The following is a 72,089-nucleotide window of genomic DNA, read 5'->3' as shown; positions in this document are numbered from 1 at the left end:
CGCCTTTTGACATGTCTGTTAGAGATTCTCTTCACAAGGCTAATTGACATGAAGATGATTCCCTGGGATGGATCTTAGGCTGGATAAAAAGGAGAAAGAGCTGTGCTAGTTACTTTTATGTGAATTTGACACAAGCTATAGTTATCTAAGATGTGAAACCTCAACTGAGGCAATGCCTCCATAACTACAGGCTGTAGTCAAGCCTGGGAAATATTTTCTTAACTGGTGATTGATGGGGGAGAGTCTGGCTCATGGGTAGTGCCATCCCTGGGATGGTAGTCATGAATTCTATAAGAAAGCAGGCTGAGTAAGCCAAGGAACAATTCAGTAAGCCGCACCCCTCTCTGGTTTTTGCATCAGCTCCTGCCTCCAGGTTCCTGCCCTGCTTGAGTTCCTGTCTTGATTTCCTTCAATGGTGAACAATGATGTGGAAGCATAAGTCAAATAATTATTTCCTCTTCATGTTGCTTTTGATCCTGGTGTTTCATCATAGCAATAGTAACCCTACGAAAAGAACTGAGCACTGCAATTCATCTTTTGCTGCTTCCTGACTCTGCATACAAGTGACCCAATGCTTCTGACTGTGGATAATGTCAACCACTGCCTCTGACTATGGATACAATGTTACCCACTGCCTCTGACAATGAATACAATGTTGCCCACTGTCTCTGGCAATGAATACAATGTTGTCCACTATCTCTGACTATGGACACAATGTTACCCACTGTCCCTGACAATGAATACAATGTTACCCATTGCCTCTGAGTATGGATAGAATGTTATCCACTGCCTCTGCCTATAGACACAGTGTGACCATTTCTGACTATGGATACAATGTGACCCTCCCTGATTATGCATGCAAAGGGAACCTTCCTCTATGGATTTAGTGTGACCGGCTGCCTTCAGCTCCTACCATCCTGACTATCCTACTTGATAGACTTCTGAAAACTTCCACAAACAACCTTGCTCCTGTTTAAACTGTTTCTGTCAAGACGTCGTTTTTTCACAGCCACAGGAAAAGAAACTAATTCACAGTGTCATAATGAGCAAGCGTTAATCTTTCCTTTTTAGGTGGAGAAATAGAGCGAATAGGATACTACAACCCAAAGATAAAAAACAGTGCTTGGAATGGATGTCACAGCCCTGCCAATCATTAGGGTGCCCTTCATTCCTGCAGATAGCAAGAGAGAAATCAGAGCCTCTATAAAGCCAGTCGGCCTTTCAGCTTGGAACCTTGGGGAAGATGCACTCTTATTTCCTTGATGTGCTTTATTTACTTCATTATGAATAACCTTTCCCGGTGCAAACAAGAAGGAACAGGAGCTCAGGCATAAGTCAGCAATAAGCTGGCTGAGTCACGCTAGGCGAGGCAACCGGCTGGGCTAAGGGAGGGGCAGGTGGGCGGCAGTGGTCTTGGGATAAAGAGCAGAGACTTCCTTGGCCCATGACCGTTGTTCTGTTTCTCAGTGGATATTAGGGCCAGTCCCACACTCATCTTTTTTTCTTACCTTACCATTCCCTCCTCTAAAACACACAAAGTCTATCCGACTCGCTACCATGTTTCTTTAACCTCAGGCAAGTCATGTCACCTGGAAGAGCTGCTGTTTATTTATTAAAGGAAAATAATAGTCATGACTGTCTGCTCTCTGAAGTGCTTATGAGTGACACATTGGAGACAAAGGTCAGCATCACTGCCCAAATTGCAGTTGAATGTGAACCCAAATGTGGTTCACTCGAATGCAGTCTCCCAGATGAATGGGCCCCTTCTCTAGAAAGATGGCTTCCCCAGTGACACTCAGGAATTACAAATCCAAGGCATAGAAACTTCTCCCCCTCCTCTCTCTCTCTCACACACACACACATACACAACTTTATTTATATATATTTGTGTTTGTTTGCATGAAGCTATGTGTATCATGTGTGGGCAGAGCCCAAAGAGGCCGGAAGAGGGTATAGGATTGTCTGGAACTAGAGTTATGGTTAATTGTGAGTCATCATGAGTCCTCTGCAAGAGCAGTAAGCTCTCTTAATATCTAAGCCAGCTTTCTGGACACTCCATATTTTCTTTATTTAAAAATCTTATTAACATACAGTAGCCCATGCTGGGGGAGGGGTGCAAACCAACAATCTCTGATTAGATTTGATGCCTTCTCCATAGAATGGAATTCAGGCCTTGATGCAAAGGCCCCAGGGAAGACTTTACTACAATTGTTTAGCTAAATGAATATGGTGACAAACTGCTTTCTGGTCACTTGAATTTATAACTACAGAAGAATCCTACCCTTAGCCTTAATCAGAGAAGCTCCTCTGCAGTAAACATCAGTGAACTGAGAGACTCATGGCTACTCCGAGTGACGAGATACTAGGTGATTGAATGCCCCGCCTTAAACAGAACTTTGATTCTCCTTTTTCTTCCAAATTCAGAGAGTATTGTTGAAGAGGGGGCAGAAAGAATGTAAAAGCTAGAAGGCAGAAGGAAGAGCTGCGAAACTTTCTCCAAGGCATGACCCAGTCATCGCAAACACAAACTCACAGCAGCAAGTGTTGTGTGCACTGGCCTTCACAAGCCTGGGCTTGTCCCTAGGCAGTCATGGATCTTGGAGAGACTTAGCAGAAACTACCTCTCCCCAATGAACTCTTGGCTACTTATGAATTCTGAGATAGTGAGTCATTGATTATAATTTCGTATCCACTGGAAACCATTATTGGATAATTCTAAATCTATGGCCACAGGAACACCCTGGTTAAATTCAGTGACTCACAAAGCAACAAGAAAAAGATATGAGCATAGGAAGAGGGGGCATTGGTAGAGTTGGGAGAGGAATCTGAGAGGGGGGGATAGTCAGAACGCATCATATGGCTGTCTGGAATTATTAGGGAACAAGTTTAATTTATAAAATATAGTCCTGGCCTTGGATAAAACCCATGGCTGTATAACTAAGGGGATATTGGCTATCTAACTCATATGTTATAAAAGGTAACACAGGGTTTGGAGGGGTGGCTCAGTGGTTAAGAACACTGACTGCTCTTCCAGAGGTCCTGAGTTCAATTCCCAGCAACCACATGGTGGCTAACAACCATCTAGAATGAAATCTGATGCCCTCTTCTGGTGTGTCTGAAGATAGTGACAGTGTACTCACTCAAATAAGCAAACAAACAGATAAATCTTCAAAAAAGAAAAATAAAAATAAATCCTTTTTAAAAAGGTAGCACAGTAAGGTTCATTCACTTTGCTTATACGCTTGCCTTTTTTCTCCCCGTTCATTCATAATAATTAAGGAAAATGTAAGATGGCTTTTGATCATATGGTTGAGATATATATATATATGTATATATACACACACACACATATATATATATACACACATATATATGTATATATGTATATATATGAGATCAGGTAATAAGCAATAACAGGATTCGTAGGTAGATTAGCTAGACTGCTTCATAATTTTAGTTCTTGACCCTTAACTGTGATCAGTAGATAAATGTTCACTTAACTACAAAGTGAATATGAAGGAAGAGAATTCTTACAATGAATGTTTTAGATTCTAAAATAAAATATAAATAAAAAAGAATTTTTTCATATTTTCTTTTATTAAAGTTTGTATTACTATGTAGTAACATATGTTATTATACATAATGGGTTTCATCATGACATTTTCATACATGTATATACTGTATTTTGGACATATTCACCCCAGCATCCTTTCTTATTCCTCTTCGACTGACCTTTTCATCTTCCTGCTTCCTAACTAGTGCCCCTTCTGTATTCACATTGTTTCCTCTTTCTGTAGTTTTATGCATGCGCTTACATGAGATTTACATGGTGTCTTACCAATGGTGACCTGCTCTGTGTTGCAGTTTCCTCTGAGATTAAAGCCTTCTATTTTGCAGGGAAATGTCTTAAGACAGGATGTTTATAGGGGGGTGAGACAACAATGAGCCATCCTACTGACCTTCCAATGTTGATATCCTCATCTGCCTTACAACCTCCTCTTTCTCTTCTTCTTCCAGACAGGGTATCACTGTGTAGCTCTGGTTCACTTGAAGATCTCTTTGTTGACCAGGCTGTCTTTCAATTTAAAGAGATTCATCTGCCTCTGCTTCCAAACTCCTGGGGTCAAGGGCATGCACCACCACATCTGGCTCCAATGTCTTCTTAAAGATCATTTTCTCTCCTAAAGTCACTGTCACTTGATACTTGATACTACTCACAGATATTTGCTGAGATTCCAAAATACTGTATTAGTGATTGAAATCATACAACACACACACACACACACACACACACACACACACACACACACACCCTCTGAGACTGGGGTTTAGTACAAGGGTTAAGTTCAAAATCTTATATGTGATAGTGTACTGGCTAGCTTTATGTGTCAACTTGACACAAGCTGGAGTTATCACAAAGAAGGGCACCTCAATTGAGGGCATGCCTCCATGAAATCCAGCTGTAAGGCATTTCCTCAACTAATGATCAAGGGGGAGGACCCAGCCCACTGTAGGTGTTTCCATCCCTGGGCTGGTAGTCTTGGGTTTTATAAAACACCAAGCTGAGCAAACCAGGGGAAGCAAACCAGTAAGTAACATCTGTCCATGTCCTCTGCATCAGCTTCTGCTTCCTGACCTGCTTGAGTTCCAGTCCTGACTTCCTTTGGTGATGAACAGCAACTTGGAAGTATAAGCTAAATAAACCCTTCCCTCCCCAACTTGCTTTTTGGTCATGATATTTGTGCAGGAATAGAAACTCTGACTAAGACAAATTGGTACCAGGAGTTGGGTATTCCCATGACAACCTGACCATGTTTTGGGGAGGACTGTAGAACTTTGGGACTTTGAGCTAAAGAGCCACTGGGATGTTAAAATCTCTGTGAAATGTTCTGTAGGAGCTCGGCAGATAATGTTGAGAACAGTACAGAAAGAAGATGGAGGCCTGGCTTGTGAAATTTCAGAGGGAAGATTAAAGGCTCTTATCAAGACTGTTGCTATTTTGATTGTGAAGATTCTATGGTTTTGGTTAGCTGGAGCTGAAGGATCAGCTATGATTAGCAAGATACCAGAACTACTAAAGCGAGAAGTTTAGATTACTTGGACTTTTGATGCTGGTCAGCTGAAGCTAAGAAATTAGTGGTGATTAAGAAGAGACCAGCATCATTGAGGTGAAATCTTCTGAGAATTGTTTTCTGAGAGCACAAAGGGGCTGTGTTCCAGAGATAGCCACGGCTGTACCTAGTGCTCTGGCCGGACTTGGTAGTGTGTAAGAATCTCCCAGGTAGTACTGGTTTTGAAGGCATGTAGGGGTCATGAAGGGCAGCTGAGACTGGGCACTGTGAAAGGCCATAGAAGGCCATTGGTGAAGTGCAGCCTCAGTTGCAGTTAATGGCCCAAGACTGAAAGGGTCATGCAAAGGAGTTGAGGCTTGGCACCATGAAGAGAGCCTGTGAGAGGCTATTGATGAAGCCTAGTAACAGTAGAAGAAGCATCGTTTTGGAGATTCCAGTACCATGAGATGACCACCAAGAACAGCAGCAGCAGCAGTGGAGAACAGGCAGCTGGAACCTGGAAGACAAGGTGTGTGCTACAAAGGGCAGAGCTGGAGAAGTGAACTAAGTCCTTGGAGGAGCCTAGAAGATTGAATCCCGGACATTGGACAGTTGGAATTTGATTTTGCTTTTGATCGTGACTGTGCCCTGATATTTTTCCCTCTTGAAGGAAGAAAGTATTTTAGTGGAGTCCATAGTTAAGAAACTTTGAATTTTAAAACAATTTTGAATTTTAAGGGATATTGGATATTTTTAAGGAATTGAACTTTTAATATGTAAAGACTGTGGGACTCTTAAAGTTGTTTAGATTTTGGGAATGAATAAGAAAATGAGGGTTGAGGCTTAATAGTGATGTGTTTGTGTGTCAGGTTGCCAAGGGGTCAATTGTACTGACTGGTTTTTTGTGTTAATATGACACAAGCTGGAGTTATCACAAAGAAAGGAGCCTCAATTGTGGAAATGGCTCCCTAAGACCCAGCTGTAAGGCATTTTCTTAATTAGTGATCAAGGCGGGAGAACCCAGTTCATTGTGGGTGGTGCCGTCCCTGGGTTGGTGGTCTTAGTTTCTATAAGAGAGCAAGCTGAGCAAGCCAGGGGAAGCAAACCAGTAAGTAAGATTCCTCCATGACCTCTGCATCAACTCCTGCTTCCTGACCTGCTTGAGTTCGAGTCCTGACTTCCTTTGGTGATGAACAGCAATGTGGAAGTGTAAGCTGGATAAATCCTTACCTCCACAACTTGTTTTTGGTCATGATGTTTGTGCAGGATAGAAACCCTGACTAAGAGAGCAAATCTTGATATTGTTTTTGTTTCTGATTTGTTTTTAAACAGGATCTCACTATGTATCTCTGGCTGGTTTGCAACCCATAGAGAGGCTCCTGCCTCTTCCTCTCAAGTGCTAGGATTAAAGGCATGTGCCACCATACCCAGACTGCAAATATTGTCCACAAAAGCAGTATCTAATAACACTGTAACAGTGTTATTAACAATCAATAGGTGTTACAGATTATTCATATAAAGATACATGTGAGTGAAATCCAGACCAAATCAAGTTTTGCCCAAGCCTAGAGAGAAAGACAATGGTAGAGTTGGGATAAGGATGACTTAGCTGCTGCCTGTGTTTACCTTACCAATGCAAGTATATTCTATGATAACACATCTAGGAGAATGAGGGATAATATTGTAGATAGATGCCAGACAAGGTGAGTTTCAATTAGAGGCCAGCTAGGTTCCAGAATTCAGTTCTGCTTGTATTCATGATTGCTAGCTAAGCAAAAGTTAGATTTTGTGGAATGCAGAAGTTCAAAGTTGCGGCAGAATCATTCTGGGACTTTCTTAGGCTATGAAGAAGTATATTCGTATCTTCCCGTGAACTCTTCTGCTCTGTCTCTAGATGTCCTCTCTTCCTGTAACATGCTTGCTTCCTAACTGCAAGCTTTCAGCTGCTCACACTGTGGAATCAAATGAGATCACCACGAAGTGGCCCCTTGGATGAAAGCCTTCTTTCCACAGAATCTCACTGGAGCACCAGCCAAAGGCACTCTCCCAAGACTTTTCTTAAGAAATGCACCCTCCAAAACAGCAAACCGGTGATGGCCAAAGATGATCCTGCTCAGTTAGAAGTCTCTGTAGGAAGTATTTCTGATAGTGTTTGGGCTCTATATAATAAAGCAAAAGATTTTGTGAGAGTTACCTCAGTGTTAGTGAAACTTAAAATTAAAACGGTTTGAATCATGCTCTCTAAATAAAGTTGGAGCTTTCTATGAAAAATATCATCTTTGTTTTACATTCTGGAAACTCTACAAGCTCCGGTGAGTTGCTATTATTATTGTTATTATTATTACTAATTATTTTTTTTTTACATTCAGCTCCTTTACTGTTCCCATAAAGAAAACTGATCTTGCAATTAGAGACAAGAATGAAATGATTTTAAAGTTGGTGTGGGCCAAGATAGGAATCCCATTCTCTTTGTTGCTTACCTCCAACTTATTGATCCTCAAAGTTCATAGAAACTCTGAGGATACAGTGGTTTTAGGTCAGCCAGCAGATGACTTCATGTAGGTACTAGTGGGTCTCCCACTCTCACCAATATAAACTATGCCAAGGGGGATAGTATGAATACACACACACACACACACACACACACACACACACACATATTCTGTCATTAACTCCGTTAATGTCTTTGCTTAAGGGCAGACTTTGGCCCTTAGGTTTTATTAAGTTACAGTTACTGCCTTCACATTACTCCACAAAATCTAATTAAAACAACACCACTATGGCTCTGACCTAGTAGACCTCTAGTCAAAACCAAGGGAACTGTTGCTTGAGTGGGTCTCAATAGCCTGAGGACAGGTTGTACAATCATTTGACAGTTTTCAGGGGCTGAAAATAGCTGTGGGCTTCACTGCTTCCATTTGGAAGCCTTAAACATCTAGAAGAATTTGTACACACACACACACACACACACACACACACACACACACACCATACACACCCATACACACACACACACACACACACACACACTCACAAATGAGAATAAAGAATTTGAGGTCCAAACCCCATAGGGCTTGTGCAAGAGACTGAAATCTAAAAGGACAAAATCTGAATACAGTACTCATCTCAACTGTTATGACAGTTGCTCTAACATTAAATGGCTGTTATAGCATTAAATAAAATAACTAACGCACTAGAAAGAAAGTCTAGAAAAAGTGGAGCTTTCGCTCAGGCCAATGTGACTGCAGAAATCAACTTTTATAAAAAGCCTTGTAGAGGATTGAGGACGGTAAGCCATTTGCCTAGCATACCAAAGCCCTTCTCACTACATCCACACCATGCTAATAAAGAAAAATTTCTATTTCCTCTGTATTCAAATCAACCAAATAAGCAATGGAAGAGTGTTTGTCACAAAAGTCAGAACTCATTTCTGCCATAGCTTCTCAAAGGCATTACAATACAATCTATGGACATTGTTAGTTATTTAATGGCACTTATCTAGTAGGGAGGATCTAAGCTTCTATAGGGTCAAAAATGTCTGATGGGGGACAGGCAAGGGAATAAAATATAATCTCTAAGAGCCAAGAAAATGCTTTTGAAAAGGACTCTCCACCCTCTTACAGCAGCCATGGACACAGAAGAGCTACTATCATGTTGACTTGTTTTCCAGAACAGTGACACAGAATACAGTCTTTCAGAACAGATAGAACCTAAGTCAAATGTTACCTCATGTTCATGAGTCAATGATGTGGACACATTACATAGGTTTGTTTTACTAGAACTAATGAAAAGGGTTAGTAAATGGTCTTAGTCATTTGTTCATCTAATGTTTGACATAGGTAGACAATTCTTTTGAGACATTGTCCTCTCTCTTTACCTTTCTTTGTTTCTTCTTCCTGTGTTTTCGGTTAGAATGCTATTACAAGAATACGGCTCATCTAAGGCCAACTGATTAAGGAGGGTAGACATGGTGATGCATACGTAAGTTCCTACTTACAAGGCCTTTCTTGCCATATTCTTGAGGTGTACTTGGCCAGAATCAAGAAGAAGAAATCCTTTGTTCAATCTTGTTTAACTGACCACATTTCAGATAGCTCGCCTTTATCTTAATTGTGTAAATACTGGGCATTGTGACTGCCTAGGAATTTGTGCCAGACAGCTAATGGCATCTTAAAGAGAAAGGCAAAGTTAACAGAATAAGAATGGCCCCCATAGACTCCTGTGTTTAAATACTAATAGGGGGTGGCACTATTAGGACATGTAGCTCTGTTGGAGTAGGTGTGGCCTTGTTGGAAGAAGAGTGTCACTGAGAATAGGCTTTGAAGTTTCAAATGTTCAAGCCAGTTCCTATATTTGTCTCTCTCTCTCTCTCTCTCTCTCTCTCTCTCTCTCTCTCCCCTTTCCCTGCCTCCTGCTGATTCAGATGTAGAACTCTCATCACCTAGTTAAGTACCATGCCTGCCTACACAACACCATGATGGACTAAACCTCTGAGACCGTAAGCCAGCCCTGCATAAATATTATTCTTTATAAGAGTTGCCATATTCTTGGAGTCTCTTCACAGCAAGAGAAACCTTAAGCCAAGACAGACTCCAGGCTAATGTGTATCAATGTAGTCGGTTATATTGGAGCTTTAACAGAATGGATTGCTAATGGCTCCTGACTAGTAAAAGCCTCATTTTACCAAATCCCTGGGTTTAGATGAGGAGGCATTAGCTGGAATACATGAAATGGTACACTTTTGAGGTCCCAGAAACACAGTAACATTTCCTTTTCTGGCTAACACTTCCAGCAGGGACCGCTGGGTTTGAGGGCATGAAATGAAAGGGCTGAGTCCTAAGTTCAGAATGAACTAAGTTCACTAGAATCCAGAATGCTCTAGTGACTGTTACACCTGGCCGGACATCCTTTTTCTCTCTGCTGGTTTCCTTTTCTTATCTTCTATCTGAGAGGCATGAAATTGGCTGCTTTTGCCATTCTGTAGTAGCGACACCCACTGGCCTTAGGTAGAGCACAGCCACAGACTAGTGCAGAATCTGGGTTGGTGAGCATTGCTTGTTTACCTTGCTGGCTTGGCTCTCTGGAATGTGTTACTGTGTGTCCTCAAGTGTTCTGAGAGACTCGACTTTGACTCAGGAGAAAGACAACAGGTTGGGAACAAGGTAGAAATGAGTTTGATTCTGGCTGACCACGGCATTGTCAAGGAAAAAATTAATTGACTTTCACGGGTCTAACTTTCTAATGTGTACAAAAAATGACAGCGCCTACACTAAACTAGTCAGTCTTAACAATAATTTCTCTTTAGCTAATGTACAATGCACAGAAGAGCCTGATCTACTGCACTGACGTTTTTCTCAGTATGAGCTAGATGTTACACAGAGAAGATATGTAAGCACAAGAAGGCAGTCTGCAGCATGTAGGCAAATCTGCCGGTTTATTTGAATGCCCTGAAGCCTTTGCCCACCTCTGTCACTTGTGCTATTTACAGACACACTTGAGGTTACAGCTACAGATACACTTAACGTTTTGCAGAGCATCATCACAAAATTCACAAATGGTTATTTTCCAAGACACTCCTGGGAGGTAGCTCAGACATGGTCCAAATTTCAAATGGGGTTTAATGTCTGCGGTGGTCTCAATTCCTGCATCTAATTAACTGCCAAGCCACTAAAAATTCCAGTCACAGTCCTCACCTGGGGGTATTCACCTCCTAGCCATAAATGATTGACCAAATAAGTATCACACATCACTTTGCAGTGCATGGGTCAATCTGTTTCCTAAATGGAGTTCAGAAGAATCGGGCACCACCACCACCACAAACCACCTGAGTAATAATTGTAAGAGCTAGAAATCATTACATAGGCCTACCAGGTCTGTGTAGTCACGATAAACCACTCCTCCAACTAGTGGGGTTACATTCAGACCAAAGAAGAGTGAATCGTATTTGTTAAAAATAAAGTTTTTGGAATGTGTAAAATTGAGGACATTTCTATCCCCTTCCGATTGTTTCTAGATACTCTTCTCTCCTCCAAGAATAAGCTATTGTCTTGTTGGATCATTCAACTACCTTTCCTGGGTCTCCAGTGACAGCTGAGGCTCTCTCTAAAGCTACAACTTTTTGTGCTTCAGGTGAAACGAGGCTTTGGTCCTGTGAGTGAGTCTTGATTGAGTTAATGAATCACTGAGCTGATATGGTTCCTGGGTGCTTACCACTCTGGAAAGAACAAAGATGTATAGGGGTTAGAAAAGCATATGGGCTCTTGCTGGCTTCTGTGAATACTTTCTATATAACAATGTGTATATGTATGTTTTGTGGGGGCACTCAGTCAGGCAAGGACTTTGGTGGTCCTCCTTTACGGGTAAGAAACAGTGCTGAGTCAGTAAATGATTGACCTGGCTGCTCTGGTGATAAGCTTGGGTAAATAGGCTTGATTCTGCTCCAGGAATGGCGGGACTTTTTAACCCCTTAGGTTCCAAAGCACGAAAGTGTGATTTCCTGAGAAATCTTGTCACTAGAAGTTAACAGTCTTCGGAATTATATGCACTGTCTTCTCTGGCATCATCTTGTAGGCAGAAAGAAACATATAAAAGCAAAGTTCTGGAGCCAAGAGCTATGTTGGCGGAATCACCATCAATGGAAACTTGTCAATCAATCACAGATAGGATATTCTATAATGAAAGGGGGAAAAAATCTCCACAAAACTTGAAACTTGTAGCGGAACAGTCAACAACTTTCAGAGGTGAGAGAAGATAGTAGAAAACACAACTTGCCTTCCAGGTTATATTAATGGACAAGAAACTGAATTTTCCTGACATACAGGGATATCTACCACCTCTCCTTCAGCAGGCAAATGTCAAAGATGGCCTAGTTATGAGGTTAGGCAAGGTATTTGTTCTGTGATCTTGAGAGAAGGAACAATGGTTGGTTACCTACCTCCTTTGTTACTTTCCTATCCGGTGTCTTTTCTGGCTTCCTTCCCAGCTCAGCTGGAGAGTTTAGGGCTGAGGCAGAAGCTTCCACTCTTCCTCAAGAGAGAAAGGGAGGTAACCCTTTGCCTCCTTCTCTGCTGGTCACAGGCAGCAACTTTCTTATGGTCAGGCGTGTGGACAGATGTGAAGGAGGGAATTTCTGCTGGTCTCTGCTGCAGACCTGACCAATCAATACACACCAGGCCTACTCAAATCCAACCAGAGAGCTGGATGGCAGAACCGGAGAGCAGGACCGGGAGGGGTTGGCAGAAAGCAGAGGCTGAGAGCTGTAGACAATCTGCTGAGATTACTTTGACACTGGGTCTGCAGACAAGAGGTCTTGAGAACAATAGGAGAAAGGAAAGCTTTAACGCTGCTATGTCTTAATGGCCTCAGAAGGGAATTTGGAAGATCCTTTATTAACCCTCTAGTTTAGTAATAGAATTTCTTCTATTGAGTTTTTCAAGAACCGTCTTACAGTTCTTTGAAGAAATAGGGTTGTATGTATTGAAAATGTGGTATATGTTGGACACATCACCTATGTTACAGTTTTATGGTGAGAGAGAAAAGGCTCAATGGAGTGCTGGTCGCACAATGAGAAGGAGGTGCTAAAACTGGGATTAGAACCAGCTCTGCTCTCAAAGTAATGCCAGCAGTGATCTTCCCATGACATAGTCTAAAATAGGCTAACATCTCCCTGACGGTGTCCAGGTCTGATTTGCAGAACTGTGAATATGCTACCTCATAGCAGAAGTTTTCAGCCTGTGGGTCATGAACTCTTTGGGGGAGTCACATATCAGGTATACTGCATATCAAATATTTATATTGTGATTCATAACAGTAGTAAAATTACAGTTGTGAAGTACAGTGAAAATTTGTTATGGTTGGAGATCACCAACCCATGAGGAATTGCATTAAAGGGTCACAGCATTAGGAAAGTTGAGAACCAGTGCATTACATAGTAAAGATGAACATTGCATACTTTATTATGTTGTATGTTGTATGTGGGGGGAGGGGGAGAGGAAGCGATGGAGGAGGGGGGATTAATTTACTTAGGATTACATACAGGAATATAGACTACTCATCAGTGATTACACCACTAAAGGAAATGCTTCTCTAGTTTCCAGCAGCCACTGATTGCTAATAGTTCTTTAGAAAATGGTGGGATCTTCTGCATGAAGGAACCTGAGATGGGAGCTTATTGTAATCAGAAGCTTTTTTCAATCAGAATCTTATATATTCATAAGAGGTTAAAATCAAAAGCCATGTAACGTCAGAGTCAGAGTCAAATATTAAAAATGCAATGTTAACTTGCTGGAGATGGACAAAGATCCTAAGTCAAGGAATTTAGACACCTTCTAGATGAGAGAGAGAGAGAGAGAGAGAGAGAGAGAGAGAGAGAGAGAGAGAGAGAGAGACTGGTCTTAATGGTTCATTTTAAACCTTTGATTTGAGACCTGTAAGATAAAGAATGTGTGTTGTTTTGAGTTTTCAAGTTAGGTACAATTTATTGTGGCAAGAGGTCAGTGATAATGCATGCCTTGCTTTATAATAGTGGGCTGTTTTTAAACCCTTCCACAAGGGAATGCTTTTATTCATCTAGTCTCTATTTTTTTTTTTGAAATGGTAACCCCTTTCCCTGGTTATTCCCCACAACCATGCTGTCAGGGGAGACAGCTGGAAATGGTAGGAAATAGCACCAGGAAGAGACTCAGAGCTTGGACTTTGTTCTTTCATCCTTTCTCTACCTACTGCCTGAGAACTCTGAAACTTTGAAACTTAAATCTGTACTGGAGAGATGACTCAGCAGTTAAGAGAATGGGGCTACCCCTTTCAGAGGACCTGGGTTCAGTTCCCAGCACACAAGTGGCCACTAACAACCATCTATAGCTAACATTCCAGGGTATTCACTTCCCTCTTCTGGCATCTGCTGGCACTATGCATGCATGTTGTGTGCAGACATATACAGGCAGAACATCCATACACATGAAATAATAATTTTAAAAGTCCTTAAATCTAAGTCATGTAACAACTTGGAAACATTAAAGCTATCTACATTGTTTCCATTTTATAGCTCCACCCCATACTGCTCATGTGACATGACTTCTGGATCCTTCTAGTTATGATGTGAGGAGCTCTGATTTACCCACTTCCCTCTGAGAGGGAGTGTCCCTCCCGTGAGCCTGCTACCCGGTCTCTACAGTTCATCTAACTATTCCATAAGATTCTTCAGACTTAACTTAGTCTTTCTACCTGATTTTTTTCTCACTTTACCTCTCAAAAGAGTGCCAATACTGAACAAATTAGCATGTGTCTTAATTCTTTTTAGTAGGGAGGACCAAACTTTTCTAGTAGTAGTCTAAATTAGCCATACTTGTTTGCTTAGCAGAATTTAAGTGATAGATAATTCATTTCATACCTACTGAAATGCAATGGTTTATAGCTTTTTAGAGTCATACATAGATCATTTCTTCATTTATTTTATTGTTTAAATGGTATGTATATATATGTGTGTGTGTGTGTGTGTATGTGTGTGTGTGTGTGTGTGTGTGTGTGTGCGCCTGTGTGTGGGTATATACATGTGAGTGTTGGCGCCCATGGAAGCCAGAAGTCAAGTTCCCAGGAGATGGAGTTACAGGTGTCTGGGAGTCACCCAATATGGATGCTGGAAAGCAAATTTGACCCTCTAGAAGAGCAGTTATAGGCCTTTAACCACTGAGCTGTCTCTAGCCACAAGAATATGGATTGTCTTTTGAGGATCTAACGAAAGCTACAGCCTCTCTGCCATAAAGAAGATGCGTTTTGCTAAGATTTGGGGCATTATGTTTTCCTTTTGCAGCATCTTAGCTCTTCGGAACTAATCTGATGTGTGTAAGTTCACAAGGCTGGCAAGTTAGCAGATGTCAGTCTAATGTGTCAGTCTAATGCTTTACAGAGGGATAAAATGAAGTCTCCTGGGCCTAGATTGAGTGAACACCCAATTAGGTGAAAATCTTCAAGCAAGAAAGTCTTCAGCTGAGTTCTCAGGTTAAACAAAGAACAGCTTTCAGTGGCCTCCTTATGCAATAAGAATTAACTGTTCAGGACCTTTGTACAAGATAATTCCTACTCTGTAGATGCTTGGTCCCTCAGACTAAAGGCTACCCAACCACCAAAACCATCTCTATCACATGATGCTCATGGACAGAGGCCAACAGTTCTATTCTCCTCCAAGCTGGATACTACCCTCAAACATGGGCCAGCTGTGAAAACATCCTGATCTGACATGTGTCCAGGCTGTCCTGGGTGAGGTTTGAGGCACACAGCCACTGTCCCTAGTTTGCAACATCCCACTCTCTTTGAGACTGAAAGGTTTCAATTCTTCAAAATCATAATATACTTTTAGTCATAAGAAACAGATTTGTATGGGGGGAACAAAAATATGCAGCTAGTTAGAAGAATTCCTTTTGGAAAAAAATGTCACACATACACAAAAACATCCTGGACTTTCAGGCACCTTCACCTCAGGGAATCACAGAAAGGCAATCATTTTCAACGTGAAGAAGTGAGATTTGTTCTCTGCATCGGTATTTACCCAGTGTGGCCATGGGTGGGGTTGACACAAGGGCCTTTCCCCTCTCTGGAATGAATTGTTTTAAATGTGGAAGATGGATGCCTACAAAAAATGTGAAATTCTGAAAAAAAGACCTGTTTTTCTGTCTCACATAGTAGCCCCCATATGTTCTTAGTGAGCAAAGCATGTGTAAGAAAAAGTGCAGCAGAGCTCAGTTCTGGGGTAAAATGTGTGGGTGGCAGCACCAGCTGTGTCCCCCACCCAAGGCAGTCTAGAAAGGGTCAGAAATGTAGGTTATTCCTGTAGTTTCTTCCCAACATGTTCTTTAAAAAGCAATCTTGGAAGGAAAGTTTTTATCGCTATTGAAAAACCACTTGCTACAAACATCGGGTGACCACAAAATAAGTACAACACGAGCAAACTGACATTAAAGGTCAGCTGGATACCATAGCTTCCTTCTTTGTAGATGATAAAAACCTGTCCTCACTCAGCTGAGCCTTCGCTCTTAACTGATTGGAGTTGACTAAGGGGTTGGCAGCATTCATTTTACTTAAGGAAATGATAACCTGTAACCATGAATGAAGGATCATGAACATCAATGGAAGGCACATTGTCAGATATGTCACCAGCGGTATGAGTCCCACTGTCTGAACAACAGGTGTTTGGTACAGGGATTTCACAACTTTTTATACACCAAAAAACATTTTTACTGATTCCTTCTGAGATATACCCTAAGAAATAAAGAGGGCTGCAGAGATGGCTAAGCGGTTAAGAACGCTGACTGCTGTTCCAGAGGTTCTGAGTTCAAATCCCAGCAACCACATGGTGGCTCACAACCATCTGTTATGAGATCTAATGCCCTCTTCTGGTGTCTGATGACAGCTACAGTATACTTATATATAATAAATAAATAAATCTTAAAAAAAAGAATCACCATTTCCAGTGGTTGAATGTAGAAATATAGATGACGGTTACCTCTTAGGACATTATCTCCATTGTCTTCCTTACATGCTACTGATTTCGTTGCCACTGACCTCCCCCACAATTGGGGTATGGAAGAATGAGAGTCATGGAAGTCTAGGTACGCAGCATCACCCAGACCTTTTGCTGTAAGGCCCTATGTGTGGACCACACTGTCGAAGTTCTCTTTTCTGCTTCTCAGTGATTACTCCCTGTCAAATCATTCAATCAACATTCGGGTGTTATCAGGTAACTGTGATAAAGGCTTGGCGCTAGTTAGAGTGGAGGTTCAAAGTCACACCTCTAGCAGGAGTAGCTGTTACTGCGTGTTGACTGGGCACCACAATCTGTACTTTTCACAGATGCAGACTTTGCCTGTGGTCACACAGAAGGGAGATGATGGATTCATATGTAAATTCTGGCCCATGTATATGCTACGCTTATAACCTGGTGGTAGTGTGGAAAATTAATCTGCGGTTAGGAATTATGGAGTCCATACATAACGCAAGAGCTTCATTGTGAGAGAAGCAATGCCTCCACAAAAGGCTCGCTGAGAAGTTGGAGGAGAAAAATATCTTTGCAATATGGGATACAGAGGACACCCACTTTGCTTGTCTTCGGACCTGGTCATAGCATACCACATTCGTGAGGTTACAGTGAGGAAATCTGGTATTTCATAGAGTCATACACTATATATGGATACACGTTTTTTAAAGAAGGGATTTCCTGACTGCGATGCACATGGAAGGTGGTCAGAAACAGGTGTGGCAGGTTCATGAAAGCAACACCTAGATACAGACAGAAAATTCCCACCGTGCTGTGGCATCCTTCTTAAATCACAGAGGTAGCTTTAACAGACATAATGTAATTCCTAATCATTTTTCTACCACATGGCTTCATGACAGGCATTGTTACACAAAATTAATTTGATCTCTGCTAAATTGATTTTTATAACAACTCAATAGTTTGGAAATGTAAAAGGGAAAAAATGGGGAGTGCATTTGAGGAAATAAAATAGACCAAATATGACGTTAAAAATAATTACAAGAAGATAATATTGTAATCTCCGATGCATCAGAAAGGTCAGGTTAGTCTTCTTTATTCATTGCATGCGTGGTCAGGTGACCTCTGAGTATTTTTGCATCCAGTAATTGTTCAACCTAGGGTGAGGCAGACACAGTGATCAAGTGGGACTACGGATGTCACTAAGGTCGGGGCTAACTTTAGCAGGAAGAATTAAAGTACTAAGGATGCAGCTTGGAGAAGCATGGTAGACACGGCAGTGAACGCATTCCACACACTGCCCAACCCGGGCAATGCAGATAGGCTAGCGGAGTCTTCTTGATACCAAATCTTCAGCTCTTAAAAACAAAGTTAGATGTAGGTCAGTAAGCAAATGTTCATTCAAACCAAGGAAACATGGCTATTAAAGATTCATATTTATTACTAGGTTTAAACCTTGTTAACTGGCTCAAATCAAATACAAGGAAACACATCATAGGGTAAGACTTATTAACACTTTTTTTTCACAGTTAAAATGAGGTACTGTGGCTTCACAATAGTTTAGGATTAACCAAGTGATTTAATCCGGATTTCAAGAGAGAAGAGATGCAATTCAATAATTACTTGCTAGAGGGAAAGAATGCAAGTAAAGTCTATATGACATTGACAATCAGGCCACAAGATACATCGCAGAGTGTCAAGAAGCATATATGCACAATTTTATCCTTAACCTTAAAATTGGTAAAATTGATTATTATTTCTTAAGTTTAGCAAACCACATGCATTGCAGTGTAAATCAATGGATAGAAGACAAAATATAATCTCCATTACAGCATGTATCAGATACACAAATTATCCAAGACTTGTTTTTACTGTAACGACTTTTATAATTTTAAGTTACGGATCAGGGAGGCTAAGTATTACAGTGGGTATGTACATAATACAAATACTGCATTTAATACTTATTCATACTGGGGTAATAATAGCAGCAAGGTGTTATTATTTCTAGGACATGATCTAAAAGTTATCATCTTGATTCTATAAATCTCTAATTGACATATTATTGGTGCTATCAACCGATTACGGGTGTGACCATTGCAACTATACAGAGCTGCCAAAGGCCTCTATGACTTTTCAAAGTGCTATGCTTCTTGGTGGGCAAGCCTGTGCTATGTGAATTAAATATTGGTCCCGATTTCAGGGCTCTAATTAAGCATAGTTCTAATGATTGGGCGGGAGCAGGAAGCAGGACAATGCATTTGAGAAGGCTAAAGAAAAAACACCATGATGGCCAGAGCGTGCTCTCCGTCAGCATCTTGTGACGCAGTCATGGGCGGATGATGGAGATGCTAGATATAAGAGGGGGAAGTAGCATTCTATGTAGGGAATGGGCAAGGGTGACAGAAAAGTGCCTGGAGATTGTCGATGCAGTTGCCTCAACAGATGTGCTTCTGAATTCCCCCCCAGAAGAGAAGAAGGAATTGTCTTATTCAAACCACTTTTCTTTAAAGTGGATTTTTATGAGTTTTAAGGACAAGTTTGCTGGATTTGATGCTAAAGCACGGTATCTAAAGCAGGAGATCCTTATCTTAGGATATTTTTTACACTGTCTAAGACATTGTGCCATTGTAGGGTTGCTTCAGAGTTAGGCTAGCTCAGACATATGGCCGCTAGTGTCAGTGTGTGTAGCAGGAAGCTGGGCAATCCAAACGTTGTGGTCGTAGGAGCTCTCTTGGGGCAGTAACAAGCTGATTAGAACCATCTGGAATTGAGGGGGAAGTTTGGTTTTTTTTTTTTTTTTTTGGTTCTTTTTTTTTTTTTTTCCAGAGCTGGGGACCGAACTCAGGGCCTTGCGCTTCCTAGGTAAGCGCTCTACCACTGAGCTAAATCCCCAGCCCCATTGAGGGGGAAGTTTGTATTGACACCACTTGTTATTCAATCATCTCCCTGTGTCCCAAGGTGACACTACTGAGTAATGAAACCATGGTGTCACCTATGAGGAAGCAGCTGCAGAAGAGGGTTAAGATGTGGTGGACAGTTAAGGAAATCTAGAGGGACACCTATGCTTTTCTATGCTGCACCAAATGAGTGTCCTGTTGGCTTGTATGTTTGATTCTTTCAATGTCTACTGTTCACTCTAGAGAAAGCCCACCCAGGGGCCCACACACATTTTGGCAGATTTCAATGAGCCCCACACATTATATAGACCCGGGAAGGTATAACCCATAGTCAAACTCTTTCAGCCTGTTTCACGCTCTTGCATGACTCTAACCATGTTCTCTGCGCATGTGCACAGAAGGAAGTATGATGCTAAGGGTGCCTCCCCGGAGTACAAGGCATTTAGGCCGAGCTCTAGAACCTCACATATTTTATGAACCAAACATCTGAGATTTGTGTCACTATTAGAGATGGAAGAACCAGTGACAGTTTAGCACAGGACCAATTGCTCAGCTAAGGGAGGAGATCTCGTGACCCATTCATTAGCCTGTTCTGTTTCCTAGAACGTAACAGACAGTTGAGGACATCATCATAAAACCTCTGTAATGATGTCAGCTTGTAGTCCTTTTGCTTCTCAGAGAAAATGGTAGTTTCCTTTCAGCCTGGATTTCTTGTTGGTCTCCACCTTTCACTTTGTGCTTGTGACTGAGCTGTATCATGTCTCTTTGGAAATGCTTCCTACTGGTGAGAACTAACCCTAACCCTTGACCCAAGACACCTGACCCCTGACCCCTGACTCTAACCCTAACTCTAACCACTGAAGAAAACACGCAAATATCCAGACACATCAGAAAGCTTCATTTAATCTCAGAAACCTTCGTTCCATTGCCTTCCTGGACAGAAGCATACATTTCCAGATGTGAACATGAGGCTATGAAAAATCTGGGGTTCTTAAGGTCTGTCAGTATCTCTGCATAGATTGTATGCTTTTCCTTTGCGTGTATATAAAATATTGGATTTGAACTCTAAACTCTAGGTTAACAGTTCTAAAAAATTCAGGGTCTGGACCCAGCACTAGAGAAAATAACGACTATCAAATCTTATGCAGCAAATATATGCATATTTTTTTGCATGACCTCTAAGATCTGCCATGATCTCAGACCAAATCCTCAAACACTCACCAATCTCTTCCATCACATCCACTCTCTGCTCTCTGTTCACTCCTAAGAAAACTGTCTCCATCCATAGCATACCTGGAACTTCTGATAAACTCAATGTTCAACCCTGAGACAGTGTTCTAACCCACAGAGACCTAGGGCATCCAGGTCTGGGCCATCAAGGAAATATGGCTATGTTGGAATGGTGCAGAGAATTCATGAAGAACCCATTAAATTTCCAAACAGAAATGGCCCCAACTAAGTTTAGAGAATGTGTGATATATTTGGGTAGGAACGCTTACTTTTAAGTACGACAGAATGAGTGACAGGCCCATGTTCTACTTTTTTTCTCTGTCCAACTCACTTGAGTTTCTGCCTGGTCTTCAAGGAACAGAATACATGCAGCCTTTCCAATGTTGGAAGCCTTTTCTTGGGGCAGAGATGTGGGTAATTCCTGGGAAGAATTGTGAATAACCCTCCCCCTACCTCTCAGACTTTCAGAATATCAGCAAGTCTGGGACCCCAGAACAGTAAGGACAAGCTGGTACAAGCACTTGTACACTCCCTACAGGAGAAGGGGTTCATACACGTGGCCTTGGAAGTGTTCTGTGCTTCTGTGTTCTGTTTGATGGTGCAGCATGCAAACGTTGAGGTGCACTTAAAGGTCAGAAGTGAACTACAACTTTGTATTTGAGAACAAGGGAGAAAAGGAAGTAAACAGCTCACTGAACAGTCTGCAGCCTTAAAGTGAAACTGATATCCAACTGGTGCAGATACCTGCGGACACCCAGGCTCCATAGCACCGAGCACCTGGACAAAGCTGAGGCCCAAATAAAACAGAGCAGAATGACTCTCCTCTTGCCTCCTTATCTCTTTGCCAAGTAACAAAGGGTTAACAGAAGGGAGGGATCTTGTCCGTTGTAAGCAATTGATAGTTAAAACCGCCCCCCCCCCAAATAATGCAACAATAAAAACAAAAATTAAAACCTGGGGGTAGGCTAAGGTTTTGGGACCTCCTCTGTAGAGCTCAGCATCATAACTGAAGGGAAATTATGATGATGGGAATATGCACTCCTCTACAATGAGGAAGCCCTGTGCAGAGAAGGCTTTGCCAAATTTGACAAGATCATTCCAGAAGCCACCTCTGGGCCAGATTCAAATTCAAGAACAGAAGTTAAATCGGGTTTTCTCAGAGGCATTTGTGCTGTGGCCTGTATGAACTATAGAAGTGAAAAGTCAAGGCCTAAGTTACTTTAGGGGAAAAAAAGGTCAGGTGATCAGCAATTAGGGGCAGGCATGTTTTCAATAGCTCACCCAAGATAGCCCCACAGCAGTCAGCATGCACAACTGACTAGGCAATCAAAGGGAGAGATGGGAAACGTACGAGAAGGTCCAGCAATCTCTGTAAATGTACATCCCCGCCCAGGGCAGCCTGTTTATATTCCTCCTTAGGAATGTGGAAACTGACACCTTTAGGGATTCTCAAATAGGGCTGAAGGTTAGCAAAGTGCACTCACAGATGCGCTCAGCTATTATCCCTAGTTCTCGTCTTGCCAGTGCTCTAACAGAAGTGCCTGTGTGGTTTTTCATGACCCTGTCACTTCTGTTCCTGTGCATGCCTTTGGCAGTAGCTTCCTAGAGCTGGATCTCATCCACACTTACACACTGTCCTCAGCAAGATCGGGGTGGGATAGGGGATCTACAGCAAAGTCACGAGGTCACAGCCCCTGAGATGCACCATGCAGTGCATGGGTGGACGACCACAGCAGCATCCTGGGTAGGAACAGTCCAGTAAACATCTGAAAGCATTCTCCAGGCAAGGAACACCACAGATCCTTACTCCATGAATAAATAAATCAATAAATACACAAACGAAGCAAATGAAAAAACAAAAGAGGGCTCTTATCAATAAAAAGCACCTCTTATCAATTAAAAAAAATTCCCCTTGTGTTTTCAAGCCCTCATGCAAAGGTAGTTGGCGAACAATCCACAGAAAGCAGACCAAGTGGAAAAAACAAGCGGAAATGGTCCAGCATTGCTTTTTTTCCCCTTACTTGACGACATACGAGTCTCGCTAAATGTCCCCGAGGTAGTCTTGTTTGCAAGGAGTTACAGACTGGCTCCGAGCCCACTTGGAACTTTGTCCTTTAATTCCGTTGCACATTCCCACATATTCTGTGTCAGCCTCCACAGTGTCATGGGCAAGCCTTATGTCCTCCGGCAGTCCCGGTCCCAGACAACCATAAGACATGATTCTGCTATCTGGCTTGAACACCTTGCTCCAAAGAGGACTTTGCCGAAACGATGCAGGTACTTGCCTGATAGTCGTTTGGGGAGAAGGCTACAGAATTAAAGACTTCTGGCATGCAGGCAACAAACATGCATGGGTAGTTCATGTCGGGCCCTCACACAAAAGACTTCCCGCTACTGTTCCTTTCACTTTAAAGATAGGGCCCAAAACACATTAAAATGAGGAAATACATTTCTGATGCCAAGGGTAGTGTGCACTAGTTATATGAAGAACAAAGGTGCCCACTTTCAGCCCAAGCAAGATACGCAGAGCTGGCCTGTGGCTGAGCACTGTGATAAGAAACATTTTTCCTCCTGTGGAAAAGCAGTGATGCCGTACAGTTTATTGGCTCCCTAGGAGCCCCTTAGAGCTCTAGGTTGATAACAGAGACCTCTCAGGGTGGCCCACACTTGCATGTACCATTCTTCTGACCAGGAATGCCTTTCTGATTTAGTCTTCACAGAGGCTCAAGTGGCCCCAGAAGACAACCGGAGGCTGGGCCAATTAAGACGCTGCATAGCCCGTGAGACCTGAAAAGGCTGCTTCCATCCTCCTTTTGCCACCCCAAGCCACTAGGGAGATCCCGATGTTAACCATAGGAAATGTGCATTCTTCTCTTAGACTTAAGTGTGTAAAAGTCTCATTTCGGGGAAATGCAAACCCTTAGATTTTTTTTTTCTAATCCAAATAGCTATGTGAGGAAAAGGAGAGGGCCTCTTTTGCTTCCTCACTTCCCCGTGACTGCCTAGGAGGGAGCCATCTTTACTAGAACCCTCTAGAATCCTACCTTGGATCAAGAACCTCAACATCAAATTACACAAAGCACAGATTCAACACTTAGTCAGAGCTCGATCCTCTAGAAGGTCGTTCAACTCAATCACAGTCGTGGCAAAGTCTATCAGGTCCACGAAGTCAGATGTGATGATGTTGACACCCATGGCTCCAGGCTTTTGAGTCTTCACCCAGTCAAGGATGGCAGGGAGATTCCTACATGGAGAAAGTGTTGGGTGAAAAGAGGAGAAACAGATAGTCGGGGTTAGAATGGCAACTCCAGAAAAAGGAAATTCTGTTACGATAAAATGTGTGTCAGAAACACATAAGCCCTTGGGGCTACTCGAACGTAAGTCTTAGGTCTCCATGGAGAGAGGTCAACCTTCCACCAGAACTAACCTTTCCAGGGTTTCTCCTATGCAAATGACTATTCGCTACCAGCATCAAACAGACAGCCACATCAACAGGGCCTCATAACACCAAGTCCAATGGTCCTCTTATTGCTAGGTTCTTAGGGTTCCTCGTGAAAAATTCCAAACATATGGCAAGTGGAAAGAAGTTTTACAGTAAGTGGATCCACCCCGATCTCTTGCCACTGATATGTTACTTACTGTTTGGCTTGCCACGTATCTATTAGTCCATCACTCTCTTTCTCCATGAGTGCAACATAGCCTATCCATTTTCCTATTGATAGATTCACCAACTGTTTTTAATTTGCAGTCATTATGAATAAACTATTATAGGCATTCTTCTATGAGTCTTTTTATGGGAATTACCTTGTATTTAACTTGGATAAAAATCAAGGGACAAACTGCTCTATGAGAGGGTTTATTTATATTTAGTTTTATAAGAAATTGCCAGAGCTTTCCTCAAGGGGGGCACTCAACTTTACAGTCCCAGCAACAGAACAGAAAAGCTCTGAACAGCTAACATTCTCCCTACAAATTAGTCCCACTAATGTTGAAGTCTAGCCATTCTAAACCAAGTGTGGTGACTGATGCCTGTGATTCTACCCATGGAAAGGTTGAAGCAGGAGGATTCCTGGGAACGCAGACTGGACTTGTGTGCCTTTTTCTTGCAAGTCTCTATCTACTCATCACTTTAACAATTTTCCACTTAGTTTTTAAACATTTCTATCCTTTTGTAGTTTTGTATTTGTTCTCTGAGAGTTTCACACAATATGCTTTTGACAGTATTCACTCTTTCTTCTTTTAAATGTTAAATTTTAGAAATCATTTTTTTTTTTACATCCTGGATACTAGCCTTCTGACCGATATATTTGGCAAACATTTCTTCTACCCTACAGCTTGCCTTGTTTTTCTCAATAAGATATTTTGTGGAGCCTGGATGCCTTAATTTTGATGGATTGCAATTTGTTATCTTTTTTCTTTAGAAAGATTTACGTATGTGGATGTGTCCTTGTGAGGGTATGCGCATGTGTGTGCGGAGGTGTTCACAGAGTCTAGAAGACGGAGTTGGATCCCTGGAAGCTGAAGTTACAGGCTGAAACCTGAACTTGTGTCTTTGGCTTATGCACCTCTTCAGTGAGTGCATAAGTATTCACTTATCTTAACTCCCAGCCATCCTTCCGATCCCTCATCATTTATTTTCTCTTAATTTCTGTGATTTGCTTAAGAAACACACTCACTTACAATTCACAAAGATTTCCTTCCCCATTTACTCCTGAAAGCTTCAGGCAATTCACCTTTATTTTACTTTTTAAAAAACTCCCAGCAGTTAATTTTGACAAAAGGCATAGAGTAAGGGTCAGGATTCACTTTCCACAGGGCTAGTTATCCTAGTACTGTTCGTGGCTCCTTAATAGATTGATATTTAATCAGCTATCCCTTGAGTAGAGTTGCTGGGGCTATTTTATAAACAGAAGACTTCCGGTGTGACAGAGGCTCAGAGCTTGTGATGTAAATAACACTTTCAAGCTAAAGTGGCCTAAGTGTGAGGAACCACAGAGGAAGAGAAGAGCAGGTAAAGCAGCCGGCTGTCTTGCATCACAGTAAACAGCTCCCTGAATACCCAGCAAAGGGAGTTAGAAACGGCCTTACAGTTGATTGCATGACTGGGAATCCTTTGGGTGGGATTCGCTCTAGCTAACATCCAAGCCCCCCCTCTTCTCTTACTCATGCTCTCTCTGTCTATCTCCCCATCTTCCCATTTCTATCCTCCGTTGAAGCTACCCTTGCTCTACCATGATGTAGCCTCATTTCTTGGTCTTCCAGAATGATGTTAAGACCTCAGCTCTTCTCTCAGTTAGCAGAGACTACACAGCTATAGGCTGAAACAGTATCATTGACCAATTCACTTTTTTTTTTTTATTAGCTGGTTGTGACTGATAAAAGTTCTTCTATTTTTAGCTGGGACTCTCTCTCTCTTGAAGATCTGAATTTACTAGAATTCCTTGTCCCTCGGCTGCTCTTCCCTGTGGAACAGGATGGGTCAGAAAGATAGTACATGGAAAGTGTTCAGAGCCATGGTTGCTTATAGCCATGTCATGTATTTGGCCAAGAAAAGGGATCATAAACAAAAGAGTAAAAAGGTAGAGAGAGAAACATTTGGGGGAGTAGGGATAGGAAATTCCTTATATAGCCACATAACAAGGTGTTGGGAATAGGGTCTAAAAAGCACAGAACTCTCAGAGACAAAAGACCAAATTTCACTGCAGTCCACAGGAAGGACGCAGTGGTAGCCAGCCTGGTACACTCAGGGATTCAAAAGATCCCTGGTCAGAGCCTATGTTTGGAGAGCCAGCGCCATCTGCTGGTCAGTCTGGGGAAATGATACTTGACACCTGGAGGCAACCCCAACCCTTTGCAGACTATAAATCCATACTTTCCAATTCACATGGTGAAGAAAAACTCGTCTCAGAGACCTCAAGAACTTGTGCAGGGACATCCCATTGTGCAGGGGACTGTGCTAGTTCAGGTGCGCTGTCATAACAACACATACACTGCTGACTTCAAAGAACTGGAGTTATTTCCCTCTGTTCTAGAGGCTGCAAACTCAAGGTTAAGATGCTACTGGGCAGGATTCTTTCTGAACCCTTATTCTTGGCTTGCAGGTGATTTCCTCCTCCCCACGCCCCTCCCCCAGCACCCCATGTATCATTTTCTCTGTGTGGGCACACATATTCCTGTAGTCTCTTGCTTTTTGTTTGCTTTGGGAGATCGTATTACATATTCAAAGATGACCTTGAATGTCCCCTATCTGAGTGCTGGGATTACAGGTTTACGGTGCTGCCATACTTAGCTTCTATTGTCTTTGGGTTTAAATGTTGTTTCGACATCAGTGTGTGTAGATTAGAACCCACTGTAATGGCCTTTCAACTTAATTCCCCCTTCAACACACAATTTCTCCAAATTTACTCACCTTCAGATTAAGGTTTTATTTTATTTGAAGCAGGGGCTCAGTACATAGGTCTGGGTGGCCTTGAACTCACAAAGTTCTGTCTGCCTCTGCCTCTGGAGTGCTAGGTCTAAGGTATGCACCACCACACCTAGTTAGGTTATTATTTTAATAGAAGGATTTGAAGAGAGAGAACATAATTCAGTGACATTAATAGGGACAGCTTCAACTCTAGGCCTCCTGACTGCGTCCTGACTCACTGTAGTACTATGGATCAGGTGTCTTCCAGTCTGAGGAAAACTACAACAGAAATTCAGTCTGAATTGTCTATCTGTGTTTGTGGCTTCCTTCCGGGATGATGAAACAAAGTGAAAAACATTCTCATGTTCAAAGCTCATCCGAAAATTGGGCATTACCTTCCCAACAAGAAAACTACCTGGTCACCATCAGGAAGACACACTGGGTCTTCAGCTACATAGCACCTCTGTACAACCATTCAGGGTTCAGCCAGTCCAGACAGCTTTCAGGTTGCTGAGGGGGAGAGTCCGAGATGACTCAGTGATGAAATGAGAGTCATGTTATTTGCTGGTACTTTGGAACAAAGTCCTAACCAGAGCCATGGTCTTCTTCCACTGATGTGTAGGCACAGGAATGTAGGAGCACACCCCTAACACTCCCATGACCTGAAGGGCTAGGATGCCAAGAGAGTTACTCATCTAAGGGGCACATTCTCACTGCCAGCTGGAAGACCTTGCCTTTGTGCTCATGCTGTCTTCATTACCACTGAACAGAGAGTCTGAAATTCAGCGGCAGCAAGACTGAGGAAGCACGATAGGAGAAGAATAGTGATGTTGTGGGTTACCAACTGTAACCAGTGTGAACTGACCAGTTCCAGGCACTACTAACTCAATCATGGCTCTGGGAACACTGACAAACTAAACTCAGACATCCTCTCTGCTCACATCAGTGCCCAGGACTACACAGACAGAAGCCCTGCAGTCCTGACAGGCTCTCAGCTCTCACAGGAGCTCTGTGTAATCGTAGCTGTAATCTGCTGTGCTGGATCACTTGGCTTCCCTGAGTATTGTCTTACGTGAGGACACACAAGGGCCTTAGATGGTGCATCCCTTCTCCACTTCAAGACACTGGCCTGGATTTAAGAGTCAAATAAAATCATTTGCAAAGAAGTCACATTTTATTCAGAATAAAAGACCTATCCTTCCTGTGAAATAGTCTCTCTTAGCTGCCCAGAGAGATTTGCAGTAGACTGGTTTTCCCTCAGGTCTATAGAAATGTTCATGTTAGATTTTGCTGAAGGACTGTGTTTTTTGGAGCAACAGCTACAGGATTCCTCGGTGTCTCTCCACCTGCCTCTTCCCTGGTACTCATTCTGTTTTGCTTGACCTACAGAAAACTTGACTTTATTGAATGAGTAAATAATGTTAAGCTACAAATTTATTAAAAGAAAGAGGAAAATGGAACAGGAACTTGAATATGTATAATTCTAGGTTCTTTTAAGAGGCATCACACTGGATTAAGGTTTTTGTTTGTTTTGATTTTTCGTCTGCTTGCCAGACATAGTCGCTCACACTTATAATCCCAACACTCCTGGAGACTGAGTCAGGAGGATTGCAGTCAGTCAGGGTTTCACTCTACCATACCCTTGTCCCCAGAGTGTTACCATCTAGCCTCGTCATAGCTTCTCCTGGCTCTGAGCTCACAATTCCCCTGCCTCAGCCTTCCAAATGCTGGGATTGCAGGTGTGCAGCACCATGGCCTGCCCATGGGTTGCTTTGTTTCCAGCTGAATACGGTTAATTCTGTTGAGACTTAGAAGGGCTACCTGGAAAGGAGCCCTCGGTTCTGTCCATGGTTGACATTATCAGGAGTTCTCAGTACGAAGGAAGAGTACAGTTGTTGATTGCCTTTTAAACTCCTGACCAGGCACATGGCTATTATCTGAAATGCTCTCAAACTCAGAACCAAATGACTGTGACTGGGCATGTGACTGTCTGGACATGTGACTGTCTGGACATGTGACTGGGCATGTGATGTGACTGAACACAACTTTCACTATCCAAATTCCAGTCAGCACCCAGTACTCAAGAACTAAATAGATTCTTGTAAATACCATTTTTAGAAAACATTATCATTTTTAGAAATACATTAGTTTCTTAAACTTGTATTTCAAAGGATAGCCTACTGAAAAGTATATTTATAATATCCCTCTATATACATATATCATATACATATATGCATTATACACATACATGTACAAATACGTATACACATACATACAAATACACATACACAATCTACATATATACCCAAATGTTCATATACATGTAATATGCTTTCTTGACAGCCTTTATCCATCATTCACTGGTGCCCAGGACAAAGACTATCATCTCATACAAAATGACTAGGTCATCCTTGTTTATCTGTATATCAGGCTTAATTCTATCCCAAGAAAGTCTTTGGAGCCGTGGCATGGTACTCAAGAAGAACAAACTCATGGAGGACCATCTCACAGTCCCTACCTTGGAGCATAGCAGCCTGCATTTAATGCTTCTTAAACAGTGAGTATCCCACCCAGCTGTGTGGGCAGTAAGAGGATCACCATGGGTGTGTGTCACAAAAACCAAAACAAACAAACGAACAAAAAAACCACTCAGAGACATTGGCTCAGAGTGCTTGTCATAGTATCAAAATATAGTGAGTATTTATGGAATAATGTAAACATTTTAGCAAAGTGTTGAAAGATTCTTAGAGCACTATTCATATACTATGCCTAGAATCCACAGCTTTTCAAAATAGTGTTTTATGGTTTTTTTTTTCATCCTCAAAGCTTTACTATTGTTATGAGAAGAAAATCAAGATAAATGTTGTGAGCACGTGTATTGATATGTGTGTAGATAAAATTGTGTGTAGGTACATGTGTATGTGCTTGTATGGCTCTCATTCTTACTGGCCTGGAACTTGCCAATTAAGTTAGGTTTGCCAGTGTTGGATTCTGGGATCGTGTGGGCTCACTGTGCTCAGGATTGTTTTTGCAGGGGTTCTGGAAATCAGATCTTCATGCTTGCAAGACAAGAATTGTACTAGCTGAACTATCTCCACAGTTTAAGGTGTGGGGGGGAGGGGAGGGGAAGAAGGGGGAGGGGAAAGGAAGAGGGGAGGGAGGGGGAAGGGGAGTCTGTGTGTGTGTGCAAACTTCTTCTGGAGCATGAAGCTAAATATGTAAACCTTTAATTCCAGTATCAGGGAAGAAAAGATGGGAAGATTGTGAGTTCAAGGCCAGCCTGAACTGTCTCAAGATACCAACTAATCAACCAATCGACCCAACCGCCCAAACAATCCACCAAACCAAACAATCAACCAGCTACCACCACCAGTGAATCAGTAACATAGACCCTACCTGTGGGGTAGGAGTCACCTCTTACCTGTGAACTAGTGTGTTCTTGAGGCCCCCCACCAGGCCTCGGGCAATAGTCTTCACTCTTGGGGTGAGGATGGCCTGGGAGACATGGAAGGCTCCACGTGGGGCTCGCTCACTCAAGGTGGTCTCCAAGAAGAGAATCAGCTTTTGCACATTCGTGGTGTTTGCCCAGGGTGCCGGGATCTTCTTCCCTGGCCACAGGAATGGGTATTGCTTGTAGAAGGGACAGTGGTAGAAAATGAGAACCTGAAATGTTCAAAGCAGAAAAAGGACAGAAACATTTAAAAGCTGAGTACTCGAATGGGGAGAGAGAAGTAGCAGAACTGTTCACATAAACTGAGTGGGGAAAAGCCATGTCTCTGTGCAAGGTTTTACAGGGCAAAACGACAGATTCGAACTTCGTGGTTGTAAAAATGTAAAGAGTGTTGGAGTCTACAATCGAATTCTCTTGGGCTAGCCTTGCTCCTCTCAGTAACCATTCATTGTTCACACTGGTGCCTTTCGGCTTCAGGTTAAAGCCTTTGGCAAGTACTCACAGCAGATCACCAGCTTCCAAGAACACACATGTCCACAGTCTGCATCCTAAACCTGTGATTACGATTTCTCTTGCTATTCCCTGCCGCCTGGTGGTCCCTACCAATATTGATAAATGCCTTGTCTTATGGCTTACTTAGTTCCTTGGCTAATCGAATCTCATGTGACCCTTTCCACAGTGGATAGACAACCCGAGTCTGTGCTCCAAGCCCTTTCCTATTTGGCTCAATAACCCACCGCGCCACCATATATATTGGCCTTATATATTACTTTTTAAAAGTAAAGAAACAAGAACTTGCTACCTCAAAATGATTACCTTGTTGGTAATGCACATGATAGACCCCACAGAGCACCTTCTGACAGATGTGTTTTTAACAGATGTGCAAAGTGAACAAGATCATAAAGGAAAATAATAAGACATAAAGGACATATACTTATTCATATAACATATTTATAAGAAATTAATGTAGAAGCCTCATGAAAAATGCATAGAATTCCTTTGATAGGGTCTAATGAGCTCCATTAGCTGTGATTAGTGAGGTATTTTAAGACAATCTGCAGGGAATGGGACAAGGCTATCTCCCTGAGGAAAATTGACAGGCAGGGCCAACCCTGCAGAAACAAGGTTCTACTGCCAGCATATACGACAGACAGGCGGTTATTCAAGGTGAGTAAAAGTGAAGATGTAGTTTCTTGTGATTTTTTTTTTAACCAACCAGACACTGCCTTAATACATTCCATGCACACACCATCCCTGGGAAGTCTGCATACCAGGCTGAAACCAGTCTGGCCCAGAAATCATGTTTCCAGTGCTCATGGCATTGACACTTGGCATAAGCATAGCTCTTGGAGTTTACATAAACAGTGAGAACTCATTTGTGAGTGAATAGATTTTCAGTTGGATGCACTGGCTCTGATGAAATTACCATCCCAGGAGAGGAAAACAATGTGCCACCAGGTTCAGGGAAGACCTTGTAGAGGCCATGGGCCTACAGTGGGGCCACTGGAGATGGCAGTCATTTCGAAAATAATTAGCAAGCTATATCCACAGCATTAATTAGTTTCTGGGAGGCAGCTGGGGGACAGAGGATTGCTATTCTGATCGCCCCAATTCCAAGCTCTGCTGTGTGGTTTTCTAGAAATGCCGTATTTTCCCCTTAGGGGCACGGGTGAGCTCTTCCCAGAGGAATGCTCATGTTTACCCTGTGAACTGTAATCCTCTGAGCAATCTCTCAGGCACTCAGGAGGAAGGGATTCTATATGTTCATCTCATTTCCAGTGTGTTCAGGTGACGACAAAGGCGCCAGACCTTTTGAATGCCCAGAGGCCAGGGGGCTGTCAGTGCGGTAATGTCTACCCTCCTGGTTCTTAATGCTTCTGAGTAATGCTGAGCACTGATGACCATAGTAAACACATGTATGTGTTAATGAGGTTAATCACAGGCTCACTGTAAGCAGATTGCTGGGGAGACCCAAACTGGTTAGGTTGGAAGGGTGAAGCCTGAAGGAGAGGTGCCCTGGGCAGCAGGGATGGGGGGTGGACAGGAAGCCCTGCAACTCTGGGACAGACCTAGCAGGTGGTGCCCAAGACACCTGCCCCCAGGCTATGCATCCGCACACTAGAGGACAGTACTCAATTGTACTGTGCCTCAGAAAATGTGTCCTTAGTACAAACTGCACAAGAGGGGTTTTCTGTCCTTTCCTCAGTCCTTGTGGATAGTCTGATCTGGAGGTTGCTGGGGGATCTCTGCTTATAAAACACAGGTGTAGAGACTCTCTTTCATTGAGCCTGTTCACAGCATCTTCCTCCCTATCTCCTTGTGCCATTTTTTCTCTGAAATATTTCCTGTCCAGCTCAGCAGTTCATGTTCAGTTTTTGTCTTGACACTAAGATGGAAAAATCTCATTTCTTTTAAGAACAGTCCCTCAGGTGATCTCTTCTTACTGTGAAGGTTCCTTTACTGGGGCCCCTGGGGTGCCAGCTCATGGGGTGCTCTACTCCTCAATCCATTAGAAAATCCCTTTCTTCATACCATGTAGGTCACCAGGCTTGATCTTATCTTATAGTTGTAGTCTATCTTAGGTAGATAGATTATTTCTATTAATTCTTCTTCTTCTTCTTCTTCTTCTTCTTCTTCTTCTTCTTCTTCTTCTTCTTCTTCTTCTTCTTCTTCTTCTTCTTCTTCTTCTTCTCCTCCTCCTCCTCCTCCTCCTCCTCCTCCTCCTCCTCCTCCTGCTCCTTCTTCTTCTTCTTCTTCTTCTTCTTCTTCTTCTTCTTCTTCTTCTTCTTCTTCTTCTTCTTCTTCTTCTTCTTCTTCTTCTTCTTCTTCTTCTTCTTCTTCTTCTTCTTCTTCTCTGCAGGAGTGTGCATACCATGGCATACAAGTGGACATAAGAAGAGAACTTTTCAGGAGTTGGCTCTCTCCTTCTACTATGGGTTCAGTTCAAGGGGTTGAACGGAGATGACCTCAAACTCAGAGATCCAACTGCTCCTTCCTCCTGAGTCCTGAGATTAAAGATGTGTATGTGAGGGTCCTGCCCCTCTAACTGGGCTCTCTTGGTGGCTTCAGTGGAAGAGAATGGACCTAGTCCTGTAGTAACTTGAGAGGTCAGGTTGGGTTGGTAACCAAGGGGAACCTCACCCTTCTCAGAGATGAAGGGGTGTGAGGGATAGAGGAAGGGTTGTGTGAGGGAGGGACTGGGAGGTAAGGGGAGCTGTGATAGGGAAGTAATGGGAATGAATGAATGAATGAATAAATAAATAAATAAATAAGGGGGTGGGGGTACCACCACGGCCTGGCAAGTTATAGATTTCCTACTTTTTCATTTTGATTTCAAATACTTCCAAACTGTAAACTAAATCCTTCAATTTACTGTACCCTTAAAACCTTATCTACCAGGGCATGCATCTCTAATCTGTGAGCTGTGATATAATTACAAGTTGAGTAAATGAAATGTGACTGGTGGTACAGTACTTCCTGATATTAAATTCCAGTAATAAAACACTGGGGGGTAGGGGGTGGACAGGTTGGGGAGGTTGCAAGGCAGCTCATTACATAATGAATATTTAAAGCCTGATCACAGTGTGACACTGCCCAGCATGGGGCCAATGACTGGTGGCTCTCCATGAGTGCTCCTGTTTCAGCCATTAAAGAGACATTAAGCTGGGGATACTTTCCCTTTTTCTAATGGATCAGCCCAGTTCTTTCCTCCATAACCATGGATTTAGCAGTGGATAACGCTGCTAAATTAGCCTGTGCATGTGCAAGTGTGTGTGTGTGTGTGTGTGTGTGTGTGTGTGTGTGTGTGTGAGTGTGCGTGAGTGTGTGTGTGTGTGAGTGTGCGTGAGTGTGTGTGTCCTGTATGGTATGTCTACTTGTTAGTGTGGGATTGTTCACATGTGCAGGCAGGTGCACATGCATGCCTATGCACGTGTGTGGAGGTTACCTAGAGGTTGAACTGTTGGCTCTCTTCCCTTGATAGCTTCCCACTCTTTTTTAAGTAGAGGTCAGAGGATAACATCTGGGTTCAGTTCTCTATTTCCACCTATGGGTCCTGAGGCTCAAATTCAGGGTTGGCAACAAGTTCCTTTACTTGCTGAATCCTCTTCTGTTTCCTGAACCATTATTTTTTGAGACAGAATCTCTTGGTGAATCTAAAGTTCTATTTAGCCAGACTGGCTGGCCAATGATCTCCAGGATCTGCCTGTTTTTATGTGCAATCTGTCAACCACCCAGAATATCATCTGTGTACCAAATTATAAAATGTTACCCAATCTCATATTTAACCCTATCTTACTACCTCATTCAAATGCCATCTCCCTTTCTCAATGGAAACAAACCGAGGCCCTTTAAGACTAGGTTCTTAAGGAAAAGAAAGTGTTTTTATTTCACAACACAAGAAAGCAGTTGTGAGAGTCATCAAGGCCTAGGGGAATACTAGAGAGAAACCAGCTAGTGAGGGAACTCTGACCCACACTCTCATTCATAGTGCATCTTGGGCAAGTTGCTGTAGTATCTCCATTCCTCAATTTTCCCATCTGTAAAATGGGGATAATATCGGATGCCTATTTTCTAGTGTTGAGAAGACCAAAAGAGTTCATCTAATTCTTAGTGAAACTGAGTTGGCATTTCAAGAGTTCCAGGCAAGCCTGGACTACAACATAGCATGATCCCATAACAAATAAATAAGTAGATTAGATTAAATTAGATCTGTGAGTCTGAACAGTATTAAACCTAAATGTGAGAGAAGAGATGTGATACATACTTGAAAAAATTATCACCTACATTTGGTGCTCAACAAATATTTTTAAATAAATAACTGAGAGCTCATTTTCTCCTTGAGTTAGTTTGTTTATACAATTTTTCTTACTTATTTAATTATGTGTGTGTGTATGTGCACGCACATGCATACATGTACCTATGAGTTTAAGTACATGTGAGCCTTGAATGCACACTGAGTCCAGATGAGAACACCAGCATCCTCTATTGCTCTTCACCTATTCCCTTGAAGCAGAGTCTCTCCCTGAACCCAAGGCTTACATTTTCTTAAGCTGGACGTGCCAGAGACCCACCTGTCTACACCCCTCATGAAGCTGGAGTTATAGTCACTTGTGGGGGACATTTGACTTGTTTTATTGTTGCTGGGACCAGAACACTTGCCCTTATGATTGTAAAGCAAGTGCTTTTAACTGCCATGACATCTCTCTGGTCCCCCAAAATACTATTTTAATATGTTTTTCTTAAGGCCAGGCATGTGGAACAGTGGTAGTGCTGTTTGCCTGGCATGTATAAGGACCTGAGGTCTTTATTCAATACTTTTTAAAAGACATTTTTCTCAGTGCACTTAATGGGATGGCAACAATGCTGAATGAATGTATCTCTTTTGCTTTTCTTGGATAAAGTTTAAGGCAGAGGCTGTCCTTTCCCAAAGCTCTTGCTTACTGCTACCACACCATAGCATCAGAATAGAATGCATCTGAGACCTATCTTTACTGAGCGTGTTTCCCAGGGGTATAGGTTTGGAGGCTTATCTTTATTGGGGGAGGGGCATGGATAGAGGGTAGTAAGCAGAGTTTAGATAAGACAGGATAGAGTTTTACTGACCAATTGGCTTATTTCACAACTTTGCCTTGGGAAGATAGTAGCCAAGCCTTTAAAAGTCAATTTAGATGTCACATAGACTGCAGGCAAATTAAATATTTGGTAGTGTGGAAGTCTGGATGAGAATGTTCCCTATAGCTCATATATTTGACTATTTGGTCCCCCAGTTGGTGGAAATGTTTGAAAAGGATTAAAGAAGTGTAGCCTTGTTAGAGAAGGTGTGTCACGGAGGGTAGGATTTGAGGTTTCAAAAGGCATGTGTGATCCACAGTGTTTTCTCTCTGCCTCGCTGTTGTGGATCAAGATGTGAGCCGTCTGCTAACTTTTGCCACTCTGGCTTTGCTCAGTCATCATGGTCTCTCTGAAACCCTAAGCCAAATCAAACACTTTCTTTTATAAGTTGCCTTGGTCATGGTGTTTTATCACAGCAATAGAAATGTAGCAAAGACAGAAGTTGGCACCAGAATTGAGGTTGCTGTGGCGGGCCTGATTGTGCTGGTTTTTGGAGGAAAGAGGAAGAATTTGGGATTTCAGACTAGGGAAAATGTAGAACACTATAAATAGGGCTTGATGTTGAGATCAATGTTGACTATAGAGGTTCAGCTCATGAGGTTTCGGGGTGGGGGGATAATATTAACAACAAGGCTAGAGACCATATTTTGGCAAGGAATGTGGCTGCTTTTTGCCCTTGTTCTATGCATTTTCCTAAGGCTAAATCAGAGTTTCAGACTAATTTCTTTGGCAGAAGAGATTTCAAGACAGCTTCATATTGACTCTATCCTGTGGTAATCACATAGGTCTACAATTAAAACGAGCAACTGGAGCAAAAAGAAATAGAAAATATACATTTTAAAGAGGAAAAAGGGCACCAGATTTAATGTTGGTGCCAAGACTTGTTCTGAAAGACAGGAGAAGATTAAGGAGAGGCTTGTTCTTAAATAGAATAAAGGGAAGGGTGCCCTCAGGGCAGGACCTCACCCAGATAAGCTTTCAATATCTAAAAAGGAATTTTCTGCTTGAAAAAAGCAACAACAGATCAAAGCTTCAACAAATATGATTTTAGGGTGCCAAGTTGGTAGTCAAACTCTGCAATGTCACTCATGTTGTTTGGACTTTACAATTCATGAAGGAGCCAACGGAATCTGCCTTCATAGTGGAGGAGAGGCACTGAAGCCAGGTATGAGGCAAGGGAATTCATTGCACAAAGCTGTGAAAGTAAACCCTAGACTGTATTGGAAGAGTCAGAGGTGCCAGAGTCCTGGAATTTCTGACAAAGTGAGCTGCATATAAGGAATGGAACCAGCCCAAGAAAGAGAAGAAAGCTGCCACAGCCAAGTTATAAGGACAGAACCATGTAAGGCCTTTGACGCTGGGCGTGAAAGTGGAGGGTCTGGAGTTTGCTCTGCTGGGGTTTAGTCTAGCTTTGGTCTGGTATTTCCTCACCAGGTCCTCTTTCTTCCCTGTGAAAACGGTAATGTATACTGTGCCATTGCACTCTGAAGGTATACAATTTGCTTCTTTGCTTTTGCTTTCGTAGGGGTTATAGCTAAGAGACTGCCCTGAGTCTCAGGTGACACTTCAGACTTTTAAATAGGTTTGACACTGTGGAAAACTGTGTGACCTTCTGAATTCGGATCACATGCATTTTGCCTTATGATATGTCTATACGTCTATGAAGGCCAGGGGGTTGAATGTGGCCCATGGAGGCTTATGTATTGGAATTCTAGGTCTCAAGATGCTAAAAATGTTTGATGGATTAGGAGGTGTGGCCTTGTTACTGGTGTTCACTAAAAGTGGATTTTGAGGTTTCAAAAGACTTGTAACATTCTCAGTGCTCTCTCTCTCTCTCTCTCTTTCTCTCTCTCTCTCTGTCTCTTTCTCTGTCTCTTTCTCTCTGTCTCTTTCTCTCTGTCTCTCTCTCTCTTTCTTTCTCTGTCTCTCTTTCTGTCTCTTTCTCTCTGTCTCTCTCTCTGTCTCTCTTTCTCTGTCTCTCTCTGTCTCTCTCTTTCTATCTCTCTGTCTCTCTTTCTGTCTCTTTCTCTCTGTCTCTGTCTCTCTGTCTCTGTCTCTGTCTCTCTCTCTCTCTCTCTCTCACATGAATGTGCATCAAAATGGAAGCCCTCAGCTATTCCCTTGTTTTGACTCTAATCCTTTGAAAATCATTAGCCAAATTAAATGCTTCCTTTCATCAGTTGCCATAATGTTTTATCACAGCAATAGAAAAATAACTAAGACATCAAACATAATCCCATTTCCACCGAGTTAACCTCAGAGTCTAGGTACTCTTCTGCACATGCTCAGTACAATCTGCTCGAGCAGCTTCTATGCCTTGGGTCATTTCACAGCTGTCAGCCTAGGAAAGCAGAATTGAGCTCTTGCTCTCAGCGGTGCACCGCCCCTTCCTCTTACCTGGTACTTCTTCTCCCACAGGGTCCGCAGTGTCATGCTTTCCACACTGCAGGCTGGGCACAGCTTGTTCCCAAAGGCCTCCTGGATCCGCAGAACCAGGCATTTGTGGTGGGCCTCATCCATGGCGTAGAAGTGGTTGAAATCCAGGAAGATGATCTCTTGAGGATGCTGAGTGAGGAATGCATCAATCTCCATCAACCCATCCCAAACCTTGATGCCAAAGAGCCCATGGATGAAGTAGATCTCCTGGTCAGTGTCTCCGGGCTTAGAAGACACACGTAGGTCAAAGTAGCGGATCCCAGCCTCTAGCTGCTCCCGGAAGGTCAGGTTCTGAGTTACAGACCATTTCTTCATTAATTTCTTTACCAAGGAGATCCGGGCAAGGCGTTTGACAGCTTGGGTTTGGTCAGGCCCCACTGGGGACTTTTCGTCTACCCAGTAGCTGAATGAATCATGGGAGCCTGGATAAAGCAATAAAGGGAGAGGACCAGAGATGAGACAATCCAACTGATATGATAACAACGATGAGAAACAAGAGGCCAAATACATTATAAGTAAGTACTTGCAAAAACTTTCTAGCCTACTGGGAATGAAATAAACACAAATAAAAGTAATGTGGTCTTATTAGCAGCTCTTTAAGCCTAGGGTAATACTATAATTCTCACATATTGCTAGTGTAAGGTAAATTACTAACTTTTTGGAAAGCTATTTAGAAATATGCTTAGAAATCAGAGCTTTAAAATATTCATGGTGCAATGATCTAGTAATTTCATTTCAGGGAAGCTATTCTGGAGGAAATAAACTCAAACCTTGGGAAAGAACAAAGATGGCTGCCAGAGGCTCTCACAGTAGATGTAAACAGGAGGCTTAAGCCCCTGTCACAGGACATTTATCTGTTTTACTCATTCCAATAAAATGTGAAAGGGTATAAGACACCCATGCTGACCTCAGAAATGCTAGGCAGGCATATCAGTAAAGAATAAATGACATATCTGATTGGTTCGTAGGAAAAGTCTAGGAAGACTAGGCCTAGAAGGAACCCAGTAAAGACTGCATAAATCAACCCACAGCCACCATTATGTCAAATGGGGAACAGTTGTTCCCCAATGGAATGTCTTTAGTCTTAGCAAGGACACTATAAACAGGAAGAACACTAAAGGGACTAGACAAGACAACCTTATCTGCAGATGATGTAATTTTGTTCATAAGATACCCTGAAGGTTCCACACAAAAAATTTCTTAGACTAACAGTGTTTTAGTTAGGAATTCTATTGCTGCAATGAAATACCATGACCCAAAAGCAAGCTGAAGAAGAAAGGGTTTATTAACTTATACTTTCACATTGCTGTTTATCACCAAGGGAACTCACACAGGGCAGGAACCTAGAGGCAGGAGCTGATGCAGAGGCCGTGGAGGGGTGCTGCTTACTGGCTTGCTCCCCCTGGCTTGCTCAGTCTCCTTTCTTGTAGAACTCAGGACCACTACACTAGCCAGGGATGGCACCACCCACAATGGTCTGGGTCCTCCCCTTTCGATCATCAATTATGAAAATGCCTTACAGCCAGATCTTATGGAGGCATTTTCTCAATTGGGGCTCTTTCCTTTCAGATAACTCTAGTTTATATGCCAAACTGACATAAGACTAGCCAGCACACACAGTGATTTTTTTTTCCAGCAGTGTGGCAGGATACAATGTTAACAGGTGATATTAATACTAATAATGAACACTCTGGAAAAGGAACAGGGAGACAATACTATTTACAGTAGCCTTAAAGCAAGCAAACAAACACTCTTGAAATAAACCCGAAGAAGGAAGTAAAGGATCTGAAAATGAAAATTTTCAAACACCGAGAAATTGAGGAAAGTACTGGCATATAGAATGACCCGTATATTCGCAGATTGTCAGAATAATGGAAGGACGAACAGTTCTCAAAAGGTGAATGCGAATGGCCCGTAACCATAAGATACGTATAAGCTCACATCAGAAAAATGCAAATTAAAAATACATCGCAATTCCTTCTCATTCTAGTCTGAGTGACAGCCATTAAGACAACAACAACAAATGCTGGTAATGTAGACATAATGGCACCTTTATGCGCCAGTGACAGGAATGTATGGTACAGTCTCTATGCAAATCAGCAAGAAGTTTCTTTAAAAAAAAATGCAAAACCAGTACGACCTTCTGGGTATTTACCAAAAGTCCCTAAGTCAACATGTCACAGAAACACTTACACATGTCCATCGCAGCACTCTGCACAACAACCGTCATGGAGCCAGTCTAGGTACCCAACGGTGGATGGATGGTTAAAGAACATGTGGTACATACACACAATGGAACTCTTTCAGACATAAAGAAGAATGAATTTATGTCAGCTGCAGGGAAACAAGTCCAACTAGAGAAGTCACATGAAGCCAGCCTCTAAAACACCAACAGCATATTATCTCTCATTTGTGGTTCCTAGATTTTGATTCAACACATAAAATCACATATGCTCACAAGACATTGAAACAGAAGCAAAATTGAGTCAGGGGACAGAAAAGACTAATGCAGGGGAGGGATAAAGGGGGGAATAAGGAGGCCTGGTATGTGCTCAATGTACAGTATGCACTCATATGAAAATGGCTGTATGTCAGAGTACCACATGCAATGAACACACAGTGTACCCTTCTCAGATATACAGTGCATTGTTGTTTCCTGCAGTCATCTCAAAAATTTTGCTGGATCTAGTAAAATAGGCTTTTCCTTCCTATTTGTTCAAAATATAATGTAAAGGAATATATCTATAACTAATAAATGTATATGTTTGACTATACAATGATATATAAAAGGAAGGTTATTGAATCTCATGCTAACTTGTGAATAACTGGAAACATAATTTTGATCTTCTACAATCTGTGTTTGCTTAAACACTGAGTTTATCTTAATTTTTCTTAATTTCAAAATAAAGTAACCTGTAACAATTGTACTCACCTGCCCTGTGTCTAACCAGAAGGCACCAGGACTAGGCATAGAAACAGAGCTAAGCATCCACAATGACACAGCAAACTCACTTTTCTACTTTCTGCTTTCCATAAAAAATAGCAACACAGATAAAAAAGTAAATATATATACTACTTTACTATTATACAAATCTGAGGCAGGAGGAATGACTTCTTGATCAGATAAACACTTTGGTGGGCTTGACCCACATTAGCAATGACATCCTGTGTGAACTCATGTCTCCCTGTGGTGGAGCTGTCATTCCCACCCTGTGTCTTACAGCAGAAAGGGGTAGGTGCTCTCCTAGACACTGAGATGTCTGTCTGTGTGTGTGTGTGTGTGTGTGTGTGTGTGTGTGTATGTGTGTGTGTGTGTGTGTATGTGTGTGTGTGTGTGACATGTCTATCTGTGCACAGAGGCCAGAACCTTGATACAGGCTCTCACTGAATCCAAAGCTTAGCGAGGCCCAGCAGTTCTCTTGCCTCTGGCCCCAGGCCCTATATGTATATGTATACATATACATAAAGGTATACATATAATATACACATATATGTACATACAAAATATAACAAAAGTATATGAAATAGTTTGTCATATCATTTCCTTCTCAGAATAAATCATCCTATATTGACTTTGCTGTCCTGTCATCTCAGAAAAGTGAACAAAAGAAAGACTTGTAACTGCGTCACTAGGTGACAGAGAACATCTAATGCAGTGTTACCTTGGCCACAGAACTACACCACGTATAGTACAAGATGCTCACAGCAGTATGGCTTCTGTGTCTCTTCAAAGCCTATGCACAACCAAAACCTTCCTTCTTAGAGCTGACTCTGGCCTGAGATTTGGTACAGCCATGAGAAAAATAAACAGGGCACTGGGTGTAGCACAGAACCTGAGGAAAAACACTGTCAGTTCTGACAAGTCATCATTGGTTGGTTGCTTGAGACGTCATAACAAGAAGGAATAATGAAGAATGCTAGCAACAAGTCAATATTAGGCACTGCCTGCAGATTCCTCTTCTCCTTGTATCCTGGAGTAGCTCCTGATGCCTACAGAGCAGTTGGACTTAAAATTCATCCTCATGGCTTGGAATCTCCAATCCACTGAGTTTGTTCCTCAGTTTGTTGGTTTTGTTTCCAGGAGTTTAAATATGGTATTCCATGTTTCTAATTTATATTATTGGGTTTTGTCTGAGTTTTGATTTATCAATGTCTTATCTCTTACTTCATTAATTATAAGGCAAATTCTGATTTGAAAACTCAAAAAAAAAAAAGACTTGTAACAATTGATGCTTTATTCTTGTGCAGCCTCTAATGCTCGGAAGAGATTCACTTAAATATTAAGAAACTGTATGCTTATTCATCTTTAGGTGAACTGAATTTCACAAGTGAGAAAATTACCAGCATATTTCAGGTAAAAGAAAAGCTATTACTAATAGAAATATGGGCCGAGTCCCCCTGGACCTTCTGCCTTGGATCCTGTCGCTAATGAGGCTCACTGGGTTCTGCCTAATGTTCTGCTTCTCTTGGCTACCCAGAAGCAGGGAATTTTTATACCTCCTTATTGAGAGATTTATTACAAATACCTTACATATAATGGTGAACAGCCAGTTCTCTCTTCCTTCTAAATTGCATTAATGAGCCAGCTGTTGGGGACACCGTATAAAACAGAGTGCAAGGCACACACTCAACTTAATTCCTGCCTGGGCACCAGGGAATAGCTGTTAGCCAAGCATGGCAGAGACACAAATCTCTGGAGTGTGTTTGCTGGTATTGAGCCCAGTTTCAGATCCACTGGGGAAATGTGCTAACAATCTCGGATGCTTTGCTCAGTCTGAGAACTGTGCAGAAATGTGACAGCCATGGGACCCCAGGGGCCATTTCTGATTGCCCAGGACACACACCATTCCCAGCCCACTCCACCAAAGAAAGGCGAGCCTACCTCACAGGAACAAGCACGCACTGAGTTCTTGCGGACTAGTCTCACCATTAGCCTTCCTTTCAATCTCCTAGCCATGTCACCCTTCCCAAAACCCTGTGTGTCAATGTTGCCTGCAGGATGGGATATTGATGGAGGCTGTTGAATGCATCACAGGGTTGTCCTAACCAGGTCCACAGAACTCAAAAATAACCACCCCCGAATAATATTTTTCAATACTTTGCCCTCTCTGCTTATTATTCCCCTAGAAAAGTTTTGTTAACAGAATCAATAAAATAGCAGTCAAGCAAATATAAGGTTTTGGTAACTGGTTGCGTAAAGGAAACTGGATGGTAGGGAGAGAAGACTTTAAATCCAGTTTCTTTCAAGTCCCAGTGAGTGGATTAATTATTGACAGAAGTTCAAGGGTTCTTTGTGAAGGGTAATAAATACTAGCTGGGGTGACATCAACAGTAGGCTTTGGAAATAAGCAATTCACTGTGTGTTCTGACTATGAGGTGGAGTCTTCCCCAGGAGGCTGGAAATGTAGAACTCTTGTCTATGATCCCAGTACTCAGGAAGCAGAGGCAGAGGCAGAGGCAGGAGGGTTGCTGTGAGTTTCAGTTCACCTGGACTACATAATGAACAGCAAGAAATTTGAACATCTGAGTCCCTCCTTCATGGTCTATTACTCCCAGGGCTAATTGTAGCCCTTAGGAGGGTGAGAGTGGGGATGGAGAGATGACTCAGCTATAAAAGCTCTTTCTGCTCTTGCAGAGAATCAGAGTTCAGTTCATAACACCCATATGGTGGCTCACAACCACCTGTAACCCCAGTTCCAAGAGATCCAATATCTTATCCTGACTGTGTGTTCCTGTACACACACAGTGTACATACTCAAGCATGTTCACAGACATATATCCAAATAACATTAAATAAGACATTTTTAAAAGGTAAAAAAAAATTTATCCAAGTACTAGAAACTTAGTTGTTGACAAATTTCTTTATGTTTATAGTTATTATTATATTTGTTTCTTCCTATTTTTAATGCCGTCAATAGCCACTTACCTTTGTTTTCCTCCGTATGTATGCAAAGCCCTAGAACAATGTCTACAACAATACTTTATAATAGAAAGTAGTGATTCTCAGCTTTGGACACACATCAGGATCTCAGGGGTAGGGTGGAATCTTTAAAGAATGCCAGTGCCAGGATCCCACCTCAGACACACCAAGATAGGATCTCTTTGATGTCAGGGTTGAAATCCTGTCTCCCCACTCCCACACACACATAAAATGATTCTGCTGAAATTTCAGGTTTGGCACTCACTGTCACAAATGTGAGCTTAACCTTGCGTTTTAATCTTCAGCTGGCAGGCATAGCCTCTTCAACTTGCTCTGAGAATGCTTTCAACATTTGAAGTACTACTATGATGGCTAGACTTTCAAGTATCTAGGGACAGCTCCCTGACCCACAAAGCCCCCTTTGACCAACTAAGTAGGTTCAGCTTGTTAGTGGAGAAGCTATCAGGCCTTGCTTTCCTTAGTGTGTCTTCTAGGGGTGACTGGATAGGTTGCCTCAGATTAATTAGGGCCTTTTGGATGTGCTCTCAGTTATGTTAGAGTTCGGAACAAAGACACCAGAGCAGCTAAGTCACAGGGGAAGAGAGTCTGGGATGGGGGAAGATTAATAGTGTCTTGATTCAGAGTTGTGGTTACTCCTTCTTGGACAGCATTGCTGGTCAGAATCATATGAAAGGCCAGGGGCAAAAATTAAAAAAAAAACAAAACAGAAAACAAAAAACAAAAAACAAAAAACAAAAAACAAAAAACAAAAAACAAGGGGCTGGGGATTTAGCTCAGTGGTAGAGCGCTTACCTAGGAAGCACAAGGCCCTGGGTTCGGTCCCCAGCTCCAAAAAAAAAAAGAACCAAAAAAAAAAAAAAAAAAACAAAACAAAAAACAAGATGACCTTGTGAGTTCCAGGAACAACAAGTTTGTTCTTTTCCTGGAACACAAACTGCCCAACATGGGTGCTTCTTCTGATTGTTTCTTGGGGATTTGGGAGCTCGAGTGAGCATGCTTGGTTATCACTCTGATTTTAGTTAGTACCACACTGTCTTACCCAGATCTCACAGCTTGGAGTAGTAGCCATTTTCTGAGCTCAATGAAGAAGAATTTAAAGCAAATTCCCTAGGAACCTGGCTTCTAAATAACACAAGGATTGCAATAACACAGTCTGCTAGGGTAGATAACGTTATATGACGCTGACATTTCAGAATGAAGTGGCATTCCTTGTAGCCACAGAAGTAGGACTGGAGGAAGAGGAAACTGAAAACTATGAGGATGGTGAACTTCATCACTCCTGGGTCACAACCAGGGAGCTTGGGATGGTGAACATACATAAGGAGCCTCTGAACTCACATGTTTATGTTCCCACCTCCCTGTCGGTACAACTCTGTCTTTGGGGAACTTCAACTCTGAAGCTCAACAGCCCCTCCAGGTGGCTCACTGGTCCTACTTTCCCTGACCTGATTTCTTCATTGTTCTTGGGGATGGTCCATAGAGACAACTATAATAAAATTGGTTCTCAGAGGGGGTAGGAACCTCCACAAAATCAAAAACAAAAACACTTGTACTCTACATCTAAACATGGCTATGTATATGGCACACAAACAGATGTACGGTGATGTTAACTTTTTATTATTTCAAAAAGTGTTTCCCTTTAACTTATTTGTGTTTATGGGAAGGTGTGCCATGCGTGGGCAGTGTTCAGTCAGACCAGAACAGCAGAGCATCTTTGGAGTCCCTGGGGCTGGGGCTGTAGGAGGTTGTGAGCCGCCCAACATGGATGCTAGGAAGTGAACTCTGGTACTCTGCAAGAGCATAGTATAAGCCCTTCACTACTGAACCATCTCTCTAGATCTTTACTACTGAAATGCATTGGTTTAGAGCCACTCGGAAATGTTTAGAAAGACTCATGGTGGGAAGGTTATTGTGAGCAAATTCCTAAGGAATGCTATTCTAGACTGAGCCTTTGGCTTGTCTGGATGCCACTTTGACAGCTTTGTTCCTCATGAGCATGCTCCTTACTCTCTTCAGAAACCTTTGCTTACCCGTCACCCATCAGATAACCCTATAGAGAAAAGTTTGTTCCCATCTCCTGCCCCAGAACAATCCTAGAGGACTATTCAACTCTCTCATCGCCAGTTTTTTTTTTTCAAGTATTCACAGACATCTTTCCTAGGAACAAGTCACTCATTTCTATGTCTATTCAACCCCAAAAGACCCAAATTAGCAATTTTCAAAAATGTCAATTGAGGACATGTTTACAAGTGATGAATGATCAGACTGATTTGGAAAACAGCCACAGCACCAAGTGAAAGGGAGAGCTCCCATGTGGCTGAGAGGACAAGATTTGGTACCACGTTCCCTGAGTTCATCATCCTACATCTATTGCTTCCTTGCCTTGTGACAGAAATACTAACCCTTAGTTTCCCCATCTGTGAAATGGGAATGACATTGGTAACACATTAGTTCGTTGTGAAGACGAAGTGAGCATTTGGAGGGGTCCCTAGCAACGAAATAAGCTGAGACTCATTATTATTCATTATTTACTGTTTTCCATCTGCCAAGTATATCTAAAAACCAAAGAATTGAAATCTCAGCAAATGTTTATAGTTGGTGAACTACAAAGCCTCTAAATGGTTAGCATTTAAAACATTTAAAGTCAAGTTTAAGTGATACATTTTCTATTACATATAAAATTCAGCATCAAATATAATCACTTTGGATGACAGCCAACATTCTCTTGGGGATGGTGGTGCATAAAATTACACTGAATGTCAAGGTTTTTTTTTTTCTTTTCTAAATTAATGTAGAATATACAAATTATATGTCCTGAGAAAATTAATAGGATTTGAGCCACAGGGATCTTATCCTGTCCCAAACCAACAAAAATTAAGAAAATATTGGAAAGGCCCAAACACAGAAAACCGAGACCCTTACTCCTACTTTCTCTTAGTTAAGCTATGTTAGCCACATGCTGTTGATGGTCAGTGGCTTCTGGAGAGCAATAAAGGCCAAGCGGGGATGAAGATGCTCTGTGGGACCAGTAGGAGACCCAGCAGTGCTTACTGTGCAGAGACTAGCCAATAGGGTCTAAGCCCAAGAATGACTAGTGATTCGCACCCATTTCTTAAAGAAGAGAAAGAAGATAGACCCTAAATAAAAGGCTCAGACAGGTGTTCGAACACCAAGTTTCAGGGTTGGTGGCCTGGTTGCTTGGAGTTCATGCTTGATTTAAAGAGAGACTGAACGAGAGTATCCACATAGAATTAAAGAAATCTCAGCAGAAGGAGAGAAGGAATATCCCTGTGATTGCAGCATTCAGGAGCCTGGAGAAGAAGGTTTTAGAGTTTGAGGCTAGTCCGGGCTATCAGTAAGAACCACTTTCTAATCTAAGTGTGGCTCAGCGGTAAAGCACTTCTAAGGAGCACAAGGCTGGGAGTCTGAGGCTTAGAACTACAAGAAGTAAGGTGGGATTCAGGTCCACAGACACATTATCTCACTCAAAGTGCTTAATGGCCTATGGTTCTTAGGGAATGTCTCCAAAATTCAGATGTATTAATGTTGAAGTTTTAAAAATATGGGAGTTGGGGATTTAGCTCAGTGGTAGAGCGCTTGCCTAGCAAGCACAAGGCCCTGGGTTCGGTCCTCAGCTCCGGAAAAAATAAATAAATAAAAAAAATTAAAAAAAAAATAAAAATATGCCCCCCTGTGCTCAGGGTTGGGGATGTAGCTGGTCAGTCCATCTGAGAGATTTGGTACAGTTCCACTCCTCCATGTCTACCAAAGCGAGGACTGTTTTGGAAGTGCCGATGTGAATGGGTTGGCTGAACGCACTCATGGATCTCAGTCTGAGGTCTATCAGAAGCTGTGATCTCTGGTACTGTACCTCTAAGCTGGTTGTATTTGATTCGGAGTCCTAAGGCAGCTGCAGATCTACCCTTAGGTAGAATGTGGTGCCGTAGGAAGGGGAGACACGGGAGGTTAGGTGCAAAAAGAAAAGTTCTGTGATGAAGATGGTCTCTTTGAAGACTCATAAACAAAGTTTTCTTCTTGGTATGCCAGAGTTAAAGCCTTATTACGGAATATCATAATCAGCTTATATAGATTGGGGAGGCATTCTAAGAACAGAAGTAATGTGTATCATACAGTTACAAGGACAAAATGGGGAGGGACGGGCAACCGCGAGACGCGGCGTTTGACCAATAGCACTGAAATGAACACCACAGCATGAAAATGTGTTGTTCGGTTAACTTCTCCGGCATGTGGCAGGGGGTATCACTGTAGCAGCTGAAAACAGATTTCTGACCACAGAGAAGGTCCATCTGAGGCTTCTCCCTGCCCTGAAGAACACTGAGGTGGTGCAGATACATCAGGCTGTTTGTGGCCGCGGCTAGAGGCTCCACAACCACAGATAGAGCTGATGAGGAACTTCGATAATAATAACTGCCTCAAGCCTTGTTCACGGGCTGCCTTGTCTGTATTGAAAGGTAACACATTATCAGAAATGGTGGGCGAGCCACTGGGGTGAAGGGCGAAGTTGACCAACTCTGAGAAGCTTTCTACCAGCTCTCACCAAACAAGTCTCTAAACATACCCTCCTGTGCTGATGCTACCCAGAGTAAGAATTCGAAGATGGAAACCAGGCCATGGAGGCGCTACTGATATGTTCCTTTAACGCCCCTCCCCAATGCAGAACCATTGAACCTCTTCCCTCAGCTCTCAGATAAGCAGGAAGAAGATACTGAGGGATGGTCACACCCTGCATTTGTGCTGACATTTAAAGGTCAGGTCTTCTTGTATCATAAATAACAATATTTCCCATCCGCGCATATGAAAAGGAGAGCTGGGAGGATTACTGGCGGAGAAGGGAACCTTTGAAAGTTCATTGGGAAAAAAAAAAAAAGGCTTCATTTACTGCAATTCTGCTGAATGCTGTGGCTGAGAAAGCTTATGTCACGAACTGAGAAGGAAAAGGATAGAGCCACCCAACTGTTCTTTTCCCCTGACCTTATTGATTTTAATATGGTTAGCCCCTTAATCAACAGAGATTGCTCAAAGAACTTTAAGGACTGACCAATGACAGACATTTGATTGAGTTTTGAAATATCTTATTTGACAACAGGTCCCCCTTCTTTCCCTTTTCTTTTTGAGGCGATCTGTTGGAATATGAGGCAAGCTCTACCACTGGGATATACAACCATTCCTTCAGAGTCTTCCTGACTGCTTTACTGCCAGAGATTAGTTAGATACAACTTCCGGAAGCTGGTATTTATGGAAAGGGCATGTGGCCAACCTCACTGACATCTCCCTATTTAGAGTAATTTACCTCTAAAAGAAAAATCACATATTCAGCCACATAGCGTTTAAAAGCATCTCTTACTCTTATCCACAGTTCTTGTTGAAGACTTTTATTCAAGAATAGAAAGGTCTTACCTCCCCAGTGCTTGAACCTCAGGCTTTGTTACTAACATGTCCCTAGCCCAGGCTCTGGTCTGAAAATAGCTGTTTCAGGTTCTAGAGTTCTTCCTACCAATGTCAGGCCTGGGCATTTTGCTCATGTCATTTGCTCTTTGCCACCGTCCTGAAGGCAGCAGTGACATGTACTTATTACAGATGAAGAAACTGAGGCTCGGACTGGTTTTGCTTCAGAGTTGCAAAGTTTGCAAATGGCTACCTAGAAGAGAAATTCAGGTTTTGAGAAGCAGTGCTAGGCTTGCTCTTTTTTTTTTTTTTTTTTTTTTTTGGTTCTTTTTTTTTCGGAGCTGGGGACCGAACCCAGGGCCTTGCGCTTCTTCCTAGGCAAGCGCTCTACCACATTGAGAAGCAGTGCTAAATGTTGCTTGCTTCTGGTAACACCCCTTGGCTTACCTCTATTGTTAAATGTCTGTTCCTCACCCTAACTCAGGAAGATCGGTGAAGAGATGAAAGCTTTAAAAAAATCTTATAAAGAACTGAAAAAAAAAAAAACCCACAAAACAAAACAAAACAAAACAAAACAAAAAAAAACCAAAAAAAAACCCCAAAACTTCTGTGTAGGAACACATGAGGGCACTCTAACCTTCTCTTAGTTAAGGAAACATTTTCTTTGAATTCTGCTGCTCACAGCTTTGACACAAGCACCTTTCCTAGACCTTAGCCTTCCCCCTGTCCCTAATCTCTGGAGGTTAAGGAATGATCCTTAGCCACTCTTCCCCCTCAGGAGTTGGCTACTTCCTTTTCTAGCTGCTCATTTAAAAAATCTCTGGTTCTCTTCACTGTTACAAAGAGACACACTTTTGAGGCTGGAGAGATGGCTCATGTGGCTGCAGATTTCTACTGCTCTTGAGGAAGACTTCTGTTCCCAGCACCTACACCCAGCAGCCCACAAACTCTGTAACTCCGGTTCCAAGGGATCTGATGCCTTCCTCTGGTTTCTACGGACCCCTGCACACATGTGGTTTGCAGACAGATAACTAAGTGTTTTAAGATCTATAACTTATTTCTAACCACACTTACACAGAAAACATGCTTACAGACCTAACTGACCATATTTGCAAAACCACCAAGCACACCCCAAACTGAGAAATCCGTTTCCCTCCCGCAGATCAACAATGAGAGCATCTTCACGTCGGTTGACGACAGCTGGGCAGCACATTGACTCCTTCGGTGGCTTATTCCATTTTTAACATTTGTGAGAGTTCCCCTTCATTCCAAGGGCTGTTGTTTCAGTTTTCTGAGGGGCATTAATACTCCGGGGGGAATCCAAACCCCCAAACCACCTTCCTAGTCATCGAGTTGGTAGGAAGGGTAAGAGTCATGTGATGGGGCTGGTGAGCTGGTTCCGTGACTAAATCACGAATGCGTTTCTTCTGCTCTGGGGACCTGAGTTGGGTGTCTCACAACTACCTGTCACTCTAGCTCCTGTGAATCCATAACCTCATATAAAGTCTGGGGGCACCGATATTCATACACCCACATACCACCTTCTCCATATAAAAGTTAAAATAAAATCTTTTTTTAAAAAAGTCATGTGACAAAGTGAAGAGTAGCCAGTTGAGGGAGGTAAGTGTCTCAGATCTCTTCCAAGACAAACCAGGGTCTTCTTCCTGTTCTGTGAATGAGAGAGTAAGCCACATGCTCTGACAGATGAGAGGAGGGAAAAGCCAATAAGTAGCATCTAGATTACACCACATGATGGGATTAAAGAGAGCCTGGACTCCCACCACAGCAGGGAAAGCTAGAGTGAACACACCTCACCCTTGAAGACCAGCTCTCTGAAGAGCTGCCCCTGCTAATGCTTCGCTACGTTCTTTCTGTCTAGTGCAGAAGGAGTTTCCTCTGCAGACGCCTCGCTGGGTGGTTACTATACAGACCACTTAAACCACTGTGCTGCTTTTGTTCTGAGTCAATAAAACGCCTCTTGGATGTCTGGTCTCAGAAAGAAAAAAATGCAACTTGTTCAGTGGAACGGGTCAGTGGGTAGTCCTTCGTACATAAACATCCTCACAGTACCATGCATTAGAGACCTGGCATGGAAGCAGACGGTCTCGGATGAAAAGGAAATTAGCTTTATTACAACCAACAAAAAAGAAATGAAGGTTTGGTGTAACAACTGGCTCAGACACCAGCTTCATAAGTACCTTTGATTAAGATGTGATAAAATGAATTCAACCAGAGCTAGTTTTTACACTTCTAGCACTGACACCAAGATATGTCCTTTTGGCAACCTCTTTAGTTTCTTTGTGCCTCGATTTCTTAATCTGAAAATTGGGGAGCAGTGTACTTATATCTCTGACTTTTGGTAAGGATTTCATTAGGCTTATGTAAGACAGAGAAACCAATGCAGGAAGCCTAGTTAATCTTAGTATTACTAAGTAGGCTACCCCTCTGCTTTTGTTAGTATTTTCATACTCCTCAATGAAGTGATGGGCATCTTAAGACTTTGCCATGCAGATACAAGCACTTGTCTTATCTTGGGCATCAATACTTGCTTTCTGCTCGTCCTAGTTCCTCCTCAAGACAACGAGGAAGACCCATCCTTCCTGCCTAAATTCTCCGTCGGCATTTCATAGTCTCATGTCTCTCCCCTCCTCCATCCCTCCCTGCCACTTTTCCTATAGACTCCCATTTAGAACCAGACACCAAGTGTATACTGAGGTGCTGAGACATGGCTTGGAACGGTAGAGAAAGAACCAGGAACCAGTCCCCAGTGTGTGCACAGGTAATGGGGATACATAAAGAAGTTACTCCTGAGCTGCTTCCTGTTGGATGGACTATAACTGGACAACTGAAGCAGGGTGTTGGCAGGGCCTTAGGGCAGAGAAAAGAACAATTCGCAGACTGGGGTCAGAAAATGAGCATATTTACTTCAGGGGTTGGCTTTAGGCCCTCTCTATATTGTTGTAGACTCCGTTTTGGATACAAAACAAAGCTCAATGCTGGACACTGCTTTAGGTGGGTTGGACTCGATTTTTACTAGAACACTCCCCCACACCCCACTCTCGCCCCACATTTCTTAAACTGTCACTTCCCCGGTTCTCCATGGCAGCCCTTCTTGGTCCCCTGAAGGTTCCCTGTGTCCCCATTTCTAGTCATTCTCATTTACTTCCTTCTGTGCTCTTTTTGGCACACCCTTCCCCCACCCTTTCGAATGCTGCTCTTGAGTCTTCTTCCTCAGAGCTACTCTTTAACCAATTCCACCGGGAAGCAACCTAGCTGGCTGTTCATTCAGGAGGCCACCGGCCAGGTTCTGACTTTGTTGGCTTCCTTCCAACTGCCGGATATTGCCTACAAAGTACATGAACTGTGTAGCTCACTCACTCAAAATTTGCTACAGTGTCTACAAAGGTGTTAGAATAAAATCAAGTAATCAGGAAGGATGGTCACTAAGTGCTATATAAAATTTAAGTGTGTTTCTTACTAGATAGTATTCTAATTACACTGTGATTAATTTATTTTACCTTTTGTTTCTGTTTTGCTATGTTTTGTTTCTTTTGAAGCATCTTCCAGCTATATAGCCCTAACTGACCCACTCCTCATTCTACAGCTCAAGAGGGCCTCAAATGTATGGTACCAGTTCTGCCTCGGCCTCTTGAATGTTGAGATTATAGATATGCACCATGATGGTCTATTTATCCGTTTAATTCTTAAGTTTTCCAACTTAAAGAGTTTAGCCAGTTTTTAAGAAGGTTTCACAATATCCAACAAGACATGGTGTTACCTATTCTCTTAGGACTTGGGACGTAGAGGTGGGTGTGGAGGATTATTGTTACAAGTTTAAGGCACCATGATGAGTATAAAAAGTTTTAGATAAGTCAAGGTTATATAATAAGACCCCATCCCCCAACCAATGAACACAAGAATTTGAATGTACTAGATGTCTGGTCTTCACCCTGGCTTTCTAGAGGTTCTGTGGCCTTATGGGAAACTCTAAGAGAATGACTTAAGGTAGGATCTTCGAAAGGGTTATATATTGAGGTCAGTTACATGAGGACCCCTGGAATTGCGGTACCCAGAAATGCTTTGCAAATTGTCACATATCAATCCCAGGGAAGTAGTGCTGTTGAAAACCCAGGCAGGTGAGCAACTAGAAACAATATATCTGTAATTTCCTGAGTTGATGATAAGTCATAGCCTTGCATGGAAATAAACAATAATTGTGAGCACACAGTAGTCAGTGAGTTCTATGACTTTTAACAGATTATCAGACGTGATATGTGATACAGGAAATCTTGTTTATCAGAGTCAGGTAAGCTTCTAGATTGTGCTTCCTCAATTTGGCACTTGTGGTGCAAATACTATAATTAGCTTCATTTTACAGACAGGGAAACTAAGGGCTGGAAAGGTGAAGCTTTTTACTTGAAGTCAAGTAACTGCTAAGTTAATCCTACAGGCACTAGGAACAGGAGTTCTAACCTGAATGATAGACATCTCTGTACTTCTTTCTAAGTAAATAAAAATGAAAAATAGGCCTCTGATTAGCCTTGGGTAAAGGGTCTTGTTAAGCAAGTAGGTAACCTAGAATCGATCCTTGGGACCCGTATAAAGGTGGAAGGAGAAAGTCAACTCCACAGACCTCTAAGCCAGGAGAAGCATGTATGACTCCAGACACAAATCATACACATATAGATACACAAAGACACAGGCACACAAAGAGAAATAAAATTGAAACGAAGTAACCTCAAACCCCCTAAAGATGGATACAATGTATACATGTATCCTAATATATACAGCATCACAAGTGTGCCTGATAAATATGACTAATTGCTTTATATCAACTAAAACAATGAGAAAATAGAATAAGACACAAAAATGGAGCAGATACAAAAATGACCAGGTGTTCTTAAATAATGGTGTTTAGGGTAAAGTGTTCCTGAAGAGAAAAAGATCAAGGTATGGTGTCATAGCATAGCACAGACTGACCTCAAACTTGGGAACCTCTTGCCTTTACTTTGCTGAAATTCTGGGATTAGAATATGTTAGAGCAGTTTTGTTTTGTTCTATGTTTGGACTTTTTGGAACCAAGTCTTACTCTGTAGGTTGGCCGTCCTGGAATTTGTTATGTAGGCCTGAATGACCTCAAACTTGTGTCAGTGGTTCTGCTGGTTTATAGCCTTAACCCACCATGCCTAGTAAGGACAGTACAGATAGAAAAGTATTTTGTCTCACAACCCAGGCATTTAATCTCTACAACTCTGATATGAATAAAACATAATTTGCATGCTAAACTATTTCAGTGGCCCCAGTTGAAAATATAGTAATTTACAAAGTTATAAGTGAGAAATGAGCCTTATGGTTAGGGAATACAGCAGAAGACTCACTTTGAAAATTCCTTACCATTCCTGGGCGTTATTTAATTGGACTTGCCCTTTCCGTCCTAGTTACTTCTATGTGACCCAGTTGAAAACCATGGGCCAGAGTCATTTGACTCCGGTCTGCCCTATTAAGTGCCCTCTTTTCCCTCGATGCTCTGCAGGTACTGAGTGATCCTTGAGGAACTGAGGTCACTGTGTGGGAGGAGCTCCATATCTGTCTCCAGCCCTGTGAGGCAGTCGGGACAGGGTCCTAAGTCACGCACGCCCATCTCTCCATATTCTCCACAGTACTGAGTACAGGTGTACAGAGGCCCACACGCACAGCTCCCTGAAGGAACAGATGCCCAAAGAGCTAGCTAAATGCCAACAAGCTTGGGGCCTTTGATCGTTTTGCAGCCATCTTAGGTCCATCCATCTTCTTACAGGCGGAGCTCCTTCTAGCTACCTTTTTACCCTTGCACGTCTGTTTATCCCCAGTTCCATTTATTGCAATTGGTCCTTCTGGGTTGAGTTATCTAGGGCAATGAAGAGAAATGTGCCAGGAGACAAGGAGGCCAAAAATAAACCAGTTAGGATGACTAAAACAACAGCTATAATAAAAATCTGCACTGAACAATTTAAATAGAAAAGTTCTGGAGACTGGATTTCCTGAGTTGTTTTCTAATAACATCTCCTGGGGCCTCCCACATCATCCACCTGTTAGGTCCTTGGAGAAATGCAGCATTCGTAAAGAACAGGACTTCCTATTAACAAGTGAGTGAAGGCTAAGCATCTTTAGGATGGTCAGAGCTAGCCAACAGAGCCAAGATTTAGGATCAGGGGACCCGCTAAGTTGTCTTCCAAAGCAAAAGACATCTTAATACCTTATTGCCAATCCAAAGGGATAAACTTCAACTCTCAGGCTTGATTATTTTTCATGAGCCCTATGGGGGAGTATTAATAATAACCATCAAACTGCCAGCAAAATCCAAGAGAGCCATGTGGCCAATTTAATTTTTAATCAGTTGCCTATTGAATTTATAATTATTCACAATACACAAAAGTAATGCGTAAAGCCAAAACCTGGAAGCAGAGGGCCTTAATCAACACATTCCTTTTATGTATAGAGAAGCCAAGAGACCTCCCATTGTCTGAGGAGAGACAGGGCCCAGGGTCCTAGTCTACCAATGTCTGGCTGGAAGGAAGTTCCAAGGAATGGTTTCCAGGACGCTTTCGAGATCTAAATGATTGTCAAATGAAGTATCTATGTATGAAACACATATGAGACGAGCTTCTCTGGCTATAAGCACTTCCCCACAGGACACAGTCCTTCCCTGAGCTGTCCAAAGAAAGAGAAAGATTGAATGAACTGAACCCTTCCTTCCCCATGCCTCGTGCATGAGTATGCCTTTACCACAGTCTCCAGTCCAGTCCCTATATCCTAGAAATAAAATTTAAGGGGTTTCAATGACATGCCTGAGAGGCACTATAAAGCTCTCTGTGTACTCATGGGTATTTATAGTTTTTCGAAAGGGTTTCCTGGTCTTTAAATGTCCAGAACTTGAAAGAAATTCTTCCTCTGTTCTGATCACATATACCCTATTCTGTCTTCAAGCAGAGGATACCACCTTCTGGAGCCTTTTGGAGGATCTTTTGTTCTTCCTCTGGCTAGCCTTCTCAACTCTGAGGTAATCCTATTTCCCTTAACATTTTGACATGAAAGAAAAAAAATAATAGTGTGGGAAACCAGGCAAATGTTCAAGGGAGGAGCAGAGTTACGTCATGTTAAATATTCTGCTGCAAATTTTCCCCTCTTTCATGGTACCCCTTGGTGCAACCTCAGATGTCAATGTGTGGGAAAAAGTGGACTTTGATGGCTGTGGTAAATCGAGTCCAGTTTCTACTTCACAGAGGCCTTGTGTAATGCGCCCCACACCCCCAGTGCTGCAAACCAAACCAAACCAAACCAAACCAAACCAAACCAAGCCAAACCAAGCCAAGCCAAACCAAACCAAACCAAGCCAAACCAAACCAAACCAAACCAAATAACAACAACAAACCATGGCTGGGGAAACAGTTCACCAGAAATAATGGGACTCGATCGGTACATTAAAGGACCATCTCTGCGAGCCTTGATGTTGTAAGAAATCTTAGATGAAATCTAGACAAAGTTATATATACATTAAAGGACCCCGTTAAAGGGCCCTGAGAGTGTGGCTCAGTGATGACATTTGTGGAACATTCCTGGAGTTCTGGGTTTGCTCCCTTGCACTGCATAAACTAAGCTTGATGGTACAGGATCTCAAGAGCTAGAGGTCAGCCTGGGATGCACAGGAATCTGGTTTTGTTTTGTTTTGTTTTGTTTTTAAAAATAAAACAACCAGAGTGCCAGCTTAAAACTTGAACCATGTGATACTGGATATAATAGCATGGGTGGGTATAGGGAGATAGGCCAACTGTGCAGTAAGATTTAGCTCTGACATCATCTCCACTGTGCCACCTCCCAATTCGGAGATGTTCCCCACATATCTGAAGCCCAGCAGGCCCAGACTAAACAGAGCTGCTCACTCGGTCTGCCTGCTTTACCAGTACAGGTATTCTGGGAATGTCTCCTCCTCCTCCCTACCAGAGTCACTTTCCCACCTGCTTCTCCTGGTTAGTCACTAAGTCCAGTTGACACTTCCTCCCAGACGCCTCCAGCATCTGCCCGCTTTCTGTGGTCCACACTGTTACTTACTGCTTCCGGGTCAGGTGGCTTCCTACTTGGATGGCCTGAGTGACATGTTCCTTGGTTTCAGCTCTTACCTGTCCCCATACATTTTGTTCTTAGACCAAGGGACCTTTTCAAATCACAAGACTGACATTTTCATTTACCTGCTTAAAACCCTTTACACTCTTCACGCCACTAGGTCGTTCGTTAGTTTTGAGACAGAGTCTGATGTGGCCTTAGCCGGTCCCGTTCTCACTCTAGAGACGAGGATGACCTTTTCTCATGGGCTGGGATTTTAGAGCTTTGTACCACCACGATGCCCTATTGTACAGTTATGCTAGAACACTGTGTGTGCTTAACCAGAGCTCCCACAACTAAGCTCCACCCCCTTTATACTCTTCATACTCTTCTTAAGGGGAAGCTAAGCCCCTGACACAGGTTTTTGGACCTCTAAGAGCTTTATGACCTTGGCTCCTCTCCTTTCCCTTCTGTCAAACGTGACACATCTATAATGAATCATTTCAATGTGTTAATGGGCCTCTCTATGCTCCCAGATCTTGTTAGGATGCCCCTGCCATATGGTCTTCCAGATCCAGCCCGAACTTCCCCTATTATCTTACACAGGTTATTATGTTGTAACGGGTTCATTAAATGTGCATTTCTCCAACTAGCTCTTTGAAGGCAGGGGCCATGTCTTTATTGGCAGTCTTTGAATGACTACTGTTTGGGAGAGAACCTGCCGTACAGAAGGTAATGGGCACATGGGTTCAGCATGGTAAAGGAAACAATGCCAAAGTTGCCCCCACCCCCAAGCTAACTGTGAAAGCTGACAGGTTTTAATTCATTTTGCTCTGAGGCAGCTAGTGGCTGCCCTCCACCCACTCCTGAACAAAGCTTCCGGTGCTGACTTAGGCACAACACTCCATTTTGGCATGACATATGAGGCTCTTTAGGATCCTGCTCCTGCCTGCTTTTCCAGCCTTAGCTCCACCGCTTTATTCAAATGAACTCTATTCTGATCACACCAGATTGTCTGGGTTTCTTCAAGGTCACCACACTCTTCTATACCTCAGTTCCTTCCTCTTGCACATGACTCTCCTCTCCCTCTCTAACACCTTCTTCTCGTTTGCTATGATTCCACTCAGAGGTCACCTTGAAGTAGGGTAATAAGAAAAAAAGATTGGGGAGGGGTAGGGTGGGCAATACAGAAGAGAAAGGAGCCTTCCAAGCCCAGAGTCTGTCTGAAGTTTCCTAGTAGCTGAGAGTTAATAGTCACAGCATAATTAATATTTGCTGTAAAAGTTGCCTACACCATGCTCCTTTTATACAGAGATTGTTACAAATGGGAATGTTAAAATGGCCCTGAACGATACTTAAGGCTGAGCCTATATGACTTTCACATGAGGCCTTTCTCCTTACCCAGATGTAACCATTTAATTTCCGATCGTTTTCACCAACAAGATTTATAAACTAAACTTTCTTTCTAACCAGAACACATCTTAATTGCTTTATGAAACCCTTTTGACCTATGGTTTTACCTTGTCCGTTGTAATCTTAGCCAGTCCAGCACAGGAACGGTGTTATGATTCCATTTAACTTCCTTAGCAATTTTGAGCTAGACCCTTCAGGAGCCTCCAAATCACGTGGATATCTCTAGCGAAGACATTCAAGTGCCACTCTTTCTTGAGATGCCCGCAATCAAGAACACAGTCACTCCTTTCCTACGTATTCCTCTATTAGTCTATGTATAAAAATCTATAACCTCCAGGTGGGCATGCTGGCACAGCGCTGGCTCATTTCTTTATGAACAGCACTCAGAATACAGAAGCAGGAAAATCAGGATTCAAGACTAGCGTCAGCTATGTATCCATTTCATAGACTTTCTCAATGACCACCCCAAATAAGAAAGTAAAATAAAGGCAAACAGAAAAACACACCACAACCCTAATTCATCCTGACTGGGCCTGAGGTTCTGCAGCCAAGCCAAGAATCCTGGCTTTAAGTGAGTAGAGTTCCTAGAAGAACTCTCAGCAGCGTGTAATGGTTTCTGACTTCTGGTCCGTTGCCAGGGACAATTTCTTGTCTTGCTTTCCTTCTAAATCAGAACTGGGAGCAGGTTTCCTGGGTATCACAGATGCTGTGAACCCTTCTCCATCATTTTTGAATTTTGGTTTTTTTTTGTAAGATAACCATTTCATGAAGAGTAGGGAGAAGAATGTTTCACCTGATCTGATATAGCACGTGGCACAAAAAATATGCATCTTTTGAATCCTGATCTTCCTTTACAAGGGTTTATTTTTTTCTACCTAGGCGATGAAAATGAGAAGAGGCAAAAGGGATTAAACACCAACAACTAAAGCCAAATTAATAAGCATGCTCACCGATTCCCAGGAGGCTCTACATGGACTCCTTGCTCTTAATCTAAGCTCAACATTCATTGAAACACTTTTTTTCAGTTTCACATGTTTCTGTTGGGTATTTCCCCCCCTCCCCTTGGTTTTCAGTTGCTCTTTAAGAATACTGTTTTTAGAACATAAGACTTCAAATAATACATGTTCATAAAATATTCATCTTGGTCTGACAGAGTCTTGAATATTTGAGTTTGTCCATTACTGCTGACTATAGCTGTTCTCTGAAACACTTATGAGGTACAAATGGCTTCTTCTCTCTCTTTTTCATCCTTGGAACTCACTATGTAGCCCAGGCTACCTAACAATTTGCAGCAATTCACCTGCCTTAGATTTCCAAGTGCCGTGGACCACATTTGACTCTTTTTTAAAAGTTAATATTGTTGGATCTGTTCAGAAAAAAAAATACTTATAGAATACAGAGTGTACACACACACACACACACACACACACACACACACACACACACACACACTAGACAACCCAAGAAATAGCAAACGGTTACTCTTGTAGAAATTTTTCAGTTCCTGGTAGACAATGTATGCACAGAGGAGGGACGCCATCTGAGAGTTGGCATGACTTAGGTGTCAGGCTTAGAGAGTCCTGCTGGCCTCTTTAACTCAAAACCTTTTCTCTCAGAATCACTTGGAGATGTATTCCTCCTCCTCGATTTGCTTCTCAGGGCTGTTCAGCAATATAATCTAAAAGCTTGCAACTTCAGACGTCACAAGTGGGGCATGGAAGGCCTCCTCCTCAGCCATATGCGTAAACGCGCAGATCGAGTGATGGCTTCCCACCACCTAAATTTGTTCCCTGATGCATGTTCAAATTCTTTTCACACAAACACACCCACTTATTGTAATGCCTATAAATAATCTCTGCTCTGGAGGCCTGGTTTGAAACTGTAATTGGGGCTAGTCAGAATCTGTAGAGTGGTTTGAGAGCTTTCCTAAAGGCAACACTACCGGAAGCTTCACTCACATTATCTTTAGTGTTGCCTGTGCTCAGAAGCTCCCAGGGCAGTGGCTCTCAATCTTCCTAATTCTGCCACCCTTTAATATAGTTCCTCATGTGGTGCTGACACTCCAACCACAAAATTATGTCGGTGCTACTTCGTAACTGTACTTTTGCTATTGTTAAGTATCATAATATAAATATCTGACATACAAACCCAAGGAGTCCAGACCCACAGAGAATCACTGTGCTAGGGGTGTGTGTGTGTGTGTGTGTGTGTGTGTGTGTGTGTGTGTGTGTGTGTGTGTGAAAGAGAGAGAGAGAGAGAGAGAGAGAGAGAGAGAGAGAGAGAGAGAGAGAAAGGAAAGAAGGTAGGTGATCTGTCATACCTACAGTACATCAGGTCAGACCATGTGTTAGAACCCAAATCTCTGGTTTCAGAAGGATGTCTGGAAAAGCATTCAGGAAAGAACCCTCAAATGGTCAGTGGGAAAGGGTGCAGGATGTTTATGAAGGGTGAACAGTAAGAGACATTAGAATTTGGACTCTCTGAGGGGGAGGTCAAGAGCATAGTAAGTGTGTGTGTGGGGTTGCATATGTGTTAATGTGTGGAGTTTGAAGCATCTGTTTGCAAATATGATGTTGTCATATATACACACATATGTGTGTGTGCGTGTGTGTGTATTATACACATATACAGACACAAGTTTACAGAAAAGCATTCATAATGCTTCATTCTAGAACAAGAAGCACAATGCTTTGTCTAGGTGAGTGATCTATAGGGAAATGAGAACAGAAGCACCAGTAACACATTGCCTGTCATGTTGTAGAGAGCTGAGTCTTTCCCGGAAGTTTTGGAAGTCTGCAGTTGACAAGATCTAGCAGATGAATTTGTGGTAGGTGGACAAGACATAGTCAAGAACTAAAGGAGGTTTTTTTCCAGCTCTCTTGATCAGGTGCCTTATTGCAATTTACACTTCCTTGGTGCTCACACCTAGGGAACCAGAGGCTCCTATAGTGTCTCTAACTCTAACCCTCCTAGGGGTGTGCCTCGTCAAGTTATGGTAATCTGATCAGAGCGACTCTCAGGGCTTAATTGGATACTGGGCTCCTTAACTAGACTATAAATTACCAGAGGTATAGATTGAATCTCAAGCTTCTAGTTCCATCTAGGCTCAAGCTTTGGATTATGTGTTTAGTTTAAAAAAGACATGCAACAATAAACAACAACAACAACAATAATAATAATAATAATAATAATAATAATAATTTTATAGAGCTTATTTTATATTGGAAAGTATACTGTAAGAATTAGTTCTTACCTGAAGCCCGGGGCTTTAATACTTGGGAGGAAGAAATCCAGGCAGTGTGACAGAGTGGTTACACTCTTAACTAATTCACGATCCTGAATTTATTTATTTATTTAGTTATTATTTATTTATATCTTGTGGCCCTATTGGAAATGGAACTGAAGGCTTTGTGCATGGTAAGCAAGTGCTCTAACAGAGTTACATCCTTTCAGCCTTTGGTGTTTTGAGTCAGTGTTTTGCTACATAGCCCAGGCTAGCCTTGAACTTGAAATCTTTTTTGTCTCAGCCTCTCTAACACTGAGATCATAGGCCTTCATCCCTGCAGCTAGTCCTTGATCTCACTTCTAACAGAAACAGATGACTCCTGAGTCTTGCTCTTTTGGTGTGGTGGTGAGGAGTGCAGGACGTAAGGAGAGGAAAGTGTCTGTGGGAATGCCAGTGGTGTGGCTCTCTGTTCTTCGCCAGGACCATCCAGAGTGAAACAAAGCTGGGCTGGCAGCATAGGTTCCTGTCACTAGCTATTCAAGGGGTCGAGCAGCAAGACAGCCATCTAAAAAGACTCATTCTCAAAATAAAACATGAAAAAATGGCTAGGAATAGACCTGGGTTCATTCCCCAGCACTGCAGAAACAAACAAACAAACAAACAAACAAACAAACAAACAAAAACAAAGCATCCCTGCTTGAGAGATCGCTTGGTATCTTGTGCCAAGTTTTAATGATTATGGAGTTAGCACTATTTGGTTGCTTTGCTCTTGCTTTTCTACAGCCTCAAGTCCACCAGAAGAATGGCTTGGTTGCAGGTCCTCGGAACTATGATCTAACCCAACACTGTTATATACTCTACTATGTCCACCTTTGAAATGACCCCTGATCTCTTTTAGATGCAGCACACTTGGTCTCCCTCTCCAGTCTGAGCAATTCTCATCCCTCTCACCCCTAGTGATTTTGTCTCCATGTCACCCAGGTGAGGAGAAAGTGAATACCCACCAGGGAGAGAGTTACAGAAATCACCAAGTGGTTATGAGTTCAACTTCATAGAAAAGCACAGGGTGCCAGAAGGGTAGGCAGGAAGAGAAGGGAGTAAATGGCCACAGCCTGAGAAGACAGAATCACTTGGGAACTGAAGAAGTGCCAGTCACCCAAGACAGGATGGCCCTGAAGAAGGTGAGTAAGGCAGGGGCAGGCCAGGTCAGTAGGAGAAAGGTGAAACTTGGAAGAAGAAACCAGGGCAGGGATAGACAGCAACAGGAAAGATGAGATGCTCCAAGCAGCTAGGGAAGAGAGAGGGCAGGAAGGATGCTAGATCAAAAGCCTGTTTCTTTTCTAACTCTCCCGCCCATCTCTTAGGCCTAGACTTCTCATTTCCTAAGGTGCTTGCGATGAGCTGTGTGTTTAGTACTTCAGTAGTACAGTGTATAGCAACAAGGAATGGGTTGAAAGCTGTCACGTGGCTTCCTATGGCTTTTTAACCTTAGGGGAACTAAGCAGTTTATTCAGTTTAGCTTTGAGAATGTCCTGGGCTCAGGAGACTGAGGCAGGAGGATAACTTCGAACGGAAACTAGACGTGGCTATTTGGTAACTTCAAGGCCAGCATGGGCGACAGTGTGAGTCCCTGTGTCAGAACACTGAAAGTAAAGATAAATAATGTAAGCTAACGGACAATGATGACTTTAGGGCATGAACATTCCTGCTCTGTTGCCTTCTGTGTTGTTCACGTAACAGTGGCCCGTGTCTGAGCTGCTACCACCTACTCAGTAGTATCTGGGTCATGAGAGATATGCAGATACGTTCAGCAACTAAGTGACTGAAAGCAGTATGTTGAGAAATGCCACAAGGGAAGGACTGAGGGGGGTCGTAACAGGGTAGGATGAAGGGCTGTCCATCCACATCCCTCATCACTGAGCTCAAATGGACTCTGCTTTTGGAAAGGCTCCCTCCCAACCTACCGTATCTCTCTGTCTCTGTCTCTGTCTCTCTCTCCCTCCTCTCTTCCTCCTCCCTCCCTCCCCTCCCTTATACTGTCTCATACAGCCCACACTTACTTAGAATTCTCCCTTTCCTCCCTTCTTCCCTTCCCCTCCCTTCTAGGGTCTCATGTAGCCCAGACTTACTTAGAATTCACTCCATACCTCACACCCATAGAGATCTCCTTGGCGCCTCAGCCTCTCAAGAGCTGCCCTTGGAGGCTGGAGATGCACCACCTCCACTCTAAACTAGGTCGAGTGCCATTTTCTCAACAAAGTTGAGAATAAAAAGCCGGAATTGCTTTTCCTATTCTGTGCACCTCTGTGACACATTATCTATATCCGTTTTGATGTTTGTCACAGATTCCTCTTAACTGTATATGGTGGGGAGGTTTGCAGAGGTGGCTACACATTGACAGGTTATAAGCTACTTTAACTGTGGGGATTGATTTCCTATAGACCCGAGTCTGGAGTTTTCTTAAAATGCACTCAGGAGACAGTGAGGTGAAAATTAGAAGACAGAAGAGGATTTTACTTTATTTTACAGAACTGTATCCTTGTTGGAAGCAAAATTCATGTCTTGTTTTAAAGGAACATTAAAAAATGAAACAAACAAAATAACCCATGTCCTTTGGACCTAAAAGGACTCAGCCATCATTCCCAATACTTCTGTATTTTAATAAAGAACAGGTTTCTTTACACTCTAAATTAGCCAAATGATTTTTAATCTGAGAAAGGTTATGGATTTCTTTAAACTCAGCATATTTTTAATCTGTTCACTTTTTGAGATGAGTCCCGCTGTGTAGCCTAGGCTGGCCTCAAACTTACTTATGTATAGCCCAGACTTGCTTAGAACTCACACCATCCTCCTGTTTCAACATTCCAGGTGCTAGGACTATAAACATGGCATACCATGCCCAGCCATGAGTATGCCCAAACATACTCAGAATCTTAATCACAAGTAGAAATACTGCTGCTTCCACACCACACTGGCAGAAACAACAGTGTGACATCACATCCTTAAACTCAAGAAGGCTTTCCCTTATAAGCCAAATATCTTACCTTTAATAAAGGAGAAAAATTACAAAAAAAGAAACAAAAAAGAAAGGAAGAAAATGGCAGAGGCATAGCATATACATAGAAAAAGAATTCACCCAAAAGCAGTATTACACAGCCAAGTAGTATGGTTTACACTGAAGTCTCAGACCACTACTTGGGTGGCAGAGTATGAAGGATTTTGGTGAATTCCTGGCCAGCCTGGGCTACAGAGTAAGAGCCTGTTTAAAAAAAGAGAGAGAAAGAAAGAAAATGAAGAAAAACAGTGTAGACCACACACACACACACACACACACACACACACACACACACACACACACAAAGAAAACCTCTTCTCTCTCAGAAAAATGTCAATATTATCAATACTTTAACTTTAAAAAGTGGTATACATGAGGTCAGGATGTTTTACCTTTTAGAGATCAAATGCCTAGATATAGTTGGGAATGAGAATAGCTCTGAGATTCTCCTCCAAGACATTTCAATGTGTTTCGAGTGACAGTGGAGCTTAACAGGTGGTGGTAACAGTTACGGAAGTAAAGTAATCAGGGCTCTGTGGAGGGCACACATCCACACGTGTTGTCTCCCATCAATGCCTAGGCACATCCAGCAGGTGCACCCCCATCTGACATAATTAGCTTCGTCCAGATCTATGATTGCTAGATTCCTCCCTCACCCTCTCTCTGACCTTTCCCCTTGTCACTGCTGCCATACCCCCCTCCTGTTGGAGCTGGCTCAGCACGCAAACACACGGTGTCAAAGCACTAATGCTGAATTTCAGTCTTCCTAGGCTCATAACAAATTCATAACAAATCTATCTCTACTTCTATCTATCTATATCTGTCTATCTATCTATCTATCTATCTATCTATCTATCTATCTATCTATCATCTATTTACCTATCATATATCTAGTTATCTAGTATCTTTGTACCTAATATCATTCAAATGTATAAAATGTATACATCTATCTAGAGACAGCATTCCCTCTGTAGCTATCGAATGTACACACTGATCTATAGTTGCCCAGATGAAACCACTGAGTTCAGGCTAGGTGTGCTGGAAATGGCCTGCCATCCTGGGCACTTGAGTGATAGACTCCCAGGTCAGGAAAGACTACAGGAGAGCCTGTCACGAATAAAACAACAACAAAAACCCATCCAGTTTTTACAACTTCTTTCGCAGGCTGCAGAATATGGTCTCTGAAACCTGGTTCTCATCCAGGAACTGTCTCTACTCCTCTGTATTGCCTAAGGCCCCTCAAGGGCAGCGAGGCAGTGAGCAAGTGTTTTCATTACGTAAGGGTTTAAACACTAGCTCTGCCACTCAGCGTATATGTAATCTTGAGAAAACAATGTAAATTTTCTGCGTGATGATTTCCATATTTCTTTTGGGGGGAGAGATTTTGAGCTTACTATGCAGTAGAGGGTGACCTTGAACTCCTAATCTTCTTGCTTCTATGTCTCATTTATGGGATCAGAGTGAGGACCACATCCAAGTACTAGCCAAGTACTCTACCAAGAAAGCTATATCCCAAGCCCCTAACTTCCATTTCAAAAATGAGGGTATTACTATCTATCGAGTTCATGGGAAGGTAACGTATGCCAGCGAGTACGTCAGGGTGGAAATTAGCAATGAATATTTTGCTACCAGGCATGGCGGCCTATGGCTACCATTTGGAAAGGATGAGCAGGAGGCTCTTGAGGTTGAAGTCGGGCTAGAATAGATAGCAGAGATGTGTCTCAAAGAAACTAGAACAATAAAGTGTGTGTGTGTGTGTGTGTGTGTGTGTGTGTGTGTGTGTGTATGTGTGTGTGTGTGTGTGTGTGTGTGTCCAAGCGCATGTGCACAATAATGCAGAGGAAGGGACAGAGGATGGACCCCACTTTCTGAACTCATCCCATAAATTGTGATCTCTCATCAAGGCTAGGCTGAACCTCACTGTAAGCCTTTCTCTGGGAAGTATTAAAAGCTGATTGCAGTAACAATGGGGGATGGAAGCATGTAAATGGATAGCAGTTGAATGTGTGTTTCCTGTTCTGACCTGACATAGCTCCATACACCTCTCTCTTTCCTGGGAAACAGACATTTCGTAATAGTAAATACAGCATGTATTGGGGAGATGGGGCCACCATTTTCTCTTTCTGCTCATTAGGAATATTTTGCTTGACAAAGCTGGGTCAATGAACCCGAGTGCCTCGTAGAGCTAATACTGAGTTCCTAGTATGCCAATGGATCTCAAGAATTTTGCTTCCCCTAGCAACCCTTGTACCTGACATATACTGGAGGTCAAAAACAAACACCCGGATCCTTCACAGAGTGCAAGTTAGAATTCACAGCCCAGTCGAGTTACAGTTCGAACTGTCCAAAGTACAAGGAAGGAGGAAGCCCAGCCTACCCGGACATGCCATGAATGAGAGGGTCATTTAGGACCTGCCTGAGATGCCATTCTGTTTGCAAACACGAACTACCTGCCATATCACTCAGCAAAATAATTTCATCGAAGAGCCCGAAGGCAAATGACTCATGTTAGAAGTGTCCCATGCATCGTTTGGCAATGACTCCATAGGCATCAATTAAGCATGGCAAAGACATGTTCTAAAGCATAGCCATCTGGCCTTTCCCGGGGAACTGTTGTTAAGGGCCAGTCAAACAGAAGGGAGTTGTGGCTGTAACAAGATTTTGCAACCTTTCCCTTGTTCAACAGCAGTTAGGGCCCATGAGGACAGTGAACCTGGAAGAGCTCCAGAAGAGGTGAGCAAAGCAAAAAAAAAAAAAAAAAAACCTACTCTCTTTCCCAGGCACAGAAAACAAACGGAGGTGACTCGAGGTCATCTTTTAAGGCAGAAGAATTAAAAGAAGAAGAAGAAAAGAAAAAAAAAGCAGGTAGGTCCAGGGAATGCTTGTGAGTTCATCTGATAGTCTAAACTTTAATTGCTACATTTCCAAGCAAGAGAAAGAACTGGTCCACCGCTTGCTCCCTGAGTGCTTCAAGCACCAGCATCATAGGACTTCGTCCACCTCACCAACCTGAGCTCCGGGTGGTCTAAACATCCTTCCCAAGATAACTATGTTTTTAGCAACCCTTTCAGTGGAAAGATTAACAATCGCCTGGGAGCACTGTCAACCTTTGAAGCCTTTGGCAGGGGAATGCAGCAGGAGGAGAGGCAGGCGCTCCTCAAGGCTACAGTTCTGGATCAGCCAGGCAGACACCTGTGTATATATAGACAAAGCTTCATACACAGTCACTTCATCACACCTAATGACTGCCTGTGAGGACAGATTGCTTCCTCTATTTCTGGCTTTTCCAACAGCAAAACTATGTCTCTCTGTACCCAGCCCAGAATCTGAACCTATTTTTCTAACATTTATCCGATTTTTGTTTTTAAACAAGGTCAGATAAATGAGGGAAGGAATATTTTTGTCAGCTTTAATTTTGATGTAGAGCTAAGATCGTTAATGACTTTCTACCCATTATCCTTGTTCTCTCCCTCCTTTCCTTAATGATTCAAGTCAGTGAGCCCTTCATATACCCAGGCCGCAATATCAAGACGGTTAACATTCTTAGATTGAGGTTGTATGGTGTAAACAAAATCGAAACAACAGTGCAGTGATCCCATTCTTCCGACTGTCCCTTTTGCCAGCGATGCAGTCCGCTTGGTTCTCTTTAAAGCAGCTACCTTCCTGTTAAGTTTTTATTTATTTATTTTTTTTAATTTAGAAATAAAAGAGATCACTGGCAATATTTTTTTCAACACAACAGAAAACAACCCACCCATTAGCAACCACTAAAATAGCAGAATTAAACACAGTGCGAACAAGTAGTTATAGACGAATACCTGGGATTGCCAGATTGGAAAGGGGGACGTTGTGGAGGTGAGGGGGGAGCGAGGCCATCCAGTCAGCATTGCAGACCTCCGAGGCTGTCTTTGTCCCGCTGGGATTGGGAGAGCAGATGGTGCCCATCCTGAGTTTCCTCCTGGCCTTTCTAAATGCAAGCATCCCTGTTGTCCACGAATTAGACAGGCTCAGCCTAGTGCCACTCACTCTGTGGTCATCACCGCTCGGGGCTCTTTAAACATTTCAGAGCACATGGGTCATGCCAGTCTTTTCAGGATTCTTTTCTAGCTCCGAGATGGGTCAAATGGGTGCTTCCCCGCCCGCTGTGCCCGCTGTGCCCGCAATCCCCACCCTCTCCGCCTTGCCTCTGAGATCCACTCCTTTAATCTCCTCAGTCCCTGCTCAGTTAAACTTCTTAGTTCCTCTCTGGAGACCGGGGAGGCAGGCCCGAAGATACAAACCTTACTGAAACCCACAGCATCCAGGAACAGCCACACCCGGAGCTACTCACACGACAGGTGCCTACCGGGCATAGAGACGTGCCAGCGGGCTGCACACACGTGCGCGCCCGGGTTGCACCATATCTTATTCATGGGTGCTTCCGTGGGTGTCCCCGGGCTGGTACACAAGCTGGGCCTGCCTGCACCCCCGCCCCCTGGCTTCTCTGCCCACTGCCCTGTGCTTTTCTGAAGGGCTCTCAGAAGAGTAACCGGCGGCCCCGGGACTCTGACGGCCCCGCCCCGCACTGCCGGGCAGATTTGCGCGTCTAGGCGAGCTGTGATTGGTCACTGGCGGGGCTCGCTCTGATTGGACGACGCTCTGGGGGCCCGCCCCTACATCTCGCTCCCACGCCTCCCCTGCTTCTTAGCTCCTCCCCCCTCCACTCCTACCTGGTAACGTGTGGACAGATAGCGCTGCGGCCTGCGGCTCCGCGATGGGGAAATGTGCACGATGGCCAGCTGTCTTCAGACTGATCTTCTCACATAGATCTTTGATGCGACCACAAATATTTTTCCTCTATCCCTCCGCCTTACACTCACTGTGGTGAAAATTACCCAGAAAGCTCTACATTTTCTGCAAACCACGGAAGCAGCAGAAACAGGAGAGCTAGAGAGGCCACAGAAAGGTGCTGCGGCTCGTATTTGGATACCAGCGTCAAAGCCAGCTGTGTTTGAAGCATTGCAAACTGACAGTTCTCCTGCACAGCCCGCTGAAGCTGGTCAGGGCCATTATTCCCATTTCACAGAGGGGGAGATAATGGTGCTTTACATTGGTGTTGCTGTTGTTTGAAACCTTTTGAATTATTTGTGTCATCTGCTCTTTAAAGGATTACCGCAAGGCAAAGAGGGTTGCTGATACACTTCCTCTTAATGGATGAAACAAGCCTGAGGCAGGTCACATGGCGGCAGCCTTTGCAAACTTCATTTTGAAATGAGGTTCCCTAACTTGGTCTGTAGAACACAGACCCACTTCTCTGCTTTCTGAACTGTTCCCATTTCAAATAGTATTCAAATATAGTACAGTTTTATAATCTGATGTAATTAGTTAAATTTATTAGATGTATATATTTCTTGTATGCGTTTATCTGCGAGACCACGCATGTATGGAATTCAGAGGACAGATTGCTCGTTTCTCTCCTTCCGTGAGGCAGATCCCAGGACTCAGATCTTCAAGTTTGACAGCAAACACCTTTAGCCATTGAACCACCTCCAAGACCCAACATGAGTACTTTGCTAACAAAAAAAACAAAAACAAAAACAAACAAACAAACAAACAAAAAAATTACAGTACAGGCAAATTTATTTTAAAATTTTTAAATTAAAGTAGCCTTTTATGGCAAGAAGGACCCTAGAGACTCAGGAGGGTCTGAGGGGAAAAGAAAACAGTGGTCAGAACTCAGACAAGTAGAACACCTGAGGCTCATGCACAGAGTACTAGGCCAGCTGTCATTTAATCACCAGATGGCCTCCATTTTATCCCTGTTCTCCAGGCTACCTATCTTAGGGTTTCCATTGCTGTAAAAAAGACACCAAGACCAAGGTATCTCATAAAAGACAACGTTTCATTGGGGCTGGCATATAGGTTCTGAGATTCAGTTCATTATCCTCATAGCAGGAAGCATGGCAGTGTCCAGGCAGGCCTGGCTCTAGAGGAGCTGAAAGTTCTACATGGTGTTACAAAGGCAAACAGCTGAAGATGGCCAAAACCCACCCCCACAGTGACACACTTCCTCTAACAAGTTCATACTTACTTCAACAAGACCATACCTCCTAATAGTATCACTCCCTGGACCAAGCATATTCAAATCACCACATTTCATACCCTGGCTCCCATAAGCTTGTTCAAACACATGTGTCTATGGGGGGGGGGGGGCACAGCTGGCCATAGTATAATGGAAAATACATTTAGTTCAGCTCCAAATGTCCCCATAATCTATAGCAGTCTCAACAATGCTAGAAGTCCAAAGTTCAAAGTCTCTTCCAACATTCATCCAATCACTTAACTGTAATCTCTTATAAAATCAAAGTCCAAAAGCAGCTCATATGCTTCCAACACCACAGGATATACATTAGTATTCCAA

The 72,089-nt window shown here is 42.7% G+C and overlaps 2 protein-coding genes across 13 annotated transcripts in view; both read right to left on the bottom strand.

Moving 5' to 3' along the window:
• Nucleotides 1-12,160, bottom strand: part of Phldb2 (pleckstrin homology-like domain, family B, member 2) — a 219,834-nt gene extending 207,674 nt beyond the window's left edge. For 7 of the 9 annotated variants that reach the window (XM_087576897.1, XM_087576901.1, XM_087576912.1 and 4 more), the window contains exon 1: nucleotides 11,986-12,154. The gene's annotated coding sequence lies outside the window, so the exon portion shown is untranslated. 9 annotated transcript variants of the gene reach the window in all.
• A 5,019-nt stretch (nucleotides 12,161-17,179) lies between these two features.
• Nucleotides 17,180-70,239, bottom strand: Plcxd2 (phosphatidylinositol-specific phospholipase C, X domain containing 2). 4 transcript variants are annotated; one of them, XM_087576685.1, is made up of 5 exons: nucleotides 69,508-70,239; nucleotides 38,531-38,991; nucleotides 30,491-30,732; nucleotides 23,708-23,907; nucleotides 17,180-17,894 (listed from the first exon to the last, which is right to left on the bottom strand). In XM_087576685.1, the coding sequence occupies exons 1-4, from the start codon at nucleotides 69,668-69,670 to the stop codon at nucleotides 23,751-23,753; spliced, it is 1,023 nt and encodes a 340-aa protein (XP_087432811.1). In that variant the 5' UTR covers nucleotides 69,671-70,239; the 3' UTR covers nucleotides 17,180-17,894; nucleotides 23,708-23,750.
• Between the last annotated feature and the right edge of the window lie 1,850 nt (nucleotides 70,240-72,089).

This window comes from Rattus norvegicus, chromosome 11 (genome assembly GCF_021556685.1).
Source record: "Rattus norvegicus strain SHRSP/BbbUtx chromosome 11, alternate assembly SHRSP_T2T, whole genome shotgun sequence".
NCBI lineage: Eukaryota > Metazoa > Chordata > Mammalia > Rodentia > Muridae > Rattus > Rattus norvegicus.
The sequence above is the reverse complement of the archived record's forward strand: the minus strand, read 5'-3'. Positions and strand labels throughout refer to the sequence as shown.

Coding starts and splice junctions, on each gene's coding strand:
- Plcxd2 (XM_087576685.1), bottom strand. CDS start 69,670: ATGCTTGCATTTAGAAAGGCCAGGAGGAAACTCAGGATGGGCACCATC. Junction 38,992..69,507: donor TTCCAATCTGGCAATCCCAG/GTATTCGTCTAT, acceptor TGCTTTATCCAG/GCTCCCATGATTCATTCAGC. Junction 30,733..38,530: donor TGTGGGAGAAGAAGTACCAG/GTAAGAGGAAGG, acceptor TGAACATTTCAG/GTTCTCATTTTCTACCACTG.